The 72,089-nt window shown below is 37.8% G+C and overlaps 1 protein-coding gene across 1 annotated transcript; it reads right to left on the bottom strand.

Moving 5' to 3' along the window:
• Positions 1–5,233: 5,233 nt before the first annotated feature.
• On the bottom strand, positions 5,234–49,950 carry LOC149202434 (uncharacterized). The gene is made up of 9 exons (XM_089401586.1): positions 48,389–49,950; positions 46,335–48,183; positions 44,109–45,944; positions 8,355–8,474; positions 8,169–8,239; positions 7,904–7,970; positions 7,696–7,818; positions 5,639–5,699; positions 5,234–5,538 (listed from the first exon to the last, which is right to left on the bottom strand). The coding sequence occupies exons 1-9, from the start codon at positions 49,948–49,950 to the stop codon at positions 5,435–5,437; spliced, it is 5,793 nt and encodes a 1,930-aa protein (XP_089257712.1). The 3' UTR covers positions 5,234–5,434.
• Between the last annotated feature and the right edge of the window lie 22,139 nt (positions 49,951–72,089).

Consider the following 72,089-nt stretch of genomic DNA (forward strand, 5'->3'; position numbering starts at 1 on the left):
CTATCCTTAATAATATCCTTTCCATGCTTTTCTTGATCAATATGATGAAATATTCCATTATCCTTTGGTCAAGCCTAGAAAAATACCAAAGTACTTTATTCAAATTCATAGCACCAGTATGCCTGATTCTATATATAAACCTAGCCCAAAGGAACAGAGTCGTCCATAGTCTCAAGTAATACAAGAAACTACAAATTTGTCAAACCTAGAATCTCCCTACAAAACTCTTATTCCTAAACAGAAAACCAGACTTAACCAAAATCTACACAAAAATGTTAACCAAACACATTCAAATGTGTGAGCATGTAAAGTCAACACAACAACTAAGGTGAAAATTTTGCAAAATAGCCAAATCAAAACGTTGATAGTCGTCATACACCCATACGGTAACGAATACAAGTGAATAACAACTCATTCCAGAAATCTTCAATCTAGAGCAACCCAACAAGTAAATTTTTGTTTCCATCATAACCCAATACAGAAATAAGCATAATTTTGTGATTTTTTTCTTTCACGTTTTACTGAAATAAGTTCAAATCAATGTTTGCGATGACAAGAAAGCTCAAGCCAGACTTGGAGTGCAAGCCAAGGAAGAGGCAAGGGAAGAGGAATTATGTGGCGTGGGACAATGTCAAGGGGTAGCCGGGGAATGGCAGGATCAAAGGCTTTGGGATTTCATCCAGGTATGGTTTCTGGTGATACTTATGGCTTTGATAGGATTGGAATGGGCCCTGTGGATGGGTTTGCAATGCCAAATATGTTTACTGCTCCAGCGAGTCAAGGCAGAGGATTTCCTCCTTAGGGCCAACCGCGTCCCAGATTTGGCCCAGTTTCAGGGATCAATAAGAATTATCAATTCCCTACACCCTTGGAAAGCAAAGTGACATACAGAAGCTCGTTCAATGTATCAAGGACGCCTGGTAAACACCAATGGCTACAATCTGCAAACTGCTCAGGATGCTATCCAGTAGAGTAACAGGAAAAATCATAGTCCCTATAACTTCCTTCACTATGGGCACCTGAGGAATCACTGGAGGCGAGTATCCTTCAAATTGCACTAGTTCAGTGTGATCATAGCATTTCTGCCCGTTCTTCTGATTCCAATAAATTGGGCTGCACATTTACATCAATTTTATGAGGAAAACCATTTCGTATACCTAAAATAAGAGCCATAGCTACTTGAATAGATTTCATGAATATCTTGGAATTGGATCTTTCATAAGAACAGTTATATTTTTTTAAAGCTTAAACTTCCAATTCCAAAATATTCATGAAAACTGCAATCCACATCAAAATGCCCTGTAATATATACAATGTGTGTTTGTATAACACCTCTTTGCAAATCACTGGCTATTATTTTCTTAGTTAGGAATATCTTGTTGAAATTTGGGGAGTATAAAATTCCACAGTTGATCCTTAGAAACTTACGAAATAGAAACTCAGGAATATTCACTGAAATTAGAAGATTGGGGTTTGTTTTGAGAGTAAAGCTCAGAGGAATACTGTAATTGTAATTGCTCTGTTTCACACGATGCAACATAAAACAATGGAACGGATCCCCTGAATAATTTGGAGAGGAATATTTGCTCAGAGGAAATAGAACTGTAACTGAAGCAACATAAAACAATGAAATGGATCGAGCGAATAATTTTGATTCAATGAGATTATAACGGTTGAAATAAATTAAGAAGAAACTGTAGAGCCGAGGAAACCAGAAGGATAATGGAATAATAAAACTGAGATGAATGGACTGGGTTTTGCTTTGATCCAGAGAGAATTTAAAAGCATGATCATTAGGCTACAAAGGCCACGAAAAAGGAATTCTCTTCGAACATTTTACAGGTGCCAAAAATATTTCAACATAAATATGCTACGAAGGCCATGAAAAAAGAATTCTCTTCGAACATTTTACAGGTACCATGGCAAATAATTTTATAAGTCTTCGAAATTAAAATTAATTTAATGGTATCTTTAAAAAAATTCCAGAACTTCAAAAAGCATTCTGTCAACCAATTTCATCAGTGCTAATGTCAAATAATTCAAGAAACATATTAAAATTAAACTTAATTTAACCGCACATTCACAAAACCTTAGAAAACAACAACCCACAGTCTAATCATATCTCATTTGTCAAGCAATTCCATCAGTACTAATGTCAAATAATCGAAGAAACATATTAAACTTAAACTTAATTTAACCCCACATTCACAAAATCTTAGAAAACAATAACCCACAGTCTAATCATACTTCAAGAGCAAAAGCATTTGACCATGTAATTTTCGCTATCATATAAGATTAAGCATTTGACATATCATTTAATTTCATGAAAAGAGTAATGGAAAGTGAAGCAGATATGGCTGCAATGGAAAGTACATAAAGCTGCATCAGTTGTAGAATAAGCACCGGAAAAATGCGAGAAAGCAGAGGCAACAATGCCTTATTTGGAATGGAATCCTTGTGCATAAATGCAAAAAGCGAGAAAGCAGAGGTAACAATGCCTTATTTGGAATTGAATCATTGTGCATAAACACAATACAAAGGTTTAAAAAAATGTATGTAATATATATCAACATAAATTTTTGTTACAATGGACAATAAAAATGATTACACTTTCCAACCATGCCATGTGATACGATTTCTACAGGTATTTTAAAATCTAAATTAAGTTAATCGATTTATACAGAATTCGAAAAACTTAAAAATAGCACTCCAACAATTAAATTAACTTTGAAAAAAAAAAAAAAAAAAAACAGTACTCAATTAATTTCATTAATACATCAAAATTTAGAATTATTTTAGTTGAATACTCACACAACTTTGAAAAATTGAAAACCAATGCATTAAAAAAATTTAATAACTCCCAATTTTATCAAAGAACCACGCCCAAAAACCAATGCAGTCTCATCCGATCTGAATTATCAGTAATCGCCAGTTTAATTGATTTTTCCCCCCAAAACCATGATAGCAGTTTAATTAATTTTTCCCCCAAAATCATGATAGCGTGTTATGGTAATGGAAAATACCTGAAATTTTAATTCGCAAACCGTACCACCTATGCACCATCTCCTAAGCTCCCTCCCACAACACGTGTACTGCATCACTGCGATATTGCTGGTGAGAAATTTATTTAATGAAAACTAAGACATTACAATTCTTAGCTACAGTGTTGTGTTTGATCCCTAATTCCATCGAAAACATCACACAACTTTGACAATGGACTGTTGTCCAATAGCTAGCTTAGTTTTCGAAAGAATCGGTGGGTCTTTTAAGAGAACTCACATTGAAGAAAGCATCCATATCAGATATAGGGATGGTTGAATGTGTTTACCCCTGGTTCCAAACCATTGACATTTCACAAAATATTGCCTTGCCATAAACATTAGCAAGAATGAGACTACCATGACTTGGACACTTTCAAGTCTCATAAACCTTAAATTCCTCAACTTAAATGGATGCTTCGCGCTGGAAAAAGCTCAGTCTACAAGGTCTGATATCTTTGTACGTAGTTGAAGCAGAGCAATCGAATTTTCTGGGAAGATATTCCCAAACTTTTGGTGATTATTTTTGTACATTATACCACCAAATATTAATTCTCTCACATATATATTCTCTAAATTAAGAACATAATTCTCTCGCATATACATTCTCTAAATTAAAAACACAATCACTCTAATTGACGTATTGATTTCATCATCTCTCATTCATTTTTCTGCTCAACGTTCATCATATCTCATTCTCAACCTATAAATTCAATATTAAAAGCATTTCACTATGCCTATGTGCTATCATTATCGTTGCCGGCAATCAGTTATGGTCGGTGGAATACATGAACTCAGATAGAGCTGCATAGGCATAGGCAGCTGGAGCTATAGTTGACTTAGTTTTACTGGAGTCCCCTGGAGAAGGCATCAGACGAAGCAGCAGAGGGGGCAAGGGGCAACCTCCTTTCCATCACATAAATGAATAATTCTTGGATGATACAAATGACAAGACCTCCTTTCTATATATCTCAGTACTGAGAATCAGTATTTCTAAACAACGAACATAAGATTTTTCCACATAAAGTAATTCTGGACTTCAAAAAATGTATACTTTGCAATGACCAATATTCTGAGTAAAATTAGATTGGCCATATTTGGACAGAACAAATCATAGCAACATCTTGCAGAATGTTTAAAATAGACTGTGGACAATTTAAACAAACCTTTTTTCAAAAAGAAGGAAAATTTGTCCAGAAATTACAGAAATGAGACTGATTACCCAAATATTTCTCCAGGCATTCTAAAATTTAGTATCCCACCAAAACCCTTAAATGAACAGATTCGACCCCATGAATCATGACCCAAAGCACACAGGAAACAGACAGCACCATTAACTTTAATAACACCTTTTGCCATTATCAGGCTACTCATCCTAATGTTTAAAAACATCATAATTCTTCACCAGTTTTATGATATCGTGCCTCTGCCATGCTGCTCTTCCCAGGCAACATCTGATTGCATGCCAAATTACAACAGTCGATCTCCTTCAACTTCATGTGAAATCCTGATGCTCAAAAACATCATAATACTTCACCAGTTTTATGATAGCATGCCTCATGGCATGCTGCTCTTCACGAGCAACCTTTGATTTTTTGCCAAATTGCAACAGTCCACCTCCTTCAACTTCATGTGAAATCCTGAAATGCTACCAGAATCCAAACAGCCACACAATTGGAACCTGAAACATTCACATTACGAAGACCCACAGCAGCCACAACATACAGACTATAGTCACCTCGAACACAACATCATCAGAATGTGAAGCAGTTAGAGCAGGCACGCCACACCATTGATCCTAATGTTCAAATAAAATCTTCATCCTTATAAAAATTTAAATTTCTTCAATCACAGGCCAATCCCCTCATTTACCAATTTCTAATCCTTCATCCTTGTAACAATTTAAATTTCTTCGATCATAGGCCAATCCCCTCATTTACCAATTTCTAATCCTCTGCCTCGTTGAGGCTGTCAGTACGATTATAACTATTAAATGGATTGATAATTTGTACATCCAGTGCAATCATCATCTTCTCCCACTACCCTGGTGTGAAAAAATATGATTTCCCTTTTTCCATTAGAAAATTAAAGTTATTAAACTCAACATCAGGAAATAAGTCTCACAAGTAACTGTCAACGGGACCTAATAAATTTTAACAATCCCCAATTGATTTAAATATTTCCATATTAACTGAATTCAAGATTCCCAAAAATATTGTAATGTATAAATGAAAGATGTCTGCTGAAATGCGCTGGAAAAGAGGCCAATTCTGGGATTCATTACCCGCACTTGTTGTAATATTCAAAACTGTTTTTTTGAACATAACAAAAAAAAAAACATAAGCCTACAGAAAGGCTTCGCTTCTCAGGAAATCTGGAACCAGATCGTTGGACGATCATTGTATGATAACATTTGCCACACAATTTCCACATTCGACACATTCCTTAACAGATTTACCTAGCACCAATTGAGCTAAAAAGCCTCCTACAAATGCATCCCCTGCCAAAACAACAATGAAAGGGAAGAGAATTCAGTATTTTCTTGTCTACACCTATGTTTTGTAAACATTTAAGCATTAGACAAAAGAATATATCCAAACCTGCTCCATTTGGATGAACAATATTTTCCTTCGGAATCAAAATCACTGGAAACAACGTAACCTGAAATGATAACAAATATGATGATCTCAGCATTTTAAAAATAAGAACAAAAAAAAAAGAGGACACTAAGATAACGTGAACCATTTGTTTCTTGAAAGAAGAGAAAAGCACTTGATGCAAAATTTGTCTACTCGATAATTCTTATTAAAAGTGCCATGAAACCAAACATTAACAAATTAACAGCTAATACGCTCATTACAGACCAGCGGAGATATGTGGCAATTTAATTTTTAAACACCAGAAAGTCCCTTGGCAAATTACATGTGCATAGCTTCCTCCCTATCACGACTTGTGCCTCTCCTAATAAAAATCAATTATAACAAAATATGATACAAGAAGCGAAACAAGAGATTGGTATAAATTATGGTAAGAAATAAATTCCTTCCAATGATAAGAAAGAGTAGTGAGATATAAGATATACATGAAGCCAAATAGTAAGATATAAATTCCTTACAATGATAAAAAAAGTACACATCATTGGCACAATGGAACAACAGAGAGAAGAAAGAGCAGAAGACTGTTCTATGATTTACCAATGGGCAATGACAATTTTTATCACTCCTAATAAAAAACAATAAACAGACGCGACTGGTACATGAGAATAATAGAGTACAATTTTAATCTTGGTAAGATATAAATTACTTCCAATTATAAGAAAGAGTACATTCTTGGATATGATAGAACAGCAAAGAAAAAACAGACGAAGAATGGTACATTGGTAACAAGACAAAAATCCCTCACAAGGAGAAGAAAAAGTACATTATGTAATGTGCATAACTTCCTCTGTATCAAAACTTGTATCTCTCCTAATGAAAAAAATACAACCAAAATTACATGCATGAAACAAAACAAAAGGGACTGGTCAGTCTAGAAAATGCAAAAGATTTAGTAAACATCTACTCCATTCATGTTCAGAAGTATATTGGTCAGAAATTAAGATCACATAATTTACCTCCCACCCTTGCGCCTTTGCAAAAGTCCTTGCTTCAGTCTCATCTCCAAAAACATAATCCATATACCTGAGGTAAAATTGCCAGATATCATGAAACATTTCAAACAGTATAATAAATATAAGTTATAACAGAGGGAATTCGGATATCATAGAAGAAAGAAGCCAAATCAACTTGGTATGAAAATAGAAATGTTTTAAGTTCTATCTGCGTAATCATCTGCTATCTAGATATCAGACTAAAACAATGCAAGGACGTAGGTCTTACGGAAAAGCTTTCTTCCATGCCTCAGTAAAACATTCACAGATATAAGGAGATGCAAGATTCATCATAAATATCTGCACGACATGAAATACAAGACCATTTGGCATGGACATTGTTAGTTTGCCAAATAACCAATAACACAATAACCCCTCTGCTTCCAGATACTAAAGTGATTACAATACACTTTACCTTCCCTTTCTGAGCTGCATGTTCAGCCACAAGTTGAATCGACTCAGGCGAGACTGCAAGGAAAAAGCCAGCAATATAAAAGAACTTGGCCTTCTCAACTATACAACAAACAATAATTTCCTTTTAAACTTAGAGCTAAGTAAAGCCTAAGCATTGAGAAAATAACTTAAAAGAGAGCAAAAACTTCAGTACATTACCTAAAGCCCAGTTTTCGGGTGATTTCAAGTGTTCTGATTTGTAGATTGAACTCATATTATCCTTAATCTTAAGGGAAGGAAATCTAGAACCATAGACCAGAATGTATTTGGTTGAATATAGAAGGAATGTCCAAGAGTCCAAGACCACTGAAACTTTTAGCCTCCTCCAGTACAATAATGAGAAATTGAGAAATAATTACCAGGTGCAGATCCAGTAGTGGTTGCAAAAGCTGGAAAGGTATATATTTTCGATCTTTTGTCTTTTGTTTATATTCCTGAGACCAGTACCATAGACCACTGAAACTTTTAGCCTCTTCCAGTACAATATTCAAGAAAAATCTTCTCTTAATCTCAATGTCAGCTATAAACAAAAGACAAAAGATCAAAAATAATTACCTTTCCAGCTTTTGCAACGACTACTTGATCTGCACCTTGTGTAATAACAGCTATCCTCTTGTGAGTTCCAGTTGCCTTTGGCAGTGCTGACATCTTTAGGGCTATTTCTTCAACATTGTCAGTCTAGAAAATGCAAAAGATTTAGTAAACATCTACTCCATTCAAGTTCAGAAGTATATTGGTCAGAAATTAAGATCACATAATTTACCTCCCACCCTTGCGCCTTTGCAAAAGTCCTTGCTTCAGTCTCATCTCCAAAAACATAATCCATATACCTGAGGTAAAATTGCCAAATATCATGAAACATTTCAAACAGTATAATAAATATAAGTTATAACAGAGGGAATTCGGATATCATAGAAGAAAGAAGCCAAATCAACTTGGTATGAAAATAGAAATGTTTTAAGTTCTATCTGCGTAATCATCTGCTATCTAGATATCAGACTAAAACAATGCAAAGAAGTAGGTCTTACGGAAAAACTTTCTTCCATGCCTCAGTAAAACATTCACAGATATAAGGAGATGCAAGATTCATCATAAATATCTGCACGACATGAAATACAAGACCATTTGGCATGGACATTGTTAGTTTGCCAAATAACCAATAACACAATAACCCCTCTGCTTCCAGATACTAAAGTGATTACAATACACTTTACCTTCCCTTTCTGAGCTGCATGTTCAGCCACAAGTTGAATCGACTCAGGCGAGACTGCAAGGAAAAAGCCAGCAATATAAAAGAACTTGGCCTTCTCAACTGTACAACAAACAATAATTTCCTTTTAAACTTAGAGCTAAGTAAAGCCTAAGCATCGAGAAAATAACTTAAAAGAGAGCAAAAACTTCAGTACATTACCTAAAGCCCAGTTTTCGGGTGATTTCAGGTAGTTTATTTACTTTCTAATGTATTCTGGAGCTGTGCAAAACTAACCCTTCTTTATGCAGAAGGCATTGCTCAGTGTTTTAGTTAAAAATCTATTTCCAAATGTAAAAGATTTGTAATTGAGTGTAGAAAAAAGGCATTGAGCCATTGGATCTGAAGACAGTTACAGCTGGTTAGAGTGGAAAACTAAAAGTTTTTGGAAATACAATAAAATTGCCGCACAACACGACAGTGAGGCCAAGGTTGTGGGTATTGTGTGTTTTGGTGGGGACCAGGGATAACCCATAAAAGAATTTTTCAACTGCAAGAGATCAGATTACTATCAATGTGATTTTTGTGTTTAACCTAAGAGAATATGCAGCTAAGAACATTTTAATATTTTTAAATGGCAAGTTTGACAAGGATTTGACTGGAATGCATCGTTCAATGTATAGCCTTGACGAAGGCATGTCGATGTTCAGAGGTCATTAGATCAGGCCTTGGGAGGTTTAGAAGATGTGGATCATGCTGAACTGCATTTCACATTAAGAGGAGGGCATTATAGAACAAAAAATCACAAATACCGGTGAAATTTAGTTCAATTAAATTTCGATAGAATGGTGAGGAAATAAGAACAAGGAATGGATTATACAGATGTTACAACTTAAAGCGTGTTTTATAAAAATAAACTGCCTTTCACTGCTCAAAGCATGTTGGGTCAGATACCTTAAAGTATGACACCAGTTCAATAAGGTCAAAGTTGACAAAATACATATGCCTGTGCCAAACCACCCTGAATCACCTACGCTTACGCTGACCTTATCTTAATTTTCTAGACAGGTCATAAATAGGCATAAAAATTCCAAATTTTGTCTTTTATTCAGGAATCTTAACAAATAATGACACGAAAAAATCAATATATTGAAATATTGACCAATAATATCGATAATTCAAATTTTCCTTCTGCATTCACCATTAAACACAAATTCTCCATATTTTCCATAACAAAGGGAAGAAGACCAAAATATTCGAAATTCAATAGAAAAAAACCACCAATAACTTACATCTTATCAGCTTCCCACCCAGGCTGCCCCACTCTTGCTCTACAAACCGTCACCAGAGTAAGCTTAAAATAAATAAATCCCTGCAGTTATTTAGAACAGTAATAAGCGATTCTTGGAAAACCTAACAGAGAATAGTAATAAGTAAGGTTAAGCAGTCAATATTTCCACCATTTAAGCTCAGAATATAGCCCAAATTTGTCGAAATAAAGCACGAATTTGGCCAAATTCGTCGAAAGAAAGCTCAAACTCAAGCAGAATCCTCGAACGGAAGACCGAATCCGGCCAAATTCGCCACAAAAATGTCAATTTGCTAAAAGAAAAGGTGCAACCGCTGAAATTTAGTCAACAAAAAGAATCGAATGCACTAAAGTCTCGCAAGAGAAGAACATACTGCAATATTTCAGCTCACTGTGTCAAATTAGCATAGAGGCTGAACCATAAAACGAATTGAAGGGGTCAAATTTAACACAATTTTGGAACCGCCATCATTATCGAGAAAGGCGTTGGCATGACAGTTTTACAGTTGAGGTTTTGCAAGAGCCGGGCAATAGAACTCGCGCCAGCTGATGAGACCATGCCAAGTAATTGAATGACCATGCCAAGTAATTGAATGAGACGCTGAATGCCCGCTGAAAAATATTAAAAAGAGACTTAATACTAAAACTGTTTGCTCGTTGAATGTGGATGACACGTGTCAATCGCAGAGAGAAAAGGACGACGAAACTCTGTTTCAAAGGAAGGACTATCGGCCTAAATATTAATTAATATATAATTATAATACCAGTATTAGGTTTTATTATAGAGTTTTAATATTATAAGTGAATAATTTTTAACTAATATTAAAAGGTATTAAATTCTAATATAAAATTTTGATATTATAATTTTTACATATTAAATCTTATATATTATAAACTTAATATTAAATTCTATATTATGAACTTTAATATTAAATTTAATATTATAAATTTTAATGGTAAACCTTATATAATCAATACCTTATATTATAAAGTGACAATCATAAATCATGTTATTAAGCCTAATATTATAGCACTTAATATTAGAAATCTTATATTATAAACTTTAATATTATAAATTTCTATATATTACAAACCCAAATATTATATCATACTTTTATAAACTCTAATATTATAAACTCCTATATATTAAACACCCAATATTATAAACTCTACTATTAAACCCAATATCATAAGCTCAAATGTTAAATATTGTGAATGAGGTTGACTATGGTTAAATATGGTAAGCATAAAGTTGACCAAGTTTCATCATAGTTGACTATTTAAATAATTACTACATATGGGTGACATTGTTTGACTAATATGGTTGAATATGTTTCATTAATAATATTAATCAATAATATTAATAGTTGATTGTGTTTGATCGAAGTTGAAGAGTTAGTTGATTGTGTTTGACCAAACTTGAAGAGTGTTCACTCTCAAATGTGATCGAGCATACTCAACAACATTAGTAAATGTGGTAACTAATTTTATAATGTCACAATGTGACATTGGATAAATGACAATGTAGTTCTGCATGTGGTTGATATTATAAACTGTAATATTATAAACCCCTATAATCAACCTTATATTATAAATACTATATAATAAACCGTAATATTAAGCTTTATATATTGAATACCCTATTTTATAAACCCAATATCATAAACCCTGATATTAAACCCGATATTAAAAAACCTAATATTATGAACCCAAATATTATAAAACCAAATGCTATAAACTCAATTGTTAAATATAGTGAATGAGGTTATAGGGTGGACCAAGTTTCAATCTGGTCAATTATTTGAAAATGACTATAGAGGGTGATACATTGTTTGACTAATGTGGTTGACTATGTTTGATTATTAATATTAATCAATAATATTAATAGTTAATTATTTTTTTCAAAGTTGAAGAGTGTTGACTTCCAAACATAATCGAACATTGACTAATTTTGTAAATTCGCTATGTGATGTTGGATAAATTGCAAACTAATGTATCATTGCAATAGGGATTGTCACATTGCAACAAAGTTTGGTCATGGTCAATAATTTAAACAATGACTATAAATGTTTACTTTGATTGACTTTATTGACTAATCGGTTGACTATGTTTCATTATTAATATAAAACCAATAATAATAATAACATGAAATTATATTGATTGAAGTTGAAGAATGTTGGCTATCAGTCATAGTCAAGAAACATAATCAAGTATAGTCAACCACATTAGTAAATGTGGTTGACTAATTTTCTAATGTCACAATGTGACGTTGGATAAATTCCGATGTAATGTAAGATTGCAACAATGGCTGTCACAATGTGACAATCTAAAAAATAAATTTTCTTGAACTTTTGATTTTTCTTTTACACATCGTTACTTAAAAAACAATTTTTTTTTAAACTTTGGCTTTTCTCTTCAGTTTTCACCATTGATTAGTATCACACTTCCTTTTTCTTATCACAATATCATGGAATTTTATTATCTTGAGAAAAGGGTGACAAGAACAACCACAACTTTCTCATCACTCACACATACTCCATTTTTCCATTAGCCACATCTAAACTTGGTTACACTCCTTCACATGATAAGATTACTATAATATCTTTTATTAAAGATGGATGGAGTGTTATTGTAGAAGGTTGTAATGCAAGATGTTCCTACTTTTATATTGATTTGGGGATGCCTTTGGTGCACAAGATGGACCTATGGACCCAAGGGATGAAAATACCATAACATATGGAGTCATGAATTGAGACACAATTACATGTTTTTCCAAATTTTGTAGTGCACTTATGCATGATAAAATGAATGCATTGGGTGGACTAGGATGGCATAGGATGGCTTCGGCACACTGATATGACTAGTGTAAAATTCGAATGACTAGGTTGGACTTGGGATGAATTGAGAGTATCCAACACAACTTTAAACAATTTGGAACTACTCAATGGGTGAGTCATCGACGTGATCATAGTTGACACTTGTACCACCTTGGAACTAACGGGATTGCATATGCATATGAAGATCATTTAAAATGGAAAATTCCTCAAAGTTATAAGGCATAAGTTACAAAAGAAAAGAAATCATCAAGAAGTCCTACTGTTGTGTCAAGTTAAATGTTTGTGTGCAACAAGATGACTTGTGTTGGGTGAGTGACAAATAGATGAAGACAAGAGCTACAAGAGGTGGGTCTATACCTCCTTTAGGGGTTGGATTGACACTCTTGTTGATACTCATCTTTTTAATTATAACTTGTAATGAATTAATAGTAGATTCATCATTCCCCTTTATTTTACTTGCAATACTCTTTATATAATAAAGTTTTATGGAAATTCTCTTGGGTTGTTATGCATATTTATTGTGTAGCATGGTCACTTTATTCCTATTGGATGTTAATTTTAGGTACAACTATGCTTTCGTAATAATTTTATAGATTTGGATGTCATATAAGTCGAGAGCACTATGTTCCAGGTTGAGTGTGAGGGAGATAAGAATGTAATTTGAGAATGCTAGCCACATATATCTGGGGGTAATGATGTATGTTATGATGACTTTTAGTGAGGTTGTGATAATGCTAAAAAAAAATTATTATTGTGCAAAAAGAACAATGGGATTAGAGGATCATGCTAATAGAGGAAGGTAAGGCTAGGAGGAGGCATCAACGTAGGATTATAAGTCATGTAGGATGTTATTATGTTGAGTAGATATTCCAAATGATAACAAAGAGTTAAAGGAACTTATAAAAGCTAATTTATTTTATGTGAGTGATCTAGATCTCTTCAACTACCAGAATTATCCAAGATCTTTTACTTATGTGATGTTAATAGAATTGAATTTAAAAGAGCATAAAGAAGCACATGTTCATGCTTAGAAAAGATACAACATGAAGAATATCAGCAAATCAAGATCACAATACATTTGATAATAGAGTTCACCTAGTGTGGGTTATGTCTTCGAGCCCAGTGTTAAGAGTGTGGAAGACGCTTCATATAATCTTGTAAATGATGATGATGTACATGGACTATTCTTTTTCATAACAAGGTCATATGCCCTCAAGAATAGTGGCTTGTCTCTCCACGAGACGTTCTCCCTATAGGAAATCTCACTAAAAATGGGCTTCCTTCAGCATGACAAACTAACAAGATATCACATAATATGGCAATGAGTATCCCCTAAACATAGTCACACAAGGATCTCAACAACAATATAGAGCATGAAAATCTAATAACATCTGACATATTATGGCAATAACGATCCCTGAGATAGTATTAAATAGGGATCTCAAGAATAATACATCATCTCAACAATAATGAAAGGAAACATAACATGACCGCTTCATGTACCTTCAATTCTGAAGATGGCGAAGAAATTAAAGGCTCAGTTGCAAAAATTAACTAAACCACTGAATTTCTAGCATCGAGTAGTGTAAAATCGACTATCCATTCATCAAATTCTGACACTACCAAAATTTGGGCCTTCAAGAATCTTTTAGATTCCCCATGATTCTCCAAAGATTCTGCTCCATGGGCTGACTGGAGATCTGCTTTTCAACTGGAAAATTTGATCTCACCATTGAAATCTTTGTCGAATTATGAGACATTTGAGTATAAAGTTGGTTGCATTCTGACTGTAGTGAATGTCAGCCTTCAAGGGAATCTTTTAGATTCCTCGATACTATTCAAAGATTCCACGCTATGAGGTTCCTGCAAATCCAATCCTCAAATGGAAAATATGACTTCACTATCGCGTTCCCTGTGAAATTTCATGAAATTTGACTATAAAATTGACATCACTCTGATAAAGTGAAATTTTACCTTCCAAAGAATCTTTCAGACATCTTGAGATTCTCTGCAAAGATTTTGTTTGGAAAAACATGCCGACATAGTGTCGTCTCGACATCTGTGTCCATGTTACACTCTTGGTTCCATTGCTCATAGCTCCAGTTGGCGCTCTTCGTTCTATTGATGAATTTTAGCTCTCCGTTGGTTCTCTCCCTCATGCGTATTTGAAATTAGAGTTTAATTAAAGTGGCTGGTAGAATTAATAAAGTAAGGCGTGCTTGGACTATTGGTAATCAATGATTTTGTCCAGTCGGAGGTTCCCAGTTCGAATCCCTCACCTGCCCATATGCATGGAGGTTATGTATATATACTGCGTGGTTACCATAAATTTAAATGGTGTGTTATCTGTATTTTCTAAATGGCATGTGGTAATAGTTTGTGGTATGGTTTATGTTATTTGTTTTTTTTAAATGGCATGTGGTAATATTTTGTGGTAACAGTTTGGGATGGGAATGCCAGTGGTGAGGCCGGGCGGATTCGATCATGGCTGGTCTTGCAAAATTTTTCGTAACCATGTATATATATTAATATAACAACCAGTGGGGTCATCGGAGTTATTTAATAGTAAAAGAATTGTAACAACCTTGGTGAAAATTCCATGTAAAAATATATAAATACCACAGATGACGGGACATGTATTCCTAGCTGAATGGTGGGCAGGACATCCAAGTGGGTGTTCATTTGGTTGTTTATGGTTAAGGAAATTGGCAATGGCAATGGATAAGGAATTAAAGAGACAAGAAGGTATTTTGGCACATCTATTTATGAAACTAATGGAAATTATGAGAAAAGGGAGGTGAAATGTCACAGGTTGCACGTGAGGAGGAAAATGAAGGAAAATAACGGAAATTAGGAAAAAGTTGAGGTGAAAGGTCATACGTTGCATGTGATGAGGAAAATAATGGAAAATGAAGAAAATAGAGGCCTCATTAATAAAAAGGCTTTTGAGGATCATTTGGCGAGCTTCTTCCTCTCAAGGTGAACCTTTGGTCAATTCAGTTTTGGATCTCTCTCATTATTCTCTCTCTCTCTCTCTTATACTCTTGAATACTTAGATTTTTCTTGGAGCACTCTTGGAGGGTGTGGAATACTTGGATTCTTGGAGTAAGAAGGCAAAAGAAGAGCAGGAAAACACAAGAAGGCATCGACATTAACAACTACATTAGATTTTCATGCAGGTACCAAGTTACATGTATGATTTCTTCACTAGTTTTGGCCTGCATGGCACATGCATGTGGTTTCTTGGTTATGATATATCATTTGGATGGAGGATGGTCAAGATTGATAGTGGATTGCCTAGCCTTGCCATTTCCTGGAGAGCTATGGTGATTGTGGGTTTAATTTTCTTGCTTTATTTTGGTTAGTTCTCATGTTTCCTTAGCTTGGGTTGAGTTATTAGTCCTAGAAGCCCTGGTTGAACAAATGCTCTAAAAGCCCTGTAACAGCTTGGGTTGAGTTACTAGTCCTAGAAGCCCTGGTTGGACAAATGCTTTGGAATCCCTTGGTGGGTTGAATTATTAGTCATAGAATCCTTGGTTGGAGAAACGCTTTAGAGGCCCTATATAATATGTGGGTTGAGTTACTAGTTCTAGAAGCCTTAGTTGGAAAAATGCTCTGGAATCCTTCGATGGAGACCAATTTGATGATGGTTGTTTGGTGACGTTCGATGGTGAGGTGGAATCATTGTTTGATGGGTTGAGGTGGGTGGCCTCTGGAAGCCCTGGATGAGTTTTGATTGATGTGTTCTCTGAGATCCCACATTCATGCTTGGAATATGGCACGGGGTTGATTGAATGAAGAGAAAATTGGCTCAGCCAATCTATGGTCAGGTGGAACGTGGTAGTCCCATCACAAGACATTTCATTTCATTTAATAATGAAAAAATTAATTCCCTCGATTTTCATGTGCAAATATATTGATGTGTATTTATGGATTTGATGGCTGGTACATTTATTGTATTTATGTTTCTATTATGTTGTTTATATGCAAATTTACCTTGGAAGGTGTTACAGAGTGGTATTAGAGCATGGTTCAAACACTTGGACTGGATGGGCTCTATCATAGGCGAAATGAAAAACAAAAGTTGAATTTTATACTTTTCTGTCATATCTGTTATAAATTTTCTTCTGTGGCATATCAGAAGTTGAAATTTTTTCCATATTGAAGGTAAATCCCAATGATAATGTGGTAAAAATTTAGATCTTGGTTCACAATACTTTAGGAATTATGATGTCAGGAAGATGACCTTCCTAAATACACCTTTATATAGGCCATGTTGGAATTTATGTAATAACTCATCTTTTGTAGGCTTTCAGAAGCTGACAAATTTTCCACGTTGAGGGGACATACCACTTTTTATGTGGAAGAAATTTTAGATATAGGGTTGCAATATTTTAGGGGATATGTGTAGAGGGAGTTGAGCCTTCAAAATGCTCCTAAAAGCAGGCTTCAAATAGGTCATGCTGACATTTTTGTTATAAATTTTCTTTTGGGCACTCTCAGGGGCTAAATTTTTTTCCACAATGCGGGGAAATCCCACTAATATTGTGATAGAAATTTTAGGAATTTATTCGCTATATTGTAGGAGATATGACCAGTGGAAGTTGAGTTTTCTGGATACCCTACAATTGTCCACCAAATATGATTGTGTTGGTAATTTTGTTATAACTTGTCATATATGAAATCTTAGAAGTTGAAACTTGAACCATAGTGAGGGAAAATACCACTAATCATATGGTTCAGTTTCCATAATTGTACTACTACATTTTAGCATATATGCATTTAATCATTCACTATATCAGTTTTCATGCAAAGTGTTCGATGAAATGCTTAAACGGTTCAATGATTAATTGCATACAAACTGTTTGATAAAATTCCCAAATGAGTATGTTGTTTGTGGTTGGGGATAGTATTGATGCGTAATAGTATTGTTGTATCTGATATATGCTTACTTGTATGCAATTACTTTTCTATATTAGTTTGCATGTAAAGTGTTTGAAGAAATGCTTACATGCAAATGTAATAGTATAGTATTTGTTTGAAGAAAAATGTAAAAGTATGGTAATTGTTTGAAGAAAATGTTCATTTTTTTTTGGATGGGATAGCATTGTAGTATGATAATATGGATGTATCTGATCTATACCTATTTTCATGCAAATATTTTGAAGAGTTGCGTGTGGGGAATTTGAAAGGTTGCATGCAAGGAATTTGAAAAACTGTATATAAGGAAATGGAAAAGTGACATGTTTTTAGTTATTATGTTACAAGTGGAATAAGTGAAATGTTTTTGACTTGGTCTCATACAAATGTATTAGAAATAAAAATCAATTTATTTTCAAGTGTGGTTAAATTTAGTAGAGCTTTGGAGATCCCATTTCCATAATTGGACATTGGATATCGGGTCATTATAGTAGCTTCCTCCTCCTACCTTAGTGTGGACCATGGATAGTAGGGGGGTATGCTTATAGGTTGTTAGTATTCGTGAATGATTATTTCAAATTAATAGACATGATATCTTGATTTTTGGAACATGTGAATGATTGTGTATGAATTATATGTCACTCACATGTTGATTTCATGATACCTACTTAAATCCTTGTATTCTAGGTTACATTTTTGAATATTTTGATTACATGTATTAGTTGTAGGTTGATCACAAGAATTGATCATTTATGTTTAACTACATGTGTTTATGCGTAGGTGTAGTTGATTTGTTATTGCTTATGCATATTGTTGATTGCATGTGGAAATGTGTACAATGGAGTAATGGTTGTTGTCATGCATGACATCATGGTTTGTGTACTTGATATGGTCATGCATTGATGACTAGACTCTAGCTAGAATGATGTGTATATTGTTTTGTCCTCAATTGTTATGCATCTATAGTAGGTCAAACATGCCTTTTGAAGTCATTATATGCAATTTAGGTCATCATCATGCTATTGGTTGTTATGATACTAATGAGCTACTTGAGAGAGAGCAAGGGATGAAGATCAGCATAATGAGGTTGCAACATTAAAATTTGTGATAAGAACAGATCGTCATATAGGTAGTGTATGTTTGGCATGCACATATGAAAGTTAAGGATTATTGTATGCATTAGGGTTATATACATTAGGTTTATGAACATGTATTTTATGTTATGGTTACATTCATTATAGATGTTAGATGATTAGTGTGGTTATATGCACATGTGTTAGACAAGAACGATATTAACCTGTAGTTTTATGCATTGGTATTGTTTTTTTATATTAGATAACCTGATGATTATGTTGTATGTTGTTGATGAGTATGATATATAGCTTATTGTTTGCATATGTTATTAACTTGATTATTAGGGTCATTTTATTGAGATATTGATGTTATAATTTGGATTGGTCATATGCATGATGGTTATGCTCATTGCCTTGAAGATCTTGATGTTATATGTATTGCGTTAACTTGGTTTGACCTATGTATATGGTCATGGTTGCGATATTCAGGTACAAACCAACATATTTGTGAGATGGTGTCACACTAATCTATATTGACTTTGCATATGTGATTGTTATGCATGAATGACAAATGCTTATGAGCTTATGACTTGAACATGTTAGTTAGTTACTATTAGGGATATCATGATTTATGTTTGAGTTGATATGTTGTGAAGTTGTATCATGCTAACCTAGCTTTATTGTGTAGACAAGATAGCCTCCCCTGATATACATTAAGGTATGAGTTTTCTTATGTCGTATTTTTGGTGCTTGGTTGTTTGATTATGACATTTATTTGGTGTTTGAGTGTTTGGTGCCTAGTTGATTTATTTAACATGGTATGTTTGCAAGTGGTTGAATGATTGATGAATTTCTTAATATGAGTATGTGTTCAAATGATTTTGTTTTAAGATGATTGTACTAACATGTATGTATTGAGACAATTGATATGTACTTGAATGTAGTTGATAGTTGTAGCATTATGTCTAATGACTATGGATTATGACATGATTGTTTGTAAAATTTGATTTCAAATTGATAAATATGATTGTCTTGATATTTGGAACATGTGGTTGACATGTTTGAGCATGATGCAGGGAGTTTCATGGAAAGAGAAGTTTCCATGAAATCTTGAAGCAAGCTCGGGTCGAGCTTTCCCTAGGAACCATGGGGATTGAGTCACGGTGTTTGTTGTTAGTCTTGTGCTTTTGGCCTTTTATGAATTGTTGAGCTTGATTTTCAGTTTTGTTTATGTATAGTGTATGGCCATACCACTTTGTTTGCAGAGTCATGTTGTTGTTGGTTTTTATGGTCTTCTTCTTGTTTGTTTCTTGTCTTGCCTTTTATGTTTTGAGTCTTGGGAATTGGTTGGGAAAGAGGAAAGTTGATGGAAATTGGGAGAGATGTGTGGTACCCAACCAATGATATAAGACCTAGATGAAACTCTGTGCATGAGTAAGCACAGCGGAAGGTAAGACTATGATAGTTGGTTGGACTGGTTGGTCCATTATGGTAAATGGAGAGTATTAGTGCAAACACAAGAAATGTAACCAGAAAAGGTAAAGTAAATGGATTAGAGGTGTCATATGCTTTGGCTATGTTGCGAATGGTTGCTCTCAATGCTCGTCCATAAATAAGGAATTTCTCTTAACCTAGACCTTAGGTTATCTAGTAATTATTTTATGATCATGATTATGTTATTGTTTATATATGTATACATGTATGTATGTATGTGATATTTGACAAGATGATCATGAATCATGATTGTTTTATGTTAATGTTTATATGTACACACACACATATATATATATATATATATATATATATATATATATATATATATATATATATATATATATATATATATATATATGTATGACATGACTGATAGGATAAATATTATTGTATGTCATATGTATGTGTACATGTATCTATGTCACTGTCTCACAGGGCCATCATGAATCATTATTATGGAGGAATGATTTCTTATGCAGGTGAATGGCATGACGAGGTTCTTGGTCTCGTGAGGAATCAAGTGGAAGAGTAGTCATGACAAATTGTTAAAATTGGCAACCAGGGAAAAACTTCATGTGGGTCATCTTATTCATGGATGATAATATTTTTATTAGATTCCTCTCATCGAGAGGTGTAGGATTGATATAAAGATCATTCGATTCCGATAAGTATTCATGGAGATATGAATTTATTTTGATTATGGAATTATTATCAAGCCGACCTACAACTCATGTAGGCTTAGAAGCCCAACAGTCGCATCTATTCAAACACCAACGTTGTGTATAAATATAAGAGGACTTTTCCTCATTTGAACTCACTCTTCTCATCACATATCTCTCTCTCTACTGCGAAGGAATGAGTCTCTTCTCTACTGCGTAGAAATGGGTCTCTTCTCTACTGCGTAGAAATGGTTCTCTCTCTCTCACACATGTGAAGCCGGAAACTGTTGAACCTGAAGCTGCAACTGCAGATCCAAAGATTGACCTACGTGGCCTGGAAGATCTCCTCATCTGAACGACACTATAGGTTCATTTTAATCTCCTCTGAAAGCCACAAATTTTGGTGGTGGAATGAAGTCAATCCGATGAACGATTTGCAAGATATCAACTACCCTAGTTTGAAGCCGGAAACTACTGAAACTGAAGCTACAACTGCAGAAGTAAAGATTGACCTGCGTGGCCTAGAATATCTCCTCATCTAAATTGTGTTGTACATTCATTTGAACCTCCTCTAGAAGCCACAACGCCTGGTGGTGGAATGAAGTCAATCCGACGAACGGTTTGCAAGATATCGACTGCCCTAGTTTGAAGCATGAAACTGCTGAAACTAAAGCTGCAACTGCAGAAGTAGAGATTGACTTGCGTGGCCTAGAATATCTCCTCATCTGAACTATGCTATAGGTTCATCTGAACCTCCTCTGGAAGCCACAACTTTTGGTGGTGGAATGAAGTCAATCTGACGGTCGGTTTGTGAGATATCGTCTGCCCTAGTTTGATAATGAAGCCACTAATGCTGATGCTGTTGATCTAGGGTTTGCTACTACTGATATGAATCAGATTTATTGTACTATTTCTCTCTGCTGAATTATTGAAGATAAAAGAATATTTGATCAAAGGGTTTCCCCACACATTGTGGAGTTTGTACCTGGCTAGCCGCCACATCTTGTGTCTCTTGTCTTGGCTTGTTTTCTGTTGATCATTTAATGTTCTATCTGCACTTTAGTTTATGTACATGTGATTGCTAATCTGTGGAATATGATAAGAAAAAGAAGTAAATTGTTATATGCATAGAACATACCATAACTTAACATGGTTTCAGAGCTGAGGTGAAGAGAAAGCCCGAGCAAGAGCAAGAGCAATCACCAAAGAGAAGATTGGCAAGGCTATCCTAAAAGAACTATGGGGTCCTCAACACACTTTCCTGCTGAAGACAAGCTCCATGAGAAAGATGACTATCACGCATGGAAGATGTCTATCGATATAACCATAGAAGATCTAGGAGTGCTGGACCATGTAAGAGGCAATATTGTTGAGCCTCCATCAAATGCATCCGCTGCTGCATGGAACAAATGGAAAACAGAAGAAGTCAAAATAGAAGATCATCCAAGACTCTATCAATAAGCACTTGGGTGGCCTACATCTCTGAACTAGACACCTCCAAGGAAATCTACGATAGACTAGGAAATGGCACTCACAACCCTTGGAGGATTACCATCCAAATGGTACGTGTTTAGGACTACTCTTCTTAACTATAATGTAATTCCTGGTTTCGAGGAATTAAAGGCTAGATGCATTCAAGAAGAAACAAGGTAAGAAGAGAAAGAAATGACCATGCCTAAAGGTATTCCTAATGCCTTTTCTTCTCATGCTATGAAAAGAAATAATTCCAGGACTAAATGAAAAGGAAAGGATGGACCTAAGGGTGGAAGAAAAGGACGATGTTACATCTGCAATAAAGTAGGTCACTATGCAAGGGAGTGCCTTGATAGAAAGGACTCACACCAGGACGATGATCAAAATTCCTCTGATGGAAAATCAAAGGAATGAAAAATTCAATAGCAAAGGTAAGAGGAGAGCTGGGGATCGAGGAAGAGGACAACCATTCAAGAAGGCTAGAAAGTCCAGGATGTATTAAATGCACCTGACCTCAGAAAGAACCTAGTGTCCATCTCGCAATGGAAGACAAAGGCTACAAGGTAACCTTCAGTAATGGCAAGGTATGTATATGGAAAAATAATATTAAAGATGTCTTTACTCTTGGGTTTAGTGTTGATTCATTATATCAGATTGATGGAAGGCCGCTAGGTGTCATGTCTTGTGACACAACTCTTCAGTCCAAACTTTGGCATCAAAGATTTGCCCACCTTCATTACAAAGATCTACCCGATGTAAGACAGATGGTAACAGGGATGCCCAAATTCCAAGGAAAGAAAGAAGGTGTATGTCTGGGATGTGCCGAAGGAAAGCTCAAAAGGGGACCATTCCCTTCAAGCCAAAGCAAGACCTCCGATATATTACAGTTGGTTCACTCAGGCATATTTGAGGCTAGCATTAAGAGGGAGACTACTACACCACGTACTCCTGAGCAGAGTGGTGTGGCAGGAATGAAGAACCGCACGATTGTGGAAGCTATCTGGGCCATGCTACATGATGAAAGACTTCCTAAGTTTCTATGGGCTGAAACTACAAACACTATCATATATGTACAAAATCGATGCCCTCTTGAAGAAAAGTTCACCGGTAACAAGCCTGATGCTTCTCATTTTAGAATTTTTGGAAGCCCTGTATATTTTCATGTGCCGAAAGAGAAAAGAAATAAATTGGGTGCATCTGGAAAGAAGGGAATTTTTGTGGGCTACAGTGAAAATACTAAAGGCTATAGAATCTATGTAGCCATTCAAAGGGAAGTCGTAATTAGTCATGATGTCACCTTTCACAAATATATGGCTCTCAGTAAGGTGAACAACCTTCCGACTTTGAGGAGCTCTCAAGAAACCAACACCAAGGAGCCAAAAACAAAGGATGATGAATCAATGCCTGATGTAGAAGAACCCATGGATCCGATTGATCCTCCTCCACATAAGCCTTCCTTTTCTAGGAAGAGGCCTTCATGGCTTAGGGGGCTATTTGATGCTATTGAAGGACATGTTGCACCCCGAGGAACCTTTCGTGAATGTAAGAAACCTAATAGGTATCAGGGATACCTAACCATCATGAGCATAATCATACAAAATAAGCCTTCATCATTCTCAGATGCCGTCAAGCATCAAGTATGGAAGGATGCTATGACCAAAGAATATGAGTCTATCATGAAGAATGATGTCTGGGAAGTAGTTCCCAGATCCCAGGACAAGATAGTTGTTACATCCAAATGGCTTTACAAGATAAAGCATGCAGCATATGGAAGTACGGAAAAGTATAAGGCTCGTTTTTTTGTTCGTGGTTTCTCCTAGAAGGAATGCATAGACTATGATGTGATATTTGCACCTGTTGCTAGATATACGACCATCCGCTTGATCATAGCCCTTGCCACTTCACAAGGATGGAACCTACATCAGATGGATGTCAAGACTGCATTCTTACATGGCTCGATCAAAGAAAAGGTCTACGTGGAGCAACCCGAAGGATTTGAAATTTATGATCAAAAATATCATGTATGCAGGTTGAAGAAGGCTCTCTATGGGCTGAAGCACGCACCTCAAGCATGGTATGAGAGGATCAACAGCTACTTGATGAAGTTGGGATTCACTAGGAGTGAAGTCAATCCTAACCATTACTTTAAGGTTGGAGATGACAAGCCTCTCATACTGGTGCTGTATGTGGATGACCTCTTTCTAATAGGTGCACACCCTCTCATTCACAAATGTAAGAGGGAGTTGGCTTTTGAATTTGAAATGAAGGACTAAGGACTTGAAGTATGGCAGAAGCCAAGGGAAATTTTCCTATCTCAAGGAAAATATGTGGTAAAGATATTGGAAAGATTTGGTATAATGGACTGCAAGCCTGTGACTACCTCGAGGATCTTAACTTTTAGAAGTTATATGGTAGTGATGTCGGACCAAATTTGGGAAATGCCTCTGAGTTTCAAAAACGCATTCGCGTTGATGTTCTTGGTGAACCGCTGTCTGAACATATGTTTTGCAGTTAGCATTGTAAGCTCATATTTGGTTGAGCCTCACTGCATTGATGCCGACAATCTTCTAAGATATCTGCATGGCACAATTACTAATGGATTGAGATACACTACCGGAAATATGAAACTGCATGACTATTCGAATGCTGATTAGGCAAGCAGTGTGGAGGATCACTGGAGCACTTTTTGGTTTTGTTTCTCTTTGGGTTCTGCTTTGATATATGGATGAACAAGAAGTAGAAGTCAGTTGCCATAAGCACCTCCGAGACCGGATACATATCTACGAGTATGATCTCGTATGAAGCTGCCTGGTTGGGGAAGCTCTTTAGTGAGCTGTTTGAATACATACCATTATGATTCTCTGTAACAACCAGAGGTGGGATTCAATTATTGAGGAATCTCGTATTCGTCGATTGCTCCAGCAGATAGACATCATATGGGATATGGTAAGTCGATGAGCAAGGAGGCTCCATCACATTAAGATGATGTATAGGTCGAAACACCTTATCAAAGCCCCGAGGAAAGATCTAATCTGTGATTTTCCCAAACGACTTGGAGTCATCAAGAAACCCTTGTACAAGGATCCTACATGTTGCATACATTGAGCTCTGGGAGCTCTGAGGGCTTGTGGTTCTTACTGGAGCAACACATGACCACAGGATGACTCACCCTCCCCTAGTGGTGCGCATTGGAACAAGATGACTCACTCTCTTGTGGGACAAGATGATTCACTCTCTTGTGGAACAAGATGATTCGCTCTCCTGTGTAGCAAGATTGATCTGTTCTCCTGTGAGGCCTGGATTGATGTGTTCTCCATGGTGATTGTATCAGGATTGATGTGTTCTCCTGTGACGCCTGGATTGATGTGTTCTCCATGGCAGCTTGGATTGATGTGTTCTCCATGGCGGCCTGGATTGATGTGTTCTCCATGGCGATTGTAGCAGGATTGATGTGTTCTCCTGTGAGGACATGATTGATTAGTTCTCCTGTCGAGGCATCCTACCCATGAAGTCTAGGACTCATGGGAAGTACCTCTCATCTGATCAATGAGTAGGGAAATGAAGTTAGGGACCATAGTAGTACCGATGGATGCATCGTTGTATCTACCATAGTCCCTACGCTAGGATGACCTCCATTGATCTGGGATCAATGATACTGGTCTGGACCAGTGGTAGGAGTTGTACCATACTATGATGCTAACTTTGGGTCAGGTGAGACTGGTCTGGAACCAATGGTACATACTCCAAGACTGACTTCATGTCAGTGCAGTACTGGTCTAGGACCAGTGGGAGTGGTACATACTATGACGCTGACTTCGTGTCGGTTGAGACTGGTCTGGGACCAGTGGTACACTCTCTGAGACTGCGATACTGGTCTGGGACCAGTGGTACACTCTCTGAGACTGCGATACTAGTCTGGGACTAGTGGTAGGAGTGGTACTTACTATGACGCTGACTTCGGGTCGGCTGAGACTGGTTTGGGACCAGTGGTACGCACTCTGAGACTGAATTTGAGTTAGTTGAGGATGATACTGGTCTAGGACCAGTGGAGTTATACTCACTATGACGCTAACTTGGGGTTGGTTGATATTGGTCTGGGACTAGTGGTACATACTATGAGACTGACTTTGAGTCAGTATGATACATCCTCGATCATTTATTCTTCTTCATAATTTGGACAAAAGCAGAGTAGAACAGAACAATGCAAGAGCAAAGCAGAACAAAGAAAAACAATACCGATCAATACAGGGTAGAACAAGACAAACCAGAATAGGCAGAATAGAGCAGAGCAGTGCAGGGGTCAGGCTGTACAGGGTAGTGCATTTGATGGATGAATGGTAATGACCAATAGACAGATTGCAGATGAAGTTCTCCCTAGTTGAGAGGGACTATTAAAATTGGCAACCAGGGAAAAAATTCATGTGGGTCATCTTATTCATGGCTGATAATATTTTTATTAGATTCCTCTCATCGAGAGGTGTAGGATTGATATAAAGATTATCCGATTCCGATAAGTATTCATGGAGATATGAATTTATTTTGATTATGGAATTATTATCAAGCCGACCTACAACTCATGCAGGCTCAGAATCCCAATAGTCGCATCTATTCAAACAACAACTTTGTGTATAAATATAAGAGGACTTTTCCTCATTTTCACTCACTTTTCTCATCACATATCTCTCTCTCTACTGTGCATAAATGAGTCTCTTCTCTACTGCGTAGAAATGGGTCTCTCTCTCACACATGTGAAGTCGGAAGCTGTTGAACCTAAAGCTGCAACGGCAGATCCAAAGATTGACCTGCGTGGCCTAGAATATCTCCTCATCTGAACTGCACTGTAGGTTCATTTTAATCTCCTCTGAAAGCTGCAACTTTTGGCGGTGGAATGAAGTCAATCCGACGAACGGTTTGCAAGATATCGGCTACCCTAGTTTGAAGCCGGAAACTGCTGAAACTGAAGCTGCAATTGCAGAAGTAAAGATTGACCTGCGTGGCCTAGAAGATCTCCTCATCTGAACTGCACTGTAGGTTCATATGAACCACCTCTAGAAACCGCAAATTTTGGTGGTGGAATGAAGTCAATCCAATGGTCGGTTTGTGAGAGATTGTCTGCCCTAGTTTGATAATGAAGCCGCTAATGCTGATGCTGCTGATCTAGGGTTTGCTACTACTGATATGAATCAGATTTATTGTACTATCTCTCTCTGTTGAATTATTGAAGATAAAAGAAGATTTGATCAAAGGGTTTCCCCACACATTGTGGGGTTTTTCCTTGGCTAGCCGCCACATCTTGTGTCTCTTGTCTTGGCTTATTTTCTGTCAATCATTTAATGTTCTATCTGCACTTTGCTTTATGTACATGTGATTGCTAATCTATGGAATATAATAAGAAAAAGAAGTAAACTGTTATATGCATAGAACATACCATAACTTAACACAAATATACGACGTCAATTTCATGTGAATATGAATTTATATGCTTGTATTATGCCTATGTTTATATTATGATAGGTAATGTGGAAGGATACATCATCAAAGAAAAAGCAGTGTCATCTGTGGCATGCTACGATAAGCATGGATAAGACACTGGAAATAACGTTTCTTGGTAGAGGTAGTGTGGTTTTGGATGTGTGGCATTACTATTATACATATATTGTATATGTTGTACATGTTGCATCTATGACATGCACACATGCAATGTTGTGTATACATTGTGTGTGTACATGTTGTTTATGTAGTGTTATGTACATGATGGTATAGATAGTGTTGTATGAATGTTGCATATTCAATACTGGGTATAGATGGTGCTATCTACATGTTGGATATGCGGTATTGTGTACATACTGTACTATGTGCATGATGGATATGTGGTGTTTTGTGCATATGGTGCTATGCGCATGTTGGATATGCAGTGATGTGTGCAGATGATGCTATATATGTGTTGGATATAAATTGCTATGTACAAGTGGTGTTGCGTGCATGTGGTACATTGGTACTATGTACATATGGTGTGGTGTGCATGTTTGTACAAGTGGTGCCATGTGCGTGTGGTGCTATGTACATATTGTACAAGTGGCAATTTGTGCATATGGTGCTATGTACATGTCATACATGTGGTGTTGTGTACATCTGGTGTCGCATACATGTCATCCGTGTGGTACTGTGTACATCTGGTATTGTGTATGCAATGTATAGTGGTTTAGTGTACATGTGGCATTGTGTACAAGTTGTGTAGGTGGTGCCATGTACATGTGATGTTGTGCATGTGTTATGTAGGTGGTGCAGTGTACCAGTGGTATTGTGTACATGTTGTACATATGGTACTGGTGTACGTGTGGTATTGTGTGCATGGCATCCATGCTGTGTTATGGGTATGTGGTATTATGTATGTGCATCATGTGGTCATGGTATTGTGGCATGTGTACTTGTTGTGTTGTACTCTGTGTAGGTACATCTATTGGGTGGTATTGAACATTGGGTATAGATGGATGCATTGTGTTGTACACTAGTTGTAGGTGTATGCGTTGTACGTCATGTGTAGGTGGATGTATTGCATGATCTTGTGTGTCACATGTGGTTGTATGTGTGTGATGCACACTATGTGTATGTGCACCTGGTAGTGGAGAAGGCACTGGGTGTTTGCTAGGTGTGGCAACTGATCACGTGTCTATACAAAAGAACAAAGGCATAAGTAAGGATCGATGAAGGATAAGTATCAATATAATATTTCAGTTTTACTATGCATGTGATTTATGATTCTTATATATGATGACTATATGTGATCTATGATTCTGGTTTGTGATGGTTACATGTGATTTATGATGTTGATATATTATGGTTGTGTTTTGAGCTAACCATATGTGATATGTTTATATATGATCTTTTGATCAAACCATTAGTTTGACTTGTTGTGAAAAAAAGTAAATAGGATTTTAAATGTACCTTATTGACGAGCTACCAATGAGGTATGATGTGAATTTATTTCAATTTATTTTAAATCTAATGGAAGTTATGTGCTTGGTACAGCAATGCATGAACATTCCCAGTTGAGTGGCAGAAATCGACAGTAAGAATTAGTAGCAACAACAAAGGAATTGAAACAGGGAACAATATGTTGGCAAAGCACTTCAGGAGAAGGCCCATTTTTGGACACTAGTACCCAATAGTGTCCATTTATTTCCATGAGCATGCTATGATTGGTATGATGTGTTGAGGTAGGTATATGCCATGGTTTTTTTATCATCCAATGCAAGTAAGCCTTGCTAAGGGATGGACTACCTGTGATGGGGGTGTCAGTGGAAATTGGGATGTGAGTGACTTCATGGAAGGGGTGACCATATTCTTGAGGGATTTTGTAGCAGAGAAGGGAAGGTCATGAATGGATTTGTTTTCGTCATTAGAATTTCCAGATGGAATTAGATGAAAATTGAGAGTGTACCTTGGAACAATGAGTCGGTAACTGTTCACTCAGAAGTGTTGGCCAGATAAATCATTCTTGCAGACAAGACTGATCTCCCTAGTATCAACAGATATCTAGCAACAAGCAGGACAAGCAAATCTACCTTTCTCTAAACATATTGTGATTCATTAATAAAAACTAAAGAGGTGTTTTAGACCCTACCTTAAGTCTAACGCTATTTTGTGGCAACCATGCTTCAACCGTCTGAAAGAGTTTCCTTTTGAGAACTTGCAATCACAAACAAGAACACATCAAATAACACTTGCATAGCTAATATAATAAATCGTATTCATCATGGTGATCAAGGAATCCATGAAATAAACCATAAAACACAGCTTATTGAGAAAAATAAACTTGATTGTATTAACTTTGAAAATATAATAACTTTACAACCTTCAGTGCCTTGATGTTGTACAAGCTCCTCCCAGGGTTCGAAACATGAATCTCCTCTACTTTGACAAGCCTCACACTCTTCCGAATGAGATCAACAAGGTATGAAATCTTTCCTCACAAAAGCTCAATTAGGAAGACTAAGTTCCAGTAGCATTTCACCTCAAAAATATTCAGTTTTTAACCTCCCATGTAACCAGCCCAATGCTTCATTTTATAGTGCAAAGGAAGGAGGTTACAGGTCCACCTATGAAGGGATAGAGTCCTCCTTCAAAGAAATAAGCTCCTCACATCAAGGGGTTAGGTCCTTAAGGTATGGGATGCATGAACCTTAAAGGAGCGAACTTGCCACCTCAAGATTCCTTCTAGAAGCTTCCAGAAATGACTCAAAGTGAGTCTTTAAGAATGTACTTGTGCTTTTTTGACTTTTACAGGGGTCTGCACCCATTACATAGAGACAGAGCGGTCAAGTGCGTAGGGGACATGACCATTAGGTGTGGGACCGCAGGTAATGCTAAGAGAAAGTGCAGAACCAGAGTTTTAGAGACTTTTAAGGGCTTTCTCTTATTTTCAAGGCTTGACATGAAGAACTGAGGTTTAAGACTTACAAAGGAGGAAAGTATGAGTGGTGATAGACTCACACCAATTGCAGAATGTCATGGTGACAATATTTTGTGCAACAGATTTCCCCCTAAAGTGTGAAGTCTGTAATAGATGAGGATAGCATTTGTCATCTAAGAAGAGTGAAGTACTTTATCATTTCAAGGATCATTCTGTGGACACCCCAATTGGAACCTCTAAAAACATTCAATACAAAATATATATATGTGAACATATCATCGCTGAGGTAGGCATTCCCATGCTCATATCAAAACTGATTAGAAAACTAACTAAACTGCTCTGATACAGAAATGATTTTGTAATACATCACAAGCATAGACATATGTAGACACAGTATGGGCGCACCATCTATTTATGAATGGTCCGCTGTATAATTAATAACAAAATTCCTCGCAGCTTGGATGGTGGAAACTAGATCCAGGGTCTTGATTTCTACTTCCCAAACTAGTACGATTCTATCCATGTGAATGAATCTGTCGAAATCGAACATGGTACAAACCACTTGATTACCAGTCAATGATGTGAACTGTTAACAAGTGTGAGAGAAACCACCAGTAATGTTAATGGCTCTCAAAGTACTCAGTACAATCCATGTAATGTGAATAGATGAGCTAATGTCGAACATGTCATAGAATCCTTTGATCGAAGGTCAATGATGCAACCTATCGTCGAAGGTGAGAAACCTGCCATTAGGGCATGCAAATTCCAAGGTACTGACAATTTCTAAATCATCTTTCTAGATAATGAGCTGAAGTCGATAGAAAGTGATCTGTCGTAGGCAGGCCCACAACATGAAATCATAGATCAAGTTTGAAGAAATATATTTGGCAAGGACTAACTCAGGGATGGTCAAGATGGATGACAGATATTTTGTAGATGAATGGTTTATTTGAACTGACCTCTTGAACACATAACAACACTGTAGATGGTTTGGTGACAATTGACCCAAAGCTAATACCCAGAAACTAGCTGAAGACTTTTGATACAGTTTGATTAACTGTTAGGCAAAGGATTTACCAACCCAGGTGAATAAAAAGTGTCATGTGCAAGAGTGGTTATATGCTTTTCTAAAACACAAAGCATAACAAACAGGTTCATTTTTTTCTCTTTTCCCCCACCATTTCTGGCGAGTACCTCTTTATTTTTGACAAGCTTGAGGAGGATAACATTTTCTTGGTTATAAGCTCATCCTTCGGATGAGTCCAACTTAGTTTAAAATTCGAACCCTAAGAAGGAGTGGTTTGTTCCTATTTAAAATTGAACAGGTCCTTTACTATTTAATTTTAACGAGTCTAGTATAGGAAAAACTCGGTGTTTTTCAATTTTAGGGAGTTAGAAGAAAAACTTAAGAAAACTCCATGGATGTCCTTCTTCATAAATTCGTGTCTCCCAAGCCCAAAAAAGTATAAAATAATACTTGAGAGAACAGCTTGACCATTACGATCAAGGAGTACTTTTCATAATTAGTGGCCCTGATATGAAAAAGTAAAAAAGTGATCGAAGACATGTCGTTTATAACCAATATCGAACTTGAAACGACAAAAGTCCAGCAATCTTTTCATGTTTATACGGTCAGAAAAGAGTTGTAAGTGGACCGTCCTTTTAATTCCGTTTTAACGAGTTTAAAAAGGAAAAGCTCGGAAATCTTTTCGTATTCTATGAGTCCAAAAAGAGCTTAAAGATGACTCCAATGTTTTTTGTTGAAAATTATCAATTTTCCCTAAACAATCCAATATCCTACACAAAAAATGAAAACATTACTCGTACATATTTAAGATAAATAAAAATGCATCAAAAAGTTACCTTTTGAAAGTAAAAAATAAATAAATTAAAAATTCATTTATTCAAAAAAGCTTATAAAAAGGGATTTTGTAAATTCTTTTTTACCATTTGACTTTGAAGTGAGAAGAGAGAGCTTTTGGGTAAGAAACTTCCTGTGAAGATTGCAGAAAATCCGTCTGTTGGAATCGCGAACTGTTAGCTCCAAGTAACCCACATCATCTTTATCTTGCATTTCAACTGTTTGCATTTCATTTTAGGGCTTTAAATTTTATTTTTTTAAAGGAAAATTTGATTAAAAATCCGCTTGCGGGGGTCCACAGGTGCAACTTACGACGCCTGCGGACCCCGACTTTTTTCTACAAAGGAAAGAGTCATAGTTCCGCACCTGTCACTATGGAAGAGTGTGGACCTACGCACTGTCCCTAACTATCAGGTGCAGACCCCGCGAAATAGGTTTCAAAACTTCAATTTTTTCCATTTCCGCCCAAAAATTTTTGAACTAAATTGTTCTAATATGTCTTTTGTGCAATGTAAGACATACAAAATGCTTATTTGGAGGGAACGCGAGAACGAAGATGTGGTCCTAGCCGCAATAAATCATCAACCCACATAGGATGCATTGAGAGCATGCAGACTATTTAAATTCTGGGCCATACCTGGCATGAGGGCCCAAGTAGACTTCTTGTAATGGCTGGTGGACAGGTCGAACATATAGGACCAGTGTTTCATGATTGGTAGCCACCAGCTCGAAATTGAGCTGGAGGACATATATTTTTTGAGTGGCCATTCTGTCGCTAGTCTCAGATTAGAGTTTTGCAATGAACAAACAACAAACAAATGGATCAATATCAAAACTATTGCCCATCCTAAACTTAAGGTTATCGCGTTCACTGTCACCAGACTCTGCAGAAGCACAGCACTTCATGTAGCTACCAAATCCCAAATGCGAATGGTAGTAGACTGTTATCGAGGCACCATATTCAACTGGTGCGAAGCTATGTTGGCGAATGTGAAAGGCAAACTAACTAGAGCAAAGAATGGACAATTAAAAAACTTTGGATATGGTTTCCTAGTTGTGAGCTTTGGTCTAGAGAGGGTCCCGATGTTGGTCCCACAGTAGCTTTCCATTGACGTTGGACTTCCCCGAGAGCCTAAGATAATGTGTTGGGTTGCAGTTATGGCCCGTCATCCTGAGGAGGGTTCAGAGGTTGTTCGATTTCTCCTGAGTATTTTCGTTGGTTGGGGAACCAACTTTTCGTGATTCAGGATTTTCCATATCCTGGGATGGATTATTGTGGTGACCTAGACATGACTCTCCCACCAGGAGAGCAGTGGGATGATTCAGGTAAAATCATTCTTAACATTTTCTAAGTTTTAACTATTTTTTTTCTGTTTCTAAATCATCCAAAACTGATAATAAAAAGTTTCAAATGTAGATGTGGGTCCACGGCGACCAGCCGCTCTCCAGCCCTATGAGAGGAGACACCCAGCTGCAGCAGTACTGGCCCCACAGGACCAATCTATAGAGACCCTGACCGAATTGGAAAATCATCTAGAGCATTTGACAACATATATTCCAGAGACTAGCATATATGATATTCCACTTAGGTTACAGCGTTATGTGATTGGGGTCCCAAGACGTTTCAGGAGGTTCCTTTGTAGGGTGGCCCGAGCAGTGGTTTCTTATCGTGATCATCACCAGTAATAGGATGATCACTTTTGTAGACTCACACGACATTTTATATCTTTTTGTATTATCATTTTTGCCGATCATAAGGTTTTTTTCAACCTATGATCGAGGACGATGCATATTTGACACACTTCTATGCTATGATATATCACTATTACTGGCTATCTTATATAACATGTTATGGAATGTTTTTAAATTTACTGTTTGATTATTACAAATGTCTTTTTAAGATTCGAGAAGCAACTGCATCTGCTAATGTATTTAAATATCTTGGAATATGCTGATATTCAATGTAGTCAAATTCATGTTCCAAGAGACGAACTCTAAAAAATAATCTTAATAACACTGGACTTCTAATGGCATAAACTTTGTTAAGCTGTAATACAACGAGTTCAAAATCTAACCTAACAATCAAACTCTGAATCCTGAATAAGATGGATTCAGATAATAACTCAATCACAGCACTATAATCTGCAATATTGTTCATTGTTTGATTGAGGCTTACCCCATGCATAGATACCAACTCATCAGAGGGTGAATAGATAACCCAAGCTACGGAAGAAATGTTTCGTGTACTATGAAAAGCACCATTAGCGAAACCAATGTATGTTTGAAGAGACGTTGACATCTACAATATCAAGATTAAAATCAAGATAAGAAGGATTAATGATAAAAAGACTATCTAAACTAGGCATACATTTCTAATCTGAACACACCAACTAGAAAGAAACTAATCTAACAAAAATCTCCACACCCAGATTTAAGCATAATATCTCTCTTCAGATAAAGACCATTTCTGGGTTTACCCAAAGAGACACCGTTAAAATCTACCAATTCATAGGCCACTTTTGCTTAAAAATATAAGGACCATGCCACATAGGTACAAATTTTCTAGCCCCTAGCTTATCGTTTGCTTGATCGTATAGTAAGACTAGGTCTCCTTCCGAAAAATTACGAGGTGTAATATTTCGATCGTACTGAGATTTTATTCATTTGGCATGATTTTTGATTGCTAATGCAACGTCACGTCGATTCTCATCTAGCTGAGCTAAGTACAACAAGCGTTTCTCCTCTTTGGAAGTGGCTAGGAGTAATTCTATGGGTATTTGCAATGACATAATTTCGCATTCAATGGGTAACACTGCTTCCAAACCGTAAACCAGTTGAAAAGGAGTGAAATCAGTTGATGTTTTTACTGAGGTTCGATATGCCCAAAGTGCTGAAAATAACATGTTATGCCAATTCGACCTATGAATACCAATGATTCATCAGATCATAGTGACTAGAACTTTATTGATAGCTTCAACCAGACCATTAGCCTGTGGGTAATATGGAGTAGAGCTATCATACGCAGGCCAAGTTGATCTGTTAGTTTAGTCATCATGATGTTTCGAAAATGGCTTCCATGATCAGTAATAATCGCTCAAGGAACACCGAATCTAGCAATTATATGATTGATAACGAAAGTTGTAGCAGTTTTGTCATCTGTTGAAAATGTAGGCATCACCTCAGCCCACTTAGTAAAATAATCTACTACAAGGATGATATATGCATGCCCTCCGACCGAGTGAAGGTTACATGTAATAAAATCAATGCCCCACTTTACGAAAGGACCGACGACAATTATAGGGTGGAGAGGAGCAGGTGGAGCACACATCTAACGATCAAAAATTTGATAATTGTGGCATTTCCGGACCGCATAGATACAATCTTTAAATAAAGATGGCCAGAAATAACCAGCGTGCAATATCTTTTGGGCTATGGCATACCCAGACATATGACTTCCACATGCTCCAAATTGACAGTCATTAAGAACCCTTTCAGCTTCTTCATGAGTTAAACAACGTCGGAAAACAGAATCTGCCCCACAACGATAGAGTGTATCACCAATAATATTGTATTGCTGGGATTGGAAACGTATTTTTCTTCACTAAGATCGTGAGATTTCAGGCCGAAAAGATTGGGTTTGGAGATAAACAATGATATCTCCATACCATGGATCAATAGTACTAATAAGAGACAATGATTCATCCGCAATGGGCTCTTCTGCCACAATTTCAGTATCAGCACGCGAGAAATCACACATCAATTCTGCAAAAACCAAATATTTCTTTGCCTTGGATTTTTCAAATTCCAAGTCAAATTCCTGCAGGATAACTATCCATTTGGAATACTTGCCCCCTAGCAATTGTTTGGTCAAAATATAGATCATAGGGTTACAGTCAGAAATTACTGTAGTTTTGCATAATAAGATGTAATGACAAAATATTTGGACATCTTGAATAGCTGCCAAGGCAAATTTCTCCACATGCAAATATTTAAGCTCAATCAAATTCAAAGTTCGACTAAGATAGTAAATCACATGTTCACTGTTGAATTCATCTTCCTGAACTAAAACCATCCCAATGGTGGAATGAGAAGCGGCGAGGTACAAAAAGTAATCATGGTTGTAGTTGGGAGGATGCAATAATGGTGCATGGGTCAACGCGTGTTTAAGTGCATCAAAAGATTTGTCAACTATCTCATCCCAAAAGAATGGAGTATTTTGTTTCAACAACCTAGTAAAACCTTTCGTTATCTCGGCGTAGTTAGGAATGAAACGACGTAAAAAGTTTGCTTTCCCTTGCAAACTTTGGAGTTGGCAAAGAGTCGAAGGAGGAGGTAATTTGACAATAGCTTCCACCTTCGAAGGATCGACACAAATGTCGGCTTTTAAAAAAACAAATCCCAGTAAATGACCCATTTCTATATAGAAAACACATTTGTGTGGATTCAGCCTAATTTGATAATGCCTACATCTCATAAAGATTGCTCGTAAATGAGTGAGATGATCGGCTCTACGTAATGAATGGGCAGGTAAATCATCGAGATAAGGCTGCACAATGTGCTTGATGTCATGAAATGCGTAAGACATAGCTCTTTGAAAAGTTTCTCCAGCGTTCTTCAATCCAAAAGGTAATTTGCAATAAGCAAATGTCCCCCATGGAAAAATGAAAGCCGTTTTTGGTTGATCAGCAGGGAGTATGTTGATTTGATTGTAACCAGAAAAACCATCCATAAAGGAGAACATTTCACTGCCAGCACAATCATCAATAATTTTATCGATACAGGGGGTTCGGTAATTTCCTTTAGGACAAGCTCGATTAATATCCCTATAATCGATACATATTCTTATCATTCCTTGCTTTTTTTAATAGGAACAGTAATCGATACCCAATCCGTTAAGGAAATTGGATAAATGAAACCTGCTCGAAGTAATTTCTCAACTTAAGCTTTAAAAGCAGCAACTTTTCGTGCATGTATCTAACGTAAACGTTGTTAGACTGGTTTAGCATCCGGGTAAGTTTTAATTTCATGGACAACAATTAATGGGTCGATTCCTGGAATTTCTTCATATGACCAGGCAAACACGTCACGAAATTCTTGAAATAGGGCTTTATAAGTTTGGAGTTCATTGTCTGTACAGGAAGCACCTATATGAATGTTTTCAATAATTCTCGGTTTAACTGAAATGTCAATAGGAACCATCGAGAGATATTTCCCAAATTTAACTCAGAATCAGGATGTTGCAATGGATTTTGTGGTTCTTTGACATAATCATTGTAAAAATACATGAAAAATGATTTTCAAAATGATCAAGCTCAGGTAGAAATGAAGATCGATGTTGAAGATCTTCCCTTGGTAAATCATCAACAGACAAAAGTTCACAAATCTACTCATCAATATGAATAGGATCAGAAAATGTTGTTGAATCTGAGGTTGATATTGAAAGTGATTCTCCATGGACCACATTCATTGGATCAATTTCAGTTGAACAAGGGTCAGAAAACGACTGTACTGCCTAATATGCAATTTCAGAGGGACTCAAAGGCATCACACTACCAAATGAGTCCACCTCAGACTCAGAAGGTACGATCCAAGGATCATCAAAAGTAATAGTGTTTGATGAAATCATACGAATAGTAGCAGTAGAAGGCGATACATTAGGAGGAGGAAAGGAAAAAGTTCCTAGTAAACCAGAATCTTTAATCAATCCTACCCCAACATCCTTGTAAGGGGTAGTTGCTTTACCAACATGTTGAATACTTTTAGAAGAGGTTGGGTCGGATAAAAAATAAGTCAGCTGGTCTATGGTAACGATCTTTCCATTATGAGGAAACTTGATAAGTCGAAAGACTGATGAAACAACAGCAGTCATAGCGTAAGACCAACTACGACCCAAGAGAAGGTTGTAATCTAGAGGGGCATCAACCACTTCCACATCTAGATTTACAGTTTTGCCTTCAACCCCTATAGGTAAATCCTGTAAAATGCTAAAAGGATGGAACCTACGGCCATCAAAAGCCTTTAGAATCATCGGGGACTGATTGAATGTAGGAGAACCAAGCGATCTCCAACATTTGATCGACATAATACACATAGAAGCTCCCTCATCAATTACAGTACTAAGGCAAGGTCTGTTTTTGACTAACATTGGAATCTGGAAAGCCATTTGATGAGGTAGGTGAGGTGTACTATTCTTTAAATCAAATATTATAAGGTTCGAATCCTGAATATCAATAGCTCCTATAGCTGACAATAGTAATTTACGTTGTGCTGGACATGATTGCAGCACCTCCAAAGCTGACATTGTTGAAGGGGAAATAGCTAAGTATTCAACAATGCTATAGTTCTGAGCAACTCTCACATGTGGATTGAAAGATGACTTCAAATTATACCTTTAGCAGGTGGTTTGATTACTAATTCTGGGTTAGGTTTCTCGATCTGTAGCAGATCAGAACCAGAAGGAGTTGAAGTTGATGGGTTTGCATTAGAAGCTTTTGCTTCCATACCACCAGTAGGACTTTTACTACTATAATCTTGCGATCGCATCGCAATCCTAAAATGAGACATCATCATTATGGGTTCTTCTAAGGAATTTGAGGAAGAACCAATCATATTACTATCGTGACTAGGAAAAGGATCCTTCAAGACAGTAGGCATTTGAGAACCTTTGACGATTTTCAAAACTTCAGCTCGATGTGGGCAGTCTCTTGTAAAATTCTCCTCGCCACAAATGAGACAAGGATAGTGAGGTTTACGTTTCTTGTCAGTAGATTCAGTTTTATCTGATTTCTCTTTTGAGTTTTGTTTATTTTTCTTCTTCCCCTTCTTTTTAGCGCCGGATTTTGATTTGGTCATAGATGATTCCATGACATGAATATCAGCAGGAATTTCAGCGGAAGAGTCTCCTATCGGGGAATCTGGTAAAGTTATAATAGGAGAAGAATTCTTTGAAGATTTCTTCTTGCTTTCGGTACTAACTGAACCAATCATACCATCAGTGGCATGAGACCCTAAAGGAGCTGCAGTTATTTGTTTTTGTTTCGAAAGGTCGGGGATTTTTTTCATGTAAAGTACTCGACTGTGTATAAATGAGTTCAAGGCACTGAGCTTGAGCAATTTATTGCTCTTTAGTAACAACTCTTTCCTTAGCTACATATTTAGTGATTTTAGGTAATAATGATTTAACGAACCATTCTGCTAAAATTTGATCCAGAATAAAAACTTTCACTAAACATCATCTACGTCAATTGTTGAATTGAGACTTCTGTGATCCATAACAGTTATAAGAAGAGCTTCGGCATAAATCACATATAGAAAGACCTTTGTCGACGCGTTTCGAACCAACAGGTGTGGTTCATTGTTAGGACAAGTTGAAGAAACAGATCCAGCTTAGTGTGTTAAATAGTCTGAGCAGGGACTCCAATGGCTAAATCGAACAATGGCTACTTTTGACCTTAGGACCCAGGTCAAATTATTATTCATTAATTTAATATTATTATTATTTTTAATATTAATACAAAAAATATTTTTAATGGTTAGTTTTTTAAAAAATTAATTAATAATTATATATATAAGTTATAAAATTAGGTTAAAAAAAATAATAAATAATAAATAAATAAATAAAATACTTTTAGAGGTTAGTTTAAGAAGATAATTTACTTATTTATTTAAATTATTATATAATAATATGTTGTTAAGGACGAGAATAATTTCAAGTAATTTATTTATTTATTTATTAATATATATATATATATATATATATATATATATATATATATATATATATATATATATATATATATAAAGTTAGGGTTAAAAAATATAAATAAATAATTTAAATGGTTAGTTAGAAAGGTAATTTATTTAATTAAATTAAATTATTTATTATTATATATTAATAATATAGTCTTAATATAGGTAAAAAAAAATTTAATTAAATTATTTATTAAATATAATTAATATTATATTGGTAATATAGTCTTGATATTAATATATTAATAATATTAATAGTCAAATTATTATTTATTAGTTTAATATTATTATTATTAAGGTTATGATTATCAAATCCAAGAAGGACACTTATGCTAATTTTATGTATGACAATAATAACTTGGAGGAAGTGTATTCTTACAAGTACCTAGGAATTGATATTCATCACAAGCTCAACTGGAACCATAGCATTGAGGAAAGGATTAATGGGGGGTGGAAAGCTTACTATGGTCTTGAAAATAATTGTAAAATTGCAAACCTTGTAATGTGGGATAAAAAGAAGTTCCTCTTTGAAACTTTAGTCACTCCTGTTATCTTATATGGCTGTGAGGTTTGGGGTTGCAGCATCTCCAGAGAATCATGGAGAAAGATTGAGCAAATCCAGAAGCGTTTTATAACTTATAACCTGAAAATTAAAAGTAATACACCCTATCCTATTCTCCTTATAGAAGCAGGTCTTTCCCCTATTGAGAGCCTAGCTATGCTTAGGTTTCTGTTGTACAAGCACAAAATCAGTAACATAAACGATCATAGACTTCCTAAGCTAGCTTTAAATTCTAGCCAAAACCACCTAAGGCTCAATTGAGGGTGGAATAAAGACACAAGGGCCTGGTTAAACTATTGGGAGATCAACGAAAATGATGCATTGCAAAACATAAATAACATTAAAGATATTGTTACTTCTAAGTTCAAAGAAAAAATGTGGTGTGAGAAAGACTTAGCGGCTAAAAGAAAATTAAGTTATTATAAGCAGGTTATCAACCCCACCCTAGAAGATCAAAAGTATCTCTCTATTTTAACTAGCTCAAAGAAGAAAATTAATATAGCAAAGATTAGAACGAATTCTCATGAGCTCCATAGTGAAACAGGTCGTTGGGCAGTTCCTAAAACGCCATGGATGGAAAGGATCTGCCATATATGTAAGAATAGGAACATCAAGGATGAAAACCACTTCCTCTTAGAGTGCCCTGCGTATAACCACATTAGATCTCAGTTTCACAATCTTTGTTACAATACTGACCTTCCTAGCCTTTTACAATGTCAAAATTATAGTGAGTTCGGGAGGCTTCTCTCCAAGCTTTTTGAGCATAGGAATAAAATCTTAAATCAAAATAGATAATTTGTTTCTTTAGGTCCGATAGACCATTATTTGGTCTCAGCGGACGTTAACCATCATCATCATCATCATCATTATTCTTATTTATGGAAATAAGTTAAATTAGGTAGAAATATATAGGTAAATAAAATAATTTTAATGGTTAGTTTTAAAAACTTTAATATAGTTTATTTATTTAAATTATTTATTAATAATTATATATATATATATATATATATATATATATATATAATATATATATATATATATATATATATATATATATATATATATATATATATATATAGATATATATATATATATATATATATATATATTAAAGAAATAATATTAGGTTATTAAGATAAAAGTTAGGTGAGAATTAGTTAAATTGAGGACCTAACTTTTTTACAAACAAGGTAAATGAAAGAGGTTATTTAAATCAAATAAATAATAATAATATATCTTCGTTAATAGGAAAATAAATAAATAAATAAATAAAATAAAATAAAATAAAAAATAAAAATAAATAAATATAATAATAATAATAATAAGTAAAAGAAATTATTATTTATGATAATAAATACCAATATCAATCAGGGAAAACAGAGCGACACAAAATACACAGGAGAAGAATTGAAAAGAGTCCAGAGCAAGAAGGAGGAACCATAGGAGGTAGGAAGGCTCCAGGGGAATGACGAAAGAGAAAAAGATGAAAAAGGGGGGGGGGGAGGGACTAAGATGAAAGGGCAGGGATCCAACATCTACTAATCTTCCAGCCGTCATCTCTATTGAGATTGTTAGGCCTTCTTTCGATCTCAATAGCTTCCCTGAGTTTACGATGATGGAACATGGCAACTTTGGCAACAACCTTAGCCTCCTCAATACTAACGTGATGTTTGGTCTTATCCACATGCTCTGCTAGCGCTGAAGACTTGGTTCTCCCATGTCTTAGGTCAACTGCATGTTCGCTAATCCTCTGATGGATGGAGCGCCCTGTTTCCCCGATGTAGGGGGTCCCACACGAACAAGGGATCAAGTAGACACCCTTCATGTCCTTGGGGTTAACGGGATCTTTAACCGATCGGAGCGAATTACGAATTCCCTCTTCTTTTAGACCCCTCAAAACTATTCGTAATTCCCTCTGATCGGTTAAAGATCCCGTTAACCCCAAGGACATGAAGGGTGTCTACTTGATCCCTTGTTCATGTGGGACCCCCTACATCGGGGAAACATGGCGTTCCATCCATCAGAGGATTAGCGAGCATGCAGCTGACCTAAGACATGGGAACCAAGTCTTCAGCGCTAGCAGAGCATGTGGATAAGACCAAACATCACGTTAGTATCGAGGAGGCTAAGGTTGTTGCCAAAGTTGCCATGTTCCATCATCGTAAACTTAGGGAAGCTATTGAGATCGAAAGAAGGCCTAACAATCTCAATAGAGATGACGGCTGGAAGATCAGTAGATGTTGGATCCCTGCCCTTTCATCTTAGTCTCCCTCCCCCCTCTTTCATCTTTTTCGCTTCCGTCATTCCCCTGGAGCCTTCCTACCTCCTATGGTTCCTCCTTCTTGCTCTGGACTCTTTTCAATCCTTCTCCTGTGTATTTTGTGTCACTCCATTTTCCCTGATTGATATTGGTATTTATTATCATAAATAATAATTTCTTTTACTTATTATTATTATTATTATTATATTTATTTATTTTTATTTTTCATTTTATTTTATTTTATTCATTTATTTATTTATTTTTATTTTTATTTATTTATTTATTTAATTTTATTTTTTCCTGAAGATATATTATTATTATTTATTTGATTTAACTAACCTCTTTCATTTACCTTGTTTGTAAAAAAGTTAGGTCCTCAATTTAACTAATTCCCACCTAACTTTTATCTTAATAACCTAATATTATTTCTTTAATCTATATATATATATATATATATATATATATATATATATATATATATATATATATATATATATATATATATATATATATATAATTATTAATAAATAATTTAAATAAATAAACTATATTAAAGTTTTTAAAACTAACCATTAAAATTATTTTATTTTTTTTTTTCCGGAGAAAATAATCAAAACTTTTTATTAATGGTATAAAAAGTTACATTTTTCGGATAAGCATCATCGAACCACCAAGAAGTGGTATCTAAACTGATAGGTCTGTTCCCTATTTTAGAACTGTGAACAGAGAGAAGAGGGACCCATAGTCAACCTCCAACTTACAAAACCAAAAGTAAAAACGTAAGCAGAGGATCTGAAACTGTCGCTAGTGAGCAAAATTAACTGTTCTGGTTCTCTGAATCCATACAGAAAACTTCTTCATGATCCATTTTGAAAGGACTATGTGGCCTCCTTCATATAAACATATAAACAGCCACGAATATACTGTAAACTTTTTTATGAATGTACAGGATGCAAAAACTCTGTTTCAGCATTTTATGAATGTACAGGATGCAGGAAAAAAACTCTGTTTCAGCATATTGTGTGAGAGATATAAAGAACGCGTCCCTCCTGAAGATGACACCATGGAAAGAAGATGACCATAAAGCATAAACGAGTTTCAGCTGTGAAATGTATTAGAAAAAACCATCAAAGAGGCGGAGCAAAAGGAGGCAGCTGTGATGTGGTAACCTGCCCCTGACATGTTTCTTCTATAGACCAACTCCCCGTCGCTTGCTGAAGGCCATTTTTTGAAAGCTGGTCTGCTGATGCATTGTGTTCTCTGTAAATATGGCAAATAGAACAGTTGTTAAAATGAGATTTTAGAGAAACTATATCATCTAGGATAGTCTTCAATATCTGGTTTTGACACATGGAATTGCCATTAACCCATTTGACAGCGTTCATGGAGTCACCAAAGATTTGAATGGACAAGATATTCTTTTTTAAAGCCCAGCACATGAGGAGACGTAATGCAGACATTTCTGCATAATTATTTGATCCTTGACCCAGACCCACAGAAGCTTTAAAAGACTGATCGTGGTTCAAATGAATACATATTCCAGCACCTGCCCTGTTTTCTTGGGATGCACCGTCGAAGAAAGCCCAAGGAGAACCTTCCTTTATCGCTGGAGGACTGTTTCGATTTTGTGCACTTTTTGGTTCAGGAGGAGGGATAGAAGAGTATATGGCCACACAGGTTGATGCAGTTGTTGTTGTGGTTATGGCCTGGTCTTGAAATATGCTATTATTCCTTGCAAGCCATACACCCCAGAAAAAGATTGGGGGGAGGTTTCTGAGGTTACCATCGGGGTGGTTGTTCCACCAATTTCTCCACGCATCTTCTAATGGAGCGTTTCCCCAGTGGACTTTTAATTTTAACAGATCTGTTATCTCTCCCCAAATTTTTAAGGAAACAGCGCAGGTTGTGAAAAGATGGTTAATCGTTTCCTCATTCGCCTTGCAGAGAGGACATCTCCCCGGCCCTATGAAGAATCTGGACTGAAGAGTGTCCCATGTTGGGATTTTCCTCTTCAACATACACCATAGAAAGATCCTGGATTTCAAAGGACATTTGAGTTTCCATAAATTTTTCGACCACCACTCCGCGGCAGACCATCCTTTCTTCTCCATCAGGAAAGAGTAACCCTCTTTTGGAAAATAATTTCCTGTTTTTCCATGTGCCCACATCAGCTTGTCATGTTCATTATTTATTCTAACATGGGAGCGATGGAGTTCTTCAACATACGAGGACCATTCAGGATGCCATCTAATATTTAATCCAAGGTCTTCGGCACTTTTCCATGCCTGTCCCCATATGTTTGACTGACCCACTTTCTCCACTTGATTTAGAGTGAAAATGCCTCTACTTCCCAAATGTCTCAAGAGGCCAGGGGAGAGGGCAAATGATTCGTTACAGCCAACCCAAGGATCCCTACCAATTTTTACATTATTCCCATCGCCCACTTTCCACGCCAAACCCTGTTCTATCACTGAGAAGGCTTCAATTGTTGCCTTCCATATTACTGAGGTCTGTTTCGACTTCTTCTCCTGACTTCGGATCCATTCTTCCAGGGGGGTTGGATCAATATATTTTCTTTTGATCACCCGGGTCCAAAGGTTTTCCATTGTGATAAGTCTCCATCCAGATTTTGCTGCCAATGAAAGGCTGAATTCTGGTAGTCTCTTGATACCCCATCCGCCCCACTCCTTTGGTCTGGCAATCTTGTCCCATGCCACCCAAGGGAGAACAGATTTTTCATTTGAGCCTGCCCATAAAAATCTGCAACAGAGCCTTCTGATCTTCTCCATTATGCCCTTTGGGATCCAAGTTAGAGCAGCCCAATAAACAGGAATGGCCAATAAGACAGATTTTAGAAGTGTCGTTCTTCCTGCTCTCGAAAGCCATCTAAAGCTCCAATGTGATATTCTTGCTTCAATCTTTGCTATGAGCCAATTCCAGTCCTCATTTTTGTAAGCATCCGGTTTTAACCAGAAGCCCAGGTATTTAAAAGGAGAGGCCAAAGGCTATAAATGGAAAGGGAAAAGATCGGACATTGTATTGCATTCTCTCCTGTTATATCCTGCAACACACACTTGTGATTTTCCATAATTTATCTGCATTCCTGTAGCTTTCATAAATAGATCAATAATAATTTTATATTCCTTGAGTTCGTCATAAGATCCATTAGAAAAAATCAGAATATCATCAACAAAGAGCAGGTGGGTGATATAGAGGTTTAAAGCCACCTCAATACCTTTTATCTTGTTTGTCCTTCTGACTTTGTGGATCAGTCTACTAAGTCCTTCTGCCACAAGCAGGAAGAGGAGAGGGGATAAGGGGCACCCTTGTCTGAGACCCCTTTGGCTTTTGAAAAAAGGGGATGCCGCTCCGTTGATCAGCACAGCAAAACTCACATTGGTAATGCATCCCATAATCCAGCTGGTGAAAGAGTAGTCAAAGCCCAAATGTGTGAGCAGCAATCTGATATATAGCCAGTTGATACGATCATATGCCTTTGAAAGGTCTATTTTAAGGACTACCCCTTTCTTCTTCTTTTGTTTGATGCTATGAAGAACCTCTTGGGCGACACCAATCGCCTCATGTATTTGCCTGCCGTCCAAGAAGCCAAATTGTTCCATTGAGATATTTCTGGACAGAATTGGAACAAGTCTTGTTGCTATCACTTTGGCGATGATTTTGTAAATGCAGTTACAAAGAGATATGGGTCTAAAGTCTTCAAAGGTCTCCGGCTCATCTTTTTTAGGAATCAGAGCGATGAAAGTTGAATTAAAGGGTTTGTATATTTCCCCTTTCAACCTCGATTCCTCCACTACTTCAGTGATATCAGACCCTATCTGATCAAAAAAATGAAGGAACAGTTCAATAGTCCAACCATCCGGACCAGGGCTTTTGTCCTTACCCATGCTTTTCATTGCCGCCTCAACCTCCTCCTTGGTGACAGGGCTTGATAGCTCAGCTGCTTCATCCTCCTCCAGGAAACTAGGAAAACATTGAGCTGTCCTCATAACCTCAGCTATTGTAGCCTCTCCTGAATCAGAAAAGGTTCTTTGGAAGTGCCTCTGACCCAATCCCGAAAGTTCTGAGAAAGTTTTTACCACCCTACCTTCCTCATCTTTAAGGCTCCAAATTGTGTTAGCAGATTTCCTCCCTTTTGCATAGTTATGGAAAAAACTTGTATTTTCATCTCCTGATTTTAGCCATATTGCTCTGCTCTTCAGTCTCCATTCCTCTTCCTTTGCTAGAAGGATCTGATTTTGGGCTTTTTCCAGAGAGAGGATTCGGTCCTTAGAGTCCTGCGTGGAGTATCCATCTGCATCAATGCTTTCCAATGACTTCAATTCCTCCCTGATTTTTAACAGATCTTCATTTTGCTGTTTTTGTCTTTCTTTTGCCCAAGAGATGGTTGCTTTCTTTAATCTCTTCAGATTTTCCATAAATAAGAAACTCTTACAGTCATTTGTAATTCTGTCAGGATGGATCCATGTGGATTTAAAAAGATTGATGAAAGAAGTTTCTTGCAGCCATGAGGAATTAAATTTGTAAGGTGCAGGAGGCTTTGGGGGGGGGAAAGAGAGATCCAAAAAAATCGGGAAATGATCAGAATTCCCGATCTCGTCAATCCATTGCCGAAAAAGAGGCACTCTTGTAATAAAGCCTTCAGAAATCAGAAACCGATCTAGCCTTTTTGCAATCCTGTCCTCCCCGGCTCGTCTGTTTCTCCAAGTAGGCTTTAAATTTATCGGGATTGGATCGATGAGTTTATTATCTGTAAGGGCTTGGAAGAAGAAGTCCGACAGGGGATCCTCCCTAGCTGAGGGACCCCATGCCTCTGCTCTGCCCAAAGAAAAATTAAGGTCCCCACCCACAACCATCAAGGGCTTGTTCATCAAAGATTTTGACAACAAATCTGTCCAGAAATGTTCCCTCCCTTGACATGGGCCATAAATATTTACAACCTGAAAGGAAGTAGGAAATTCTGGGCAGACTACTTCCATTCCCATAACATTCTTCAATCCCCACATGTTTAAACATTTTATTTTTCCTTCTCTATAGCCTATGGCTAGGCCCCCCGAATGGCCTGAGGAGTCAATAGCAGAGAAGGACCATCCTGGCAGCAATGTTTTCAGCACCAATTCCACCTCTTGTCCTTTCCCCAAGGTTTCTTGTAGGAAAAGGATGTCTGTTTTTGAGGTTTGAAGCCATTCCCTTAAAGCCAGTTTCTTGGGCTTGCTGGCTAAGCCCCTGCAATTCCATGAAGAAAAGATCATTTTTTAACATGTTCAGGGGTCTGCACTGCTCTAAGTACCCCAGGAATTGAGGATTGCTTCCCATCCGCCACATCGATTTTAGCTTTTAACTTAGCTTTTGAAATGTCTGATTTTCTTCCCCGCTTGCCCTTGTTCAATCCAGTAGTAGGCAGCTGACCAAGGCCACCAAGAGCCCCAACCTGCTCGGGCTTTGACCCCATTGATCTGAGGTTATAGGGACAAGGAGCACATTGAGACGGGGGGTGAGAGGAGGCCAGTTTTTATCACATTTTAGATTGAAAGAGCCCGTATCCGCATAAAGAGGTTCTATATCAGGGGCAGGCACTGGAGGTATCCCTTCCACAGAGTGTTTTACAGGATGTGCAACAGAAGCTGACTGAATATCATGCATGGAACCATTTGAGTTAATATGTTTTCGTGGAGTCAAAATAGGAGGATTCGAGCACTTTACCGTTTCCGCCTCGCGAGGTGAAATAGGTTCAGGCGAAAAGCTCCGGTCGACTTCCTTCCCTTCAGCATTTGGATGGGGGTCCACGGCTTGTGCTTCCTCGGATTTCTGTTCCTCCACAGAGAAAACCCCGTCTCGAAGTCCGCCGGAATCCATACCGTTCTCGGACAGAGGCGTCGAGCCATTCTTTTCCTGAAAAGTCTTTGCATGGGAATTTCTGGTTGTTCTCTGACCATTTTTCCTTCTGAATCGCCTCTGTCTTCTGTGCAGTGGGCACTCCTTGGCAAGGTGGCCATGAGCATGACATATATGACAGCGGAATGGCAAGCGTTCGTAATCCAGAAATTGTTCATAAATATAATCCTTATACTGAAGAGTAATCGTTTGCGCCAGACCCTTACTCAAATCAACATTTGCCAAGATGCGCGCCGTTGCCCTGATCTTTGTCTCCCTGAATGTCATATCCGCCTCCAAGTAAGATCCCAGTCTATTACCAATGGATTTGAAAACGGCCTCTGTCCATAGAAAAAAAGGAAGGCCCGGCGCCCGAATCCAAACTGGGAAGACTTCAGTATTTTCCTTAATAGCATCAAAGAGAGGGGTCCAGCGTTTCATCAGCACTGGAATGTTCCCAATGTACCAATTTTTCTCCAGGACCCAGTCGGCCGCTTCCTTTTCTTCAAATCTGAACAGAAACCAGCCTTTTACAAGGCATTGTGCCTCAAAACGTAAGGGGTTATCCTTAATGAAGCGATCTTCTCCCCATAACTGAAGATCCTCTGGAGAGAACTTCTTTCCTCTTGCCCGGCCAACAATAGTGCAGTCTGCAACCGTAAGGGTTTCATCAATTGATACTTCCATACCTAATACAAGGTTTCCCTCCAGTTTTTGTGACCCTATCGATTTTTGAGACTTCCTCTTCTCTCCCTTCTTTCTCAGAACTTCTTCAAAACCCCCGCACTCCTCAGGAGAATCCGGCCGAGCTATATCACTATGAGGCGCAGCCACCTTATCCGCCGAAGGTGTAGCACCAGTTATCAGACCTTCCGCCGCATCTCCCTCCTTATTTCTGCCAGAGACCCCCTGATTAGGAGCCGAAACATCCACTGCAACATCTGGTCCACCATGATGTAAAAATGGGGGAAAGTCCACCAGTGGAGGGTAATCCGTTCCATTAAGTTTTTTAACCCCAAAAAACTGTTCCACGTTTTTGGCAGATGTGTCCTTACCCCACATAGATAATATGTCTTCTAGAGCCGGGTCTAAGTCCACCAGTTCTTCTGGATTATCCATGGTTTGGGTAAAAACAAGAGGTAAAAACGACAGCAATGGCAGCAAGTTGACCAACGAAGCCCTATTCCAAAACACCGAGCCCGCAATCCAAAAAAACGCAACTGTCTGCGACTGTAACCTGGATCTCTGTTCTGTCCTCATCTGTGCCCTGTGTGCGGTTCCTCCCAATACCCGCGCTGCCACCGCCAAACCCTAACCAGACCCATCGCTCCTCACCCCTTAAAATTATTTTATTTACCTATATATTTCTACCTAATTTAACTTATTTCCATAAATAAGAATAATAATAATAATATTAAACTAATAAATAATAATTTGACTATTAATATTATTAATATATTAATATCAAGACTATATTACCAATATGTCCGCAAGGGGTAGCTCAAGTGGCAATGGCCGTGGAAATGAAATCTCACTGAATCGGAGATCTTTGGTTCAATTCTTGTGCTACCCTCCCTGGAAATGGGGTGAATAGCGCACATGTAAAAACTAAAAAATGAGAAGGTCCTATCTAAGCGTACAAAAAAAAAAAGACTATATTACCAATATAATATTAATTATATTTAATAAATAATTTAATTAAATTAAATAAATTACCTTTCTAACTAACCATTTAAGTTATTTATTTATATTTTTTAACCCTAACTTTATATATATATATATATATATATATATATATATATATATATATATATATATATATATATATATTAATAAATAAATTAATAAATTACTTGAAATTATTCTCGTCCTTAACAACATATTATTATATAATAATTTAAATAAATAAGTAAATTATCTTCTTAAACTAACCTCTAAAAGTATTTTATTTATTTATTTATCATTTATTTTATTTATTTTTTTTATTTTTATTTTTTATTTTTTTAACCTAATTTTATAACTTATATATATATATATATATATATATATATATATATATATATATATATATATATATATAATTATTAATTAATTTTTTAAAAAACTAACCATTAAAAATATTTTTTGTATTAATATTAAAAATAATAATAATATTAAATTAATGAATAATAATTTGACCTGGGTCCTAAGGTCAAAAGTAGCCGTTGTTCGATTTAGCCGTTGGAGTCTCTGCTCAGACTATTTAACATGCTAAGCTGGATCTGTTTCTTCAACTTGTCCTAACGATGAACCACAGTTGTTGGTTCGAAACGCGTCGACAAAGGTCTTTCTATATGTGATTTACGTCGAAGCTCTTCTTATAATCGTCTACGTCGCCATTCATGAATATGATTTGAAATATATGTGGACGTTGATTGTTTTAATGAAGTCAATAATTCCGTGCCATTGTCATATCTGACAGGAAATTGAAAATGAGTTAAGAAAGAAGTGGCTAACTGACTAAAATTATAAAAAGAAGCTCGCGGTAACTCAATGTACCACTTGGTAGCAAGACCAATCAGAGTGCGTTGAAAAAGACGCAAGTGAATTGAATCATTGATAATGGAATTAGATGCACACCAGAGGTGATAAGTCATCACATGGTTTGACAGATCCTCTCCTGATTTACCTTTAAACTTCGGGATATCACTGGGCAACTTATTCAGCATTGGCAGCCAAAATAGAAGATAATTAATTGGATCGTTTGTAAGGCGCGACAAATCAGGAAAGTCCAAAGTTGGAATAAATGGTAACTGATGGTTAGGGTCGTGAAAACCTTGGGTCATAAGACCAGCCCCAGGAGGAGGATATCTAGGATAACTTGGAATTGGATTTTCATTTGGAATATTATATCCTCCCGGAAAACCAGGATTAACCAGACCAAACTGGGGTTGTTGAGGTTGCTGATAAGTATATCCAGGGTACAGTTGATATTAGTAAATTGGGCTTTGCACAGCAGGACCAAATTGATACTGTCTCTCGTATGGTTGATAAGTTAATTTCAGTTGACTTGTGACAACTGTACTTGGACCAGGTTGTCCTACAGGCATCTGAACCGAAGTCTGAATTGTAGGTCCCGACTGTGGTAAAGAGGCTTGAGGAGTTGATGCAGGAACAGTAGAAACCAGAGTTTCCAATACTCCATAAGTAGGTGGGGTAGATTGAACAAAAGTTGTAGCAGTCGTTTGAGGTGGAGTTCGAGGTGAACTAGGTCGAGACTACAGAACCACACCAGGTGCAGAAGTTTGAATAGTAGGCTGGACAGGTTGTAGGGTTGGACAAGAAACAACAGGTTATCCAGATTGAGATGACAACTACACATTAGGTTACAAAATCTGTTGAGTTTGAGATGGATCCCACACCATGTTCATTCCTCGGTATGGACCAATTATAGGTTGAGCATATTGAGGACCATAACCGAGTTGAGCGTAGGGTTGATAATTGAGAGGTACATTTCCAGCTCCTTGTATGAATTGTTGAACAGAAGGTGGTTGGAAACCTTGAGTTGGGTACTAACATTGAGGTTGATAACCTTGAGGCACGTATTGAAACTAGGGTTGACTTTGAGGTACATATTGATACTCGGGTTGACCTTGAGGTATATGTTGAGTCTGGGGTTGACCTTGAGGTATGTACTGTCTCGAATGTATGTATTGTCCTTGAGGTTGCCCCCCAGGCAGTAACTGACTACCCTAAGGTTGCCCCCCAGGTGGTAATTGAGTACCTTGAAGTTGGCCCCCAGGGGGTAATTGACTACCTTGAGGTTGCGGATTTGGAATAGTACTAGACATCATAAGGATTTCTTCTACACTCAACGATTGAGTTCCGTTATTACCAGTTAATATCCCATGTTCAATTGGTTGAGGAGATGCTCTTGAAAAAGTACCAGTGAGTGACTGATACCCAAAAGGAATAGAAGGATCGCCATATAAAAATGTTTCCGGTGTTTGGAAAACATGGATGATCATTTTCACATATTCAATGGATGATAATAACCTCTAGGCGTAGGATGAAAAGGAACTTTAGGTGGTGAAAAACTAAGACCCGGATTTTCTAAAAATTTGGTCAATGAGATGTACCAAGTATCACTCCTAAAAGGATTGTAGAAAATTGATTCACGCTCCCTAAGTTCTAAAGTTGATTGATTTTCAGGGAGAGTTATATCTTCTTCCAGACTAACAAGTTCTTCAATAGAAATGAGTCCAAAAGGAAGATTTTGGGTAATGATACTTCCTACCCTAGGTGAACAAGGACCACTAGAATTTGGAGAAGCAAATCTTGAAGATGGAGTAGCAGCAGGTTCAGTTTCAGGCTTAGAAATTTCAGGTTCTTCACCTAATTCACTAGTAGAAGAAATACTACCAGTAACTTCAGAAAATGAAATTGGTTCAGAAATATACTCTGTTGCTTGAACTTGATAATCAAGATGAACAATTAAAGAAGACTCTTCTAAAACAAAAATTCCAATGGAACTCACTCACAAGAGATTCTTGATAGAACACGTGTAGATCTGGGTAGACACTAAAAGTCATAAATAAAAAACTAAACTTAACTGGATGAAAACATTTTAGTTTTTTCAAAATTTCTAACAGGTTCCATAGGCTTCCAGTAGAACTAGATGCAATGTTGCTCTGTCTACTAAGGGAAAAATGCAGAGAGATCCGCACTGTCTGTAAAAAGAGAGTGAGGTTCCCTGTAAACTTTGGAAAAAACAAAAAAAATTCAGATCCTAAAAATTACCCAATCCCACACACATCAAGAAAAAACTAGAAACAAGAACAAGTTTCCCAAGTCAAAGATAAAGGAAAATAAAAAACCCAAATTCAGTTCCCCAGTATGGTCGCCAATTTTTTGGCCGGATAAATCGTTCTTGTGAACAAGACCGATCTCCCTAGTATCAACAGATATCTAGCAACAAGCAGGACAAGCAAATCTACCTTTCTCTAAACATATTGTAATTCATTAATAAAAACTAAAGAGGTGCTTTAGACCCTACCTTAAGTCCAACGCTAGTTTGTGGCAGCCATGCTTCAACCGTTTGAAAGAGTTTCCTTTTGAGAACCTACAATCACAAACAAGCACACATCAAATAACACCTGCATAGCTAATATAATAAATCATATTCATCATGGTGATCAAGGAATCCATGAAATAAGCCATAAAACACGACTTATTGATAAAAATAAACTTGATTGTATTAACTTTGAAAATAGAAGAACTTTACAACCTTTGGTCCCTTGATGTTATACAAGCTCCTCCCAGGGTCTGAAACAGGAATCTCCTCTACTTTGACAAGCCTCACACTCTTCCGAATGAGATCAACAAGGTATGTAATCTTTCCTCACAAAGCTTGTCACACAGAATGAGTCGATCTTGCAGACAAGATAGACCTTCCTAGAATCTAAAGAGACCTAGTGACAAGCAAGCCAGTCAAAAACTGTCTTTCTCTAAATATTCATTTATAAACAAAGGCAAACAAGTGTTTAGGCCTACCTTGGGTCCAATGCAAGTTTTTGGAAGCCTCGCTCCTTTGATCCAAATGAGCTCCCTTGTTGCGAATCTGCAAACACAAACAAGAAAACAAATTAAATAGCACCTGAAAAGCCAATATCATAAAACATATTTAACATGAAGATCAAGGAATTCATGAAACAAATGACATAAGAAAATTTGTTGAGAAAAATGAATCTGATTGTATTAATTCAAATCATAGAATAACTTTACAAGTTGTGCCTTGATGTTGTACAAGCTCCTCCTAGGGTCCAACAAGAAGTCTCCTCTACTTTGACAAGTTTCACTCTCTTCCCAATGAAGCCAAAAAGGTATGTGATCTCTCCTCTCAAACTTAACTAGGAAGTCTCAATTCCACCAGCATTTACCCTAAAAAATGTTCAGCTTATAACCTCCCTAGCAACCAGCCCAATGCCTTAATTTATAGTGCAATGGAGGGAAGTTACTAGGTCCTCCTTCAAAGGGATAAAGCCCTCCTTCAAAGGGATAGCTCCTCTCATCAAGGGATTAGCTCCTTCTCTTTTGGGATGCATGAACCAACTAAGAGCGATCAATCCACGTCAAAATTCCTTCTAGAATCATCTAGAATTAACCCAAAGTGAGGTTTTTAGAATAAACTTGCCCCTTTTTGACTTTCACAGGGGTCCGCACCCACTCCTTTAGGGACAGAGCGGGCAGGTCCGCAGTTTTTGTAAATAGGAGATGTGGGACCACAGGCAACAGTGAGAGAAAGTGCAGAACCAGAGCTTTGTTGATTTTCAATGTCTTTCTCTCATTTTCAAAGCTTGACTTGAAGAGCTGAGGTCTGAGACTTGCTTAGGAGGACAGTACAAGTGATGATAGACCCATACTGACTCCAAATAATCATGGTGACGATATTTTTGTGTAACAGATTGCCCCCTAAAGTGCGAAGTCTATAGTAGATGAGGATTTCATTTATCATTTAGGAAGAGTGAAGTACTTTATCATTTCTAGGATCATCTTGTGGAGAGCCCAGTCGGAACCTGTAAAAACATTCAATGCAATATATATATATATATATATATATATATATATATATATATATGAGATCATATCATCGCCGAGGTAGGCATTCCCATACTCAGATCAAAACTGAATTAGAAAACTAAATATTGCTCTGATACAGGAATGATCTTGTAATACATCACAAGTATAGACTCATGTGGACACAGTATGGATGCAGCCATCTATTTATGAATACTCCATTATATAATGAATGCAAATTCCTCGCAGCCTGGATTGTGGAAACTAGATCCAGGGTCTTCATTCCTACTTCCCGAAACAGTACGATTCTATCCATGCGAATGAATGTGTTGATGTCGAACATGGTAGAAACCACTTGATTACCAGTCAATGGTGTAAACTATTAACAAGTGTGAGAGAAACCACCAGTGATGTCAATGGCTCTCAAAGTACCCAGTACAATCCATGAGATGTGAATAAATGTGTTGATGTCGAACATGTCACGGAATCCTTTGATCGAAGGTCAATGATGCAACCTATCGTCAAAGGCGAGAAACCTGCCATTGAGGCATGCAGATCCCAAGGTACTGACGATTTCTAGATCATCTTTCTAGATAATGAGCTGAAGTCAATAGAAAGCGATCCGTCGCAGGCAAGCCCACAACACGAAATCATAGATCAAGTTGAAGAAATTTAGTTGCAAGGACTGACTCAGGGATGTTCAAGATAGATGACAGATATTTTGTAGATGAACGGCTTATTGGCAGTGACCTCTTGAACACATAACCACACAGCAGATGGTTTGGTGACAATTGACCCAAAGTTAATACCCAGAAACTGGCTAAATACTTTCAATGTGGTTTGATCAACTGTTAGGCAAAGGATTTCCCAACCCTGGTGAATAAAAGTGTCGTGTTCAAGAGTGGTTACAAAGTATGACAAACAGGCTCATTTTTCTCCCTTTTCCCCCACCATTTCTGGCAAGTACCTCTTTATTTTTGACAAGCTTGAGGAGGATAACATTTGCTTGATTATAAGCTCATCCTTCACATGAGTCCAACTTAGTTTAAATTCGAACCCTAAGAAGGAGTGGTTCATTTCTGTTTGTAATTGGACAGGTCCTTTACTGTGAAATTTTAACGAGTCCAGTATACAAGAAACTCAGCGTTTTTCAAATTTAGAGAGTCCGAAAAAACTTAAGAAGACTCCAGGGTTGACCTTTTTCGTAAATTTGTGTCTCCAAAGCCCGAAAAAGTATAAAATAATACTTGAGAGAACCGCTTGATCTTTACGACCAAGGACTACTTTTTGTGATTAGTGCCCCTGATCCGAAAAAGTAAAAAAATGATAAATGACACGTCGTTTTATAACCAATATCGAATTTGAAACGACAAAAATCTGGCAATCTTTTCATGTTTTTATGGTCAGAAAAGAGTTGTAAGTGGACTGTCTTTTTAGTTCCATTTTAACGAGTTAAAAAGAAAAACTCGGTGATCTTTTCATGTTTTAGGAGTCAGAAAAGAGCTTAAAGGTAACTCTAAATGTTTTTTCATCGAAAATTATAGATTTCGCCTGAATAATCCGTTATCCTGAACAAAAATGCAAACATTACTCATACCTATTTGAAATGGATAAAAATGCTACAAAAATTACCTTTCCAAAGTGAAACATAAAAAAATTTGCAATTTATTTACTCAAAAAACTTATAAAAAGGACTTTCGTCAATTCATTTTTACCGTGTGAGATTTGGGTGAGAAAATAGTGCTTTTGTTCAGAAACTTCCTGTGAAGATTGTGGAAAATCCAACCGTCGGAATCGAATGCCGTCTTCTCCAGGTAATCCACATCATCCTACTCTTCATTTTTAACCGTTTCATTTTTTTTAGGCTTTTATTTCATTTTTTGGAGGGTTTTTAGGATAAAAACCCGTGTGCTGGGGCCCGCAGGCGTAACACTGGCAGCCCGCGGACCCCGACTTTTTCTAAATGGGGAAAAGTCAGGGGTCTACACCTTCCATGTAGGCAAGGTGCGGACCCACGCACTGTCTCTAACACAGAGGGTGCGGTCCCCACAGCAAGGGTTTTGAACCCAAAAATTCTCAAATTTGACCCAAACAATTTAATTTCTAGCATTCTAATTTGTCTTTTTATTGGATGTAGAGTGTACATCATGCTATATTGGCGTGAACAGGAGCATGAGGATGTGGATCTTGCCGCGTTGAATCACCAACCTTCGATTGATGCATTGAAGGCATGCGACTTGTACAAATTCTGGGCCATACTTGGCATGAGGGCCCAGGTGGATTTCTTACAGTGGCTGGTTGACAGATGGAGCATACAGGACCAGTGCTTCTTCATTGGTGGCCACCAGCTTGAAATCAAGCCGGCAGACATATACTTCTTGACCAGTTTGCCTAAGAGAGGCGAAGACTTGACTCTATTTGGGACTAGGCCAGGTGGCTAGTCTGTCGATAGCCTTCGGCTAGAGTTCTGCAACAGCCAGGCTAGAGACAAAGGGATAGACATTAAAACCATATCCCATCCTAAACTCATGGTGATCGCGTTTACTGTCACCAGACTTTGCGGGAGTGTCGCATTACATATTGCCATCGGATCCCTGATGCGGATGGCAGTTCACTGCTTTCGAGGCACCATCTTCAACTGGTGCGATGCTGTGTTGGCCAATGTAAAAGGCCAACTGACCAGAGCCAAGAACGGACAACTGAAGACCTTTGGTTATGGGGCTTTGGTTGTGAGCTTTGGTCTGGAGAGGGTTCGATGTTGATCCCGCAACACCTTACTGTTGGAGCTGGGATTCCTCGACAGCCCAAACTGATGTGATGGGTTGCAGTTATGGCCTGTCATCCGACGAGGGGACAGAGGTTGTTCGATTGAAACCTGAGTATTTCCAATGGTTTGAAAACCAGGCTTTTTCTATTTAGGACTTCCCTTACGCTAGGGTAGATTTTTGTGGTGACCCAGACATGGCTCTTCCACTAGGAGAGCAGTGGGATGACTCAAGTAAAATGATTTTCAACATTTTCCTATTTTAATTTAATTTAATTTTTATATCGTCCCAAAACTGATAGTAAAAGTTTCAAATGCAGATGTGGGTCCACAGCAACCAGCCGCTCTCCGGCCTTATGAGAGGAAACAACCAGTTGCAGCCGCGCCAGCCCCACAGGACGAATCAGCAGAGACTTTGGCCGAGTTGGAGAGTCATCTAGAGCGCTTAACGGGAGATATTCCGGAGACCAGCATAGATGACATTCCTCGTCGACTTCAGCGCTATGCGATTGGGGTCCCAGGACCTTTTAGGAGGTTCCTTTGCAAGGTGGCCCGTGTAGTGGTTTCTTATCGAGATCATCACCAGTGATAGGATGATCGCCTATTGTAGGCACATATGACATTTTTGCTTTTTGTACTTATCATTTTTGCCAATCATAAGGTGTTTTTCAACCTATGATCGAGGACGATGTATTTTTTCACACACTCCTATATATACATCACTATTACCAGCTTATCTTGTAAATCATGTTATGGAATGGTTTTAAATTTAAATGTATGATTATTGCAAATGTCTACTTAACATTCGAGAAGCAATTGCATCTGCTAATGTATTTAAAGATCTTGGAATATGCTGATATTCAATATAATCAAATTCACTTTCCAAGAGACGCACTCTCAAAAATAATCTCAAAAACACTAGATTTCTAATGGCATACACTCTATTAAGCTGTAATACAACGAGTTCAGAATCCAACCTCACTATCAAACTGTGAATTCCAAATGAAATAGATTCAGATAATAACTCAATTACTGCACTATACTCGGCAATGTTGTTCGTTGCTTGACCGAGGCTTACCCCATGCATAGATACCAACTCGTCAGAGGGTGAATAGATAACCCAAGCTACAGAAGAAATGTTCCATGTATTACGACAACCACCATCAGCGAAACTAGTGTATGTTTGGAGAGGCATCGACATCTGCAATACCAAGAGTAAAACCAAGATAAGCAGGAATAATGACGAGAAAAAAAAATACTCTCTAAGCTAAGCACACTTTTAAAACTAAAACACGGCAGCTAGAAAGAAAAACTATCCTAACTAAAAATCTCCATAACCATCCTTTAAGCATAATACCTTTTCAGGTAAAGACCATTTCTGGGTTTACCTAAAGAGTCCCAGTCAAAGTCTACCAATTCATAGGCCCCTTTTGCTAGCTTTCGCTTGACAACATAAGGACCATGCCACATAGGAACGAATTTTCCAGCGCCTAATTTATCATTAGCTTGATCATACACTAAGACTAGATCTCCTTCCGAAAAATTTCGAGGGGTCACATTTCGATCATACTGAGCTTTCATACGTTTTGCATGAGTTTCGATCGCCAATGCAGCATCACGTTGATTCTCATCTAATTGAGCCAAGTATAACAAACATTTTTCCTCTTCGGAAGTGGCTGGAAGTAACTAAATGGCCATTTGAAATGATGGGATTTCGTATTCAATGGGCAACACAGCTTCCAGACCATAAACTAGTTGGAAAGGAGTGAACCTGTTGAAGCCCCGAAAATCGGGTTGACAACAAGGGGGATACCCACCCGGTCCGGACCTTGGTTGGCAGCTCCTTATCCGTTTGGTATAGCGGGTCCGACTAGGGATAATGGGACCAGTTTCCCAATCTAAGGGTGTGTGTGTGTGCAGATTTGGATGTTGCTGATCTAAGAATACTTAAAGCTAATCTAATTCAAACTTTTAAACTAAATCTATGCTATTGTAATCTAATGAAAAACAGCACATCTAATCTATGCTAACCCGGGGTGTATTTCTTCTATTATGCGATCTAAAAAGATTTCAAACAATAACTGGTAATAAAGATCATTCAGCTATCATAAGAATAGAAATCATTTAAGATAAACCACTTTGCATAAAAAGTTAGGCAAAACAGTTGTGAACAACATATCGCATAATAAGTTATTCATACATCAGACATAAATAAATGACTCCACCGTACAAAAGTGCCAAATGGTAACTCACACATTCATGCAATAACATATAAACAACTAAAAACTGTATATCACTTTCAGAATATAAGCAGAAATGATCAAGAGATAAAAGTACCATTTATGACTGGTCCTACTTATAAGCTTCAAGCAACAATGATTTATCTCTACTTGTTCTAACATCTACTAAGAGTACAGAAGTGCAACATCAGTAGCAGACATCGAATGCAAACATTAATAAATCTCGATCCATCCATTCATCAAAACCTCCTCTGAGGGTGCAGAAGTGCATGTTCTGAGGACAAGTTTTTGACAAATTTCTGGACCCTTCTCCAAATGCAATGAGAAGGGTTAAAATACTACTTCCTAATTCTAATAATAGTTTGTTTACAAAATTTAGGATGCAGTTTTCAAATGACCATCCTTTTTCTAATCTAATTTTAAAGAAAAAACAACATTCTAAATAAGACTATTTCTGAATCTGATCTCTAAAGCTGCAAGTGTTCATCATGGGCTTGAGGAGAGTCGGCTGGCTGACTTCTGCTTTGAGCTGGGCTGCGAAAATGGAATCTATGAGAGCTGGCACTACTTTTTCGGCCGCGTTTATGATGCATTTCACAGTCATCCATTGACTATGCGGCTTGACCAAGTATGCCCAGTAACACTCCCAATTTAACCTGTTTAATGCTTGGATCGCTTTTCCCTTCTCCTGCGCCTTCTGCTTCCATTCTGCTTCCAGTCGTAGTTTATTTGGTAGATACCCCGGGGTGGTCTCCTCGATTACATTTGCTCTGTGAAAATTTTCATTTACACAGTCGATAAGAATGCTTGCTTGCGTGGCCGCTGTCTCCGCTGCTTGTTTCGCCTGCCTGATTTGATCTTCCCATTTATCAAAGAGCAATTCTTTATGATTCCCATTTATTCTGGCCGCACTTGCTCTTTTCCCTTCATCTTCATCCTGCCAAGCCAAGTACTCCGTCACTCTTTTGTCACTCTGATCATAGTCACTCCGCAAGTCTACCACTTGATAGGTGATTTTATCGCTCAGTTCGCAATAATGACTCCACTGTGATATCTTACGTCCCAACTCTTCCTGTTGCTGTAGTAGTTGTTCATTTAAGCCAATAGACTCTGAAATAGATTCTGTAAGCTTAGGCTCATCTTTATGCATTTCTTGGAAAATTTGTAATTGTTTCCCTTTCTCATCTAGACTTCTTTGATAGCCTATCTGCGTCTGCTGAAAGTCTTGCTGCAACTTCTCGAGCTGTTTGTTAGCTTCAATATTAGCATTGGCTTGTTGCAATTGTCGTTGTAGTAGCTATATTTCATCTTCTTGTTCTTTCAACAGTTGCTGAACTTCTGATGCCTTGTCAATAGTTGCAGAAGCATATGCTCCTGCGATCTGAGAAAACTTAGTGAGATTTTTAGATGGGTTATTGTTGGGGTCTTTCCATAAGACGTCCAATTGTTCAGCATCTTGTGACAGTGTATTTTCTATTTTTATTTTCTTTCTCTGTATTCTTACAACTGCTTTATGTTGGGGACTATAGAATACGTCCAGTGGAGGAATTTCTTCTACATTAAGTATAAGCTCAGAAGGTGGAGCAATAGGAATGTGCTCCGTTTCTGTAACACTGCTGACTATGGTCGAAACCACTTCTTGTGCTACCTATGTATTGCTCACAGGCGTTCTTGGGGCTTGCCCTTCAATATTGATCAGCTCGTTGAAGGTTTCCCATTCTTTGTCTAACTCTGTCGTGACGGGTGGCATTTTAATGACGAGAGTGGGGACATCTCTTGGCGGAGAGGCGATAACTTGTTGTTGCGACATTTCACTTGACTGAGCTGTGTCTTTAGCTGCCTCTTCATTCTTTCCTTGGTCGCTTCCAGACCCTTTAGAATGTTCAGGTACTCCTTGTGCAGTGTTAGATTTAGATGAAGTGCTTGACTTCCCACTGAGGCTAACGCTTGGAGTCAGTTCTCTAGCAGGCAGTCACAACTTTTCTAAAGGAACACTGGCCAATCTTCTTTCCCTGTATACCATGAATCTTTTGAGGTCATCTGGAGACAATTTTGACTGAGCTTCCCGCAAAATTTCCTGGAATGAGCTTTTATTCTGAAATAAATCATCAAATAAATCTTTCTTTCCAATGAATACTTTTATTTTGACATTCGTTGTGAAATCTTGAGCAACTTCATTAGGGTCGAATGGCCTTTCCGGGAATTTAAATAATTGTAGACACGTCACATTCTCCACTTCGGTGAATGCGTGACCTACATCGAACAATGAAAATGGCCCACAAGCTACAGGAAATTGAGGCCATATGGCCTTCTTTTTGTCTTTTAGGTCTTTAGTTAGGCCGCCTTCTGAACAGGTTTGATAAGAAATTTCTCGAGCCAGCAGTTTGTCAAGAATATACAAGGGTAGGACATGAGGAGGGACGGTGCTTCCAAATACTCTAATATAGGTGAACCATTCTTCCCCGAACCATCTTGCGATGGCGATGATATCTATCCGTGCCTCGGGTGAGCACCTCGGGGGATCTTCATCATACATCATTCTATAAAAGGGTAAGATAAGCCCGTGACAAATCTGGTAGAAATGTGGGATGAACTGAGAATACCACAGTACCTTATGATAAACATGGATAGGTAATGGGTCCTGGGTAGGCCATTTCCAACCCATAATGGGAAATTTAGACACATAACAAATAGAATCCATAACATATGCGGATAGATAAAAAGCAGGATAGATCCTTTGAGATAAGGATCTTTTAGACCGGTAATTGATAATAGCCATGTATAGATTATCAAAACAGATCTTGGCCCAATCCATAATATCGGCATTTGTGGCAACATCTATTAATGGTAACCATTCAGACGAAAGCTTATTGATATCTGGCATCCCAAATAATCTACAAAGCATGGCTGCAGCAAAGCAATACGGAGAGGTGAGGGAACCAGTGTTGTACATACCATTTTTGTCTTTCTTGAGCGGTTCCTCTTTTCTGGACCAATCTTTGGTGGTCTCTGACAGGTCTGGGTTCTCTGCCACAAATTTCTTAACGAATTGTGCATTGTAAGTCGCCTGCGGTTCAGGAAGATGATACATAAGCTTTAAATCTTGTGCAGCGAATGATCCGATGAGCCCTTGTCCTTGAATCTTGAATTGTTTGTTGTCCATGTCTGCATTGTCAAGTATCCACTTGATCATATCCGTATATGGTAGAATTTTGGGCCTTGCTGCTATCCGATGAAGAAATGAGCATGCTAGCTCTTCTAAGGACGCTTTGGAAGAGCGTTGTGAGCCCGTGACAATAGTAACCTTCATTATTCTGGGATTCTCTTCCTCAAGAAGTCTGTACATGCTTTCCCACGTCGATATCCCCGCGTCTTTGTTACAGGCTGTGTCTGTATACAAAGGCGCCATTTCCTTTGTCTTTTCCTTAGCCTCAGAGCCCTGAGCTCTATTTTTCTTTCCCATTTCTTTCTGCATATGGCTGTGTATCGTCTTTCGCTCTCCGTTCCTGCAGCTCACAAGTGAAATGGAAATGACTGATCAAGAAAGGTGATGGGAGAGTTTTAAATGCAGAAAATATATCAAATATGCCACCTTACGTGAAGTAATTCTTTACAAAAGCACACTTCTACATTTCATTTAATAGTTGACAACTAATCCCTTTACTATCATTAAAAGCGCATGATCTTGAGTCAGATTATGGTAAGTGGCTTTTCTTAAATAGCGTGCCCATAGGATTCGTGATGAAGTGATTTTATGATTTGCTCACGTAACATCGCAGATCGCGCCATCGTAAATCGCACCATCGCAGATCGCGGAAACACACGAATATAACATCACAGCGATCGCAACATTGCAGATCGCAGAAGTTTTATGCTTTCCAAATCTTGTCAGCTCATTTTTTGCGATATGCGATCTTGCGATCGGTGTTATCGCAGATCGGTAAATCTTGAACTTTTTTCGTTATGAGTATTACTTTATTGCGATGCGATATATTGCTTAGCATGAGGGTCTTGTACATACTGAGATTATACTCAAATGGAAGCACTTCCTATCTTTTTTGCAACGCGGCTTTAAAGATTTTTCCTTATCATAGACTTAGGTTTTAAAATATTCAAAAGACCTTCCTAAGCTTACGATGGTAACCTTATTTTGGAGAAAGGAAACTCTTGCTTTTCCTAAATTTTAACTAAGGGTCCCCATTCATTTAGCATTTTGGACAACACTTAAATGAAAAAAGGGGGGGGGGGTTGTTGCTGGCCACAACAGAACCCTATTGATGTTTTTACTAAGGTTCGATACGCCCAAAGCACTGAAAATAGCATGTTATGCCAATTCGACCAATGAATCCCAATGATTCGTCAGATCATGATGACTAAAAGTTTGTTGATGGATTCAACCAGACCATTAGCTTGTGGATAATAAGGAGTTGAACTATCATGATGCAAACCAAGCTGGCCTGTAAGTTCGGTCATCATAATGTTTCGAAAATGACGCCCATCATCAGTGATAATCGCTTGTGGGACACCAAACCTAGCAATTATATGATTGAACACAAAAATTGTAGTTGTTTTTTCATCTACCTCAAATGTAGGCATTGCCTCGGCCCACTTGGTAAAATAATCTACCGCAAGGATGATATATGCATGCCCCCCGGTTGAGTGAGGGTTACATGTAATAAAATCGATACCCCATTTGGCAAAATGACCAATGACAATTATAGAGTGGAGATGAGCAGGTGGAGCGCGCATCTTTTGATCAAAAATTTGGTAGTTGTGGCATTTTCGGACCGCGTTAATACAATATTTAAACAAAGATGGCCAGAAGTAGCTAGCGCGCAATATCTTTTGGGCTGTGGCATACCTAGACATATGACCGCCACACGCTCCAGAGTGACAGTCATTTAGAACCCTTTCAACTTCCTCATGAGTTAAACAACATCGAAAAATAGAGTCTGCCCCACGACGATAAAGAGTATCTCCAATAATCCTGAATTTTTGGGACTGGAATCGTATTTTCCGACGTTCTGACCTTGAAATTTCCGGCCGAAAGGATTGGGTTTGGAGATAAATGATGATATCCCCATACCATGGATCTAAAGTGCTGATTAGAAACAAGGATTCGTCCGCAATGGGCTCCTCCACCACAACTTCTGTGTCAGCATGCGGGAAGTCACACATTGACTCCGCAAAAACTAAAGATTTCTTAGACTTAGATTTTTCAAATTCCAAGTCGAACTCATGTAGGATAACAATCCATTTAGAGTACTTGCCCCCTAGTAATTGCTTGGTCAAAATGTAGATCATAGGGTTGCAATCAGAAATTACTGTAGTTTTACGTAGTAGAATGTAGTGACGAAAACGTTGGACAACTTGAACAGCTACCAGTGCTAATTTCTCCACATGTGAGTATTTTAGCTCAGTTGGATTTAAAGTTCGACTAAGGTAATATATCACATGTTCAGTACCGAATTCATCTTCCTGAACTAAGACCATTCCAATGGTGGAATGAGAGGCGGCGAGATACAAGAAGTAGTCCTCGTTGTAGTTTGGAGGATGCAATAACGGTGCATGGGTCAACGCGTGTTTCAGTGCATCAAAAGATTTTTGAGCTATCTCATCCCAATAGAATGGAGTATTCTGTTTCAACAACCGGGTAAAACCCTTTGTAACCTCAGCATAGTTAGGAATGAATCGTCGCAAAAATGTTTGCTTTCCCTTGCAAACTTTGGAGTTGGCGAAGACTCGAAGGAGGAGGCAATTTGACAATAGCTTCGACCTTCGAAGGATCAACGCAAATGCCGGCTTTCAAAACAACAAACCCCAGTAATGACCCATTTCTATACAGAAAACACACTTGTGTGGATTCAACCGAATCCAATAATGCCTACACCTCATAAAGATTGCTCGTAAATGGATGAGATGATCAGCTCGATGTAATGAATGAGTAGGCAAATCATCGAGATAGGGTTGCACAATGTGCTTGATGTCATGAAATGCATAAGACATGGCCCTTTGAAAAGTTGCTCCGCCATTCTTGAGCCTAAAAGGTAGTTTGCAATAAGCAAATGTCCCCCATGGACAAATGAAAGCCATTTTTGGTTGGTCGGCACGTAGAATATTGATTTGATTGTATCCCGAAAAACCATCCATGAGGGAGGATATTTCGCTGTCGGCACAATCATCAATGATTTGATCGATATAGGGAGTAGGGTAATTGTCCTTTGGACAGGCTCAATTAATGTCCGTATAATCGATGCATATTCTTACTGTCCCTTGCTTTTTGTTAACCGGAACAATATTCGATACCCAATCCGTTAATGGATCGGATAAATGAAACCTGCTTTGAGTAATTTTACAACTTCTGCTTTAATAGCAGCAACTTTTCTCAGGTGAATCTAACACAAACGTTTCTGGACAGGTTTAGCATCCGGGTAAGTCTTGATTTCATGAACAACAATCGCGGGATCAATTCCTGGAATTTCCTCATAGGACCAGGAAAACACGTCGCGGAATTCTTGAAATAGGGCCTTATATGTTTGAATTTCGTCTTCTGTACATGAGGCACCTATATGAATGTTCTCAACAATTCCAGGCTTAACCGAAATGTCAATAGGAATAGTTCGAGAGATATTTCCCAAATTTAACTCCGAATCAGGATTTTTCATTGGATTCTGAGGTTCCTTGACATATTCAGTTGTAAAAATTGATGAAAAATCATTTTCAAAATGATCATTCTCGGGTAAAAATGAAGATCTGTGATGGAGATCTTCCCATGGTAAATCATCTACACATAGGATTTCATGAATTTTCTCATTAGAGTGAACAAGTTCAGAAAACGTGATTGAATCTGAGCTTGATGTGAAAAGTGATTCCTCATGGACCACATTCATTAAGTCAATTTCTGTTGAAGATGGGTCGGTAAATGATTGCACGGCCTCATACGCAATTTCATATGGACTCAAAGGCATAACATCACCAAATGAGTTTATCTCAGATTTAGAAGGAACGATCCAAGGATCATCATAAACAATGGTGTCTGACGAAATCATATGAATGGTTGAAAATGAAGATGGTGCGTTGATCGGAGGAAAAGGAAAAGTTCCCAGTAAACCAGCATCTTTAACTAGTCCTACTCCAACATCCTTATATGGGATAGTCGTTTTATCGACATGCTGAATACTTTCAGAAGAGGCTGGGTCGGATGAAAAGTAAGCCAGCTGGTCTATTATTACGATCTTTTCATTATGATGAAACTTTATAACCCGAAAGACCGATGAAATGACAACTGTCATAGTGTAAGACCAACTACGACCTAAGAGAAGGTTGTAATCTAGAGGGGCATCAACCACCTCCACATCTAGATTAACGGTTTTTCCTTCAACCCCTATAGGTAAATCCTGTAGAATGCCAAAAGGATGAAACCCACGGCCATCAAAGGCCTTTAGAATCATCGGGGATTGATTTAGTGAAGGAGAACCAAGTGATCTCCAACACTATATCGACATAATACACGTTGAGGCTCCCTCATCAATCAAAGTCCTATGAATAGGCCTGTTTTTGACTATCACTGGAATCTGGAAAGCCATTTGATGAGGTAAGCATGGTGTACTATTTTCTAGATCGAAAATTATTAGGTTCGAGTCCTAAACGTCAACAACTCCTATAGTTGACAAAAGTAATTTACGCTGTGCTAGACATGATTGCAGCAATTCCAAAGCCGACGTTGCTGAGGGTGAAACAGCTAAATCCTCAACAATGTTATAGTTCTGAGCCACTCTCGCATGTGGATTGAAAGTTGACTTTCGAAGTATACCCTTGGCGGGCAGTTTGATTACCAAGTCTGGATTAGGTTTCTCGATCTGTAGTGGATCGGAACCGGGAGCTGAGGTTGATGGGTTAGAATGAGAAGATTCTGCTTCTTTACCATCAACAGGACTTTTACTACCATAATCATGCAATCGAGTCGCAATCCTAACATGGGACATCATTAGTATGGGTTCTTCATTGGCACTCGAGGAAGAACCTATCATCTTACTGTCTTGACTTAGAAAAGGATCCTTCAAAACAGCAGGCATTTGGGAACCTTTGACAATCTTCGCAACCTCTGCACGATGAGGTAAATCTCTTGTAAAATGTTCTTTGTCACAAACGAGACAAGGATAACGAGGTTTACGTTTTTCATCATTGGATTTCGATTTTTCAGGTTTCTCTTTTTGAATTTCTGTCCGTTTTATTTTTCTTCTTCCCTTTCTTCTTACCACCAGATTTTGATTTGGCTGTAGATGACTCTACAACGTGAATATCAGCGAAAATCTCCGCAGAAGAATCTCTTGTCGGGGAATCTGGCAAGGTTATGATAAGGAGAAGAATTCTTGGAAGACTTCTTCTTACTTTTGGTGTTAACTGTACCAATCATACCATCAGCGGCATGAGACCCTGAAGGAGCTGCAGCGATTTGATTTTGCTTAGGAAGATCGAGGATTTTCTCGTTTAACATACCTGACTGAGTATAAACCAAGTCAAGGTACTGTGCTTGAGCAATTACTTGCTCCTCAGTAATGACTTCGGCCTTAGCTACATCATCAGTGATCTTTGGCAACAAAGAATTTACAAACCATTCAGCCAAGATCTGATCCGGAATAAAAACCTTCACTAAACGACGTCGACATCTCCATTCATGAATGTGATCTGAAATGTAAGTGGACGTCGATTGCTTTAATGAGGTTAGTAATTCCGTGCCATTGCCATATCTGACTGGAAACTGAAAATGAGTTAAAAACGAGGTAGCTAACTGACTAAAGTTATAAAAAGTGCCTCGCGGTAACTCAATCTACCACTTGGCCGTGAGACCAAGTAGAGTGCACTGGAAAAGCCTTAGACAGATTAAATCATCTGAAATGGAGTTAGACGCACACCAGAGGTGATAAGTCATCACATGGTTGGATGGGTCCTCTCTTGATTTGCCTTCAAACTTAGGAATATCACTAGGCAACTTATTGGGCATTGGCGACCAAAACGAAAGATAATTAATGGGATCATTCGTTAGGCACGACAAATTAGGCAAGTCCAAAGTTGCGATAAACGGTAACTGACGATTAGGGTCCCTAAAAATCTGGGTCATGAGGCTAGCCCCAGGAGGAGGATATCTAGAATAACTAGGAATAGGAATTGCATTTGGGATATTGTATCCTCCCGGAAAACCAGGATTAACCGGACCGTACTGGGGTTGTTGAGGTTGTTGATATGTGTACCCAGGGTATGGTTGATACTGATAGACTGGCTGCTGCACAGGAGGACCAAATTGGTACTGTCCCTGGTACGGTTGATAAGTAAATTATGGTTGACTTGTGACAACCGTACTTGAACCAGGTTGTCCTATAGGCATCTGAACCGAAGTTTGAATCGTGGATCCAGACGGAGGTAAAGATGTCGAAGGAGTAGATACAGGAACAGTAGAAACCAGAGCTGTTGATACTCCAGAAGTAGGTGGGGTAGATTGAGCAGATGTTGCGGTAGTTGCAGTAATCGTTTGAGGCGGAGTACGAAGCGTACTAGGCCCAGGCTGAGAAACTACCGAAGGTACAGAAGTTTGAATTGTAGACTGGACAGGTTGCTAGGGTGTACCAGAAACTAAGGGTTGTCCAGTTTGAGATGACAACTGTACATTCGGCTGCAAGACCTGTTGAGTTTGTGATGGATCCCACACTAAATTCATTTCGGGGTACAGACCCATAACAGGTTGAGAATATTGAGGACCATAGCCGGGTTGAGGGTAGGATTGATAATTCAAAGGTACATTTCCCGTTCCTTGAACATATGATTGACCGGAGGGTGGTTGGAAACCTTGGTTCGAGTACTAACCTTGGGGTTGATACCCTTGAGGCACGTACTGATACTGGGGTTGACCTTGAGGTACATATTGATATTGGGGTTGACCTTGGGGTACATATTGAGTCTGGGGTTGACCTTGAGGAACGTACTGTCCCGTAGGTATGTATGGTCCTTGAGGTTGCCCCCCAGGCGCAAATTGGGTACCTTGAGGTTGCCCCCTAGGCGATAACTGAGGATTTTGAGGCTGCCCCCCAGGCAGTAACTGGCCACCTTGAGGTTGAGGATTAGGAATAGTACCTGACATCATGAGAATATCTTCTACGCTCAATGGCTTAGTACCATTGCTTCCAGTTAATAACCCTTGTTCAATGGGTTGAGGAGATGCTCTCGAAAAAGTACCAGAAAGTGACTGATACCCAGAGGGAACAGAAGGACTGTCGTACAAAAAGGATTCTGGTGATTGAGTAAACATGAACGACTGTCTTGACATATTTAATGGAGGATAGTAACCTCTAGGTGTTTAGTGATAAGGAACACGAGGTGGTGAAAAACTTAACCCTGGGTTTTCTAAGAAATTAGTTGAAGAAAGATACCAAGCACTGCTCCTAGGTGGACTGTAAAAAATTGATTCACGCTCCCTTAATTCAATAGTAGGTTGATTTTCAGGGATAGGGATGCCTACTTCTTCTTCCGCAGTAGCAAGTTCTTCGATAGCTATAAGTCCAGAAGGAAGATTTTGGGTAATTATTCTTTCTACCATAGGTGAACCAGGACCACTAGAAGTTGGAGAAGCAAACCCCGATGTTGGAGTAGCAACAAATTCACTTTCAGGTTCGGATATTTTAGGTTCCTCACCTATATCACTAGTAGACGAAAAGCTACCAGTAACTTTGGAAATAGACACTGATTGTGGATTATAATCTGCTACTAAAGCTTGAAAATCAGGATGTAACACTAAAGAAGACTCTCCTTCTTCAGGTGACCCAACTCTACTGTCTCTAGGAGTTACGAGGGCTCTTAACCCTTCAGGCTGGCTCGGTGAAAACTCAGGAGGTTGGCCCCGAAGTCTACGGGACTTCCTCGGTAATTCAGCCATGATTAAAAAATTTTAACTACTTCACACGCAAACAAAGTAAAATCTCAATGAAAACCACCTAAAGACTCTAAATAACCAAACAAATTTGAATCATACGCCTAAAGAATCTAGGAGATCAAACACACACAAACAGTATCTTTCCGTACTGAAAACACTAGTTGGTGATGAAGCCCAATGTCGCAGAGTTCAATACAGAAATGGCGGTTGGAACAGTTACCCTGGAAACCTGCTTAATGAATAGACTGGCACAATTTCCTCCACTTAACCGTCTCGAGTGAAGAGAACCCCCCAGAAAATCCAAGTGAGTCTAGCCGACGTTTGCTCCAGGTACAGTGGGATCTTCCCACCACTGTCACCTTAGGAAGAATACTAAAGAATATGGTCACTAAGGTTACCAACCGAAACAAATATACCTGGGGGAACAGTCTACGATCCGATATGCACGCAAGGGCAGAGTAGCAAGCTCAATCCCCTTGAAGGCTCCTTGACATAATCCAAGGTTTACCAACAAGTGACCCCAGGATCCTCGACAATGGTTAATCTGAGGTTTCCCATTTTTAATACGTGAATATCTAGCATCATTCCCAATGAGGAAGGATTGATTCCCACACTGGTTCAGACACGATCTCATGATTCTCCTTTAAGAGGAGCTTTCCCAGAGCATAAATGCAACAATTGGATTTCTTCCCTACCACAAGATACAACTAATTGTTTGTTTTACTATCTTGGAGAGTTAATTACTCTCCTACTCCAAGACACTAGCCTAACCTAT

The sequence above is a fragment of the Pinus tabuliformis genome, chromosome 2_1 (assembly GCF_031772625.1).
Source record: "Pinus tabuliformis cultivar Carrire ecotype Pingquan chromosome 2_1, CPIR1, whole genome shotgun sequence".
NCBI classification, from domain to species: Eukaryota; Viridiplantae; Streptophyta; class Pinopsida; order Pinales; family Pinaceae; genus Pinus; species Pinus tabuliformis.

Coding starts and splice junctions, on each gene's coding strand:
- LOC149202434 (XM_089401586.1), bottom strand. CDS start 49,950: ATGGATAATCCAGAAGAACTGGTGGACTTAGACCCGGCTCTAGAAGAC. Junction 48,184..48,388: donor TGGGGTCAAAGCCCGAGCAG/GTTGGGGCTCTT, acceptor ATGGAATTGCAG/GGGCTTAGCCAGCAAGCCCA. Junction 5,700..7,695: donor TCGTTGCAAAAGCTGGAAAG/GTAATTATTTTT, acceptor TTATCATTTCAG/GTTACGTTGTTTCCAGTGAT.